General features: G+C 33.7%; 2 protein-coding genes across 2 annotated transcripts; both read right to left on the minus strand.

Moving 5' to 3' along the window:
- Nucleotides 1-4,240: 4,240 nt before the first annotated feature.
- On the minus strand, nucleotides 4,241-22,880 carry LOC131645269 (diacylglycerol O-acyltransferase 2D-like). Its single transcript, XM_058915944.1, has 9 exons — nucleotides 22,741-22,880; nucleotides 22,535-22,609; nucleotides 21,192-21,277; nucleotides 5,695-5,801; nucleotides 5,355-5,510; nucleotides 5,189-5,275; nucleotides 4,979-5,076; nucleotides 4,617-4,704; nucleotides 4,241-4,515 (listed from the first exon to the last, which is right to left on the minus strand). The coding sequence occupies exons 1-9, from the start codon at nucleotides 22,878-22,880 to the stop codon at nucleotides 4,414-4,416; spliced, it is 939 nt and encodes a 312-aa protein (XP_058771927.1). The 3' UTR covers nucleotides 4,241-4,413.
- Nucleotides 22,881-28,447: 5,567 nt separating this feature from the next.
- LOC131609218 (diacylglycerol O-acyltransferase 2D-like) lies at nucleotides 28,448-38,647 on the minus strand. Its single transcript, XM_058880890.1, has 9 exons — nucleotides 38,483-38,647; nucleotides 38,277-38,351; nucleotides 38,073-38,158; nucleotides 29,813-29,919; nucleotides 29,542-29,697; nucleotides 29,370-29,456; nucleotides 28,979-29,076; nucleotides 28,779-28,866; nucleotides 28,448-28,674 (listed from the first exon to the last, which is right to left on the minus strand). The coding sequence occupies exons 1-9, from the start codon at nucleotides 38,620-38,622 to the stop codon at nucleotides 28,573-28,575; spliced, it is 939 nt and encodes a 312-aa protein (XP_058736873.1). The 5' UTR covers nucleotides 38,623-38,647; the 3' UTR covers nucleotides 28,448-28,572.
- Between the last annotated feature and the right edge of the window lie 33,442 nt (nucleotides 38,648-72,089).

Genomic DNA, 72,089 nt, shown 5'->3' on the forward strand with positions numbered 1-72,089 from the left:
AATCGCTCCCTTGAAGCTCTTCTTCTCTTATCTCTAGACTCTTGCCTCTTTGCCAATCCTATAAAAGTTATCATGCACTGACACTCTCATGTTCTCCAAATCCCTTATTTTATTTCAAAACCTAATTCCTTTTATTAGGTTGTTCCCTTCCCACCTCCATATTTTCCTTAATTATAACCTTGTGAGGAGAACTAGTATAAATTTCCGGTGTTCTTTACTTTTTCACATTTACCGCTTTCTTCACATATCATAACCAGAAAAGAAAGAAACACTTCCCTAAAATTCAGAAATATTTTATCACACCTAATTCACCCATCTTAGGCACACTTCATACTTACAAAAAATGTTAAACGCGACTCCTGTAAAAGGAAACATGCTTACAAGTTATTATAATGCAAAAAAGATGGTGTAGAAGTTGAGAATAAAAGTAAAATAGATAGGTTGTTGTATTGAAAGTATATTCCATTTCATAATTTTTTCACGCGGTCGAGGTCCACTTAGAGGTGCCAGCCATTGGCTAGGGTTGGAATTCTACCGAGTTTGACTATTTGTCATCAATTCTAATTAAGTGATGGAGATATCTACCACTAATTCTAATTCTTTTTGCCCCTTGGAGAAGGCGTCATAGTTAAGTCTCTAATAGCACACACTAGCATTGTGCCTTTTTTACAACATATTTGACATTGAACATTGAAGCGAACTTCACATCTTCCTTCTCTGTCACAATTGAAGTTACTACGACCACCACAAATGAAGCGATTTCCATTTTACTGAAATGAAGTGTCATAGCTAGGTGCAACACTAGTATCAAATTTGTTTTCATCAAACTTTTTCTTAACTTGTTACACACAAGTTTTGAATATGTTGTTTGAGTTAAAGGTTTGGGACAAAGACTCACAAACACTGTTAAGCAAATTTCTTTCACATGTCATGGCCTAGGATTAAGTTTACATTTTTATGTTTTCTATTTTAGCTATGCAAAGTTAGTTACACAATACAACAAGCTCAATATTTATACTTTTGTTGGACTGTGCCAACATAACACAGTCAGTTATAGGTTGTCAGAGTCCTTAGGTTTAGTTTGGTTCTACATTATTACTAACCTAATGCTACTATTACTATATTATAATTGAGGGTTGAGAAGGAAAATCATAAATAAATTTCAATAATTTTAAAAGATCTCTTAGTTGAATTTTCTATCGTAGTGTTTTAAAATTCGATCAAGACACTAAATTACCTAATTCTTTGTCCAACTATATGACAATTGACTTGATCTTTATTAAAAAATCATGACATAGTATTAATTATTTTAAAATTTTTAATCTATAACATGTAGGTATGTGTTTTCATTTATTTATAATATGTCAGGAATTATGACATACTTTCAAAGAATTTAAAAAGAGATTACAAAAGTGTTATGATAAAATAGTCACCCAAGTTTTCAAAAACAAACCTTTTTTTTCTACGCAAGTATTTCTCAATATCTCCAACTCTCTATATATGAATCAAACAAGCTCAAGCTATTTAGAAAATTTTCCCAATCCCCTTAGATACATTTAGTGTTTCTCAAATTCCAAGAACTCAAAAAAATTTATACCATTACCTTTCTAGGTTTCCCAATAGGAATCCTAACCCTTCTCTTTATCTTTAACTCTTGAAGTTTTAAAGGATGTTAAGACAATAATGATTGAGCTCGAGATACATATTCACATCTTCTGAAACCTAATGGATAATTAACAAGCCCAAAACACACCCCCTTAACAAACAAATTTTCCAATTGAAACAAGCAAGCTTCATACACGCGAACTAAATTAACTAAATTGGATGCGATGACCGATAATTAACCAAATTGGACGCGATGCCCGGTGGACCAAAACTAGTGTTGGACCCGACTACTACCGTCTCCCTACACTGTCGTCGATCGTAGGACCTCTGCCAATGTGGCTCGCCCACAGTCATCATAACTCCTACCTATAAGTCACTATTGTCAGTACAACTAATCTTGTAACTGGGTCACCAACAAACACCACATCAATAGGCATGTCAATTTTAGGGGGTAACTGGATATGCTTACTTGAACTTGTTCTCTAAAGAGAAAGATATGTCGTTTTCCACCTCTCTACACTAAGCACTTGAAGAAGATCTCCTACCCAATTCTCAAAGAAAAACTTCACTAGTGTAGAACCCAACAATAGATGCCTCAAATTACTCTAAATATGTTTGGTGAACCAATGTAGGCTAACAAGATATAAGACTTTGAACGCCAGAACCGACTCGAAAGCGGAAAAACTCTCCATCGACCTTCCTGGCCACAACAAGACAACTACATTCAGAACTAATGACAAACTAGAAGAATTTGTCTAACCAAGATCTTTTCTTAACTTAGAAGAAATTCACACACTAGTTGAACAAAAATCCATCCCACTCTCACCTACCAACTCACGAGTGTCACATGCCTCAAAAGTTAAAACCTATTGTAGGAAAATTATGAACTAGATGGAGAGTTTTCCAAAGTCGAGTCAATAGATGTATTACCCCCATCAGGAAAAAAACAATAGAAAAATTTGTCTCCTTACTCTCCAGCATAGTAGACGCTGACCTGGTATACACAAGTCTCTTCAGTTGACTGTTAGAGAGAGAGAGAGAAAGAAACATGCAAGTATGCACTTTTTCCTACTTCCTAACACACACCCTTCACTAAAGGGAGGCTTACGTTCACTTTTACAAACTTTAACTTCCACCGCAACAACACACAAAACCTTATTCAAATGGCCAAAACTATTAACCAACGAGACTACCCCCACTTGTCACACATGTATATTTACAACCAACAAGGGCCACAAAACCATTATTTATCTCTTATTCTTCCCTACCACACACACAACTACCTTCCTCTTCATTTAAACTTACAACTTCACAACCAACCTATTCTCCAATGGAGGACGCCAAAACCGAACCATAAGAACTTGCATCCTCTTTTACTGAAACTAAGTCAAGCTAATAAGTTTCCAAAAACTATATGAAGAGGAACACCAACCAACCTTAACCAAGTACCCTCTCCCCATACACACCATCTTCCTTCAAGAAACTCACTGAGTCAAATAAAAGGGACCACCACTATTTTTCCTTAGTTAGAAAGGAAAAAGTGCTCTACCGCCAGAAGAGCGTAATAAAACATGAAAACCTCCCATAAAAGTTGGCTTTATATGAGAATATTAGCCTAGAGTGATTCCCTCACTAGTTCAAACTCAAGTGATACGTAAATACTCTGGCCAAACCAGAGGCTACGAAACTAGCTTGTCCTTGAGATTGGGAGAGTTCGACCACTCTAATTAGAAGGAGAGAAGCTCTCCTAAGGGGTGGATGAGGTATAACTATCGAAGGAGCACAAGAACTTGCAATGTTTCCCATGATCATCTCAGAGAACAACTTAATAGATGAAGAACCACCCACTGCTTTTTTACCTCCTAACCTTTCCCTTGCTTGTCAAATCTCCTTCCAACATCCCCTACTAGTCATTTAAACTTCGGTCTATTCTTGAACCCCCCACCCAAAATTTCTCCAACTGACTTCAAGAAGATCCAAATTTGAAACCTCCTATTTTGTCTCTCCTAGTAGGAATAAAAACATAACACAACAATGCAAACCGAGAAACAACCCGACTCAGCTCCCATTTGGTCACCTTATCTGGGAAGTTAGTAAAGAAGAAAGATACTCACCCAACATCAAGAGGCTGAACAAAACCTGATAACCTACTCCGCACCATGGTGAGTGAACCAGCGCTCGAGAAGACAAGGATCCACCACCCAAACAAGAAAGAAGGTCGAACTCAAATGATTACCCTATACTAAGACTAAATGAAACACATGCAACTGTATTATGCAATGCAAAAAATGGAAAAAAGGGGTGTGAAATTAGATTGAGCCACCAACCATAATTTCCAATGAGTGAGAAATGCATGAAAAAACTAGATACAAAACGGAGAAGCAATAAAGAGAAGTGAGAACTTCACTCTCTAAAAATAATTTCTCTTTTGGTTGATAAATAATGTAAAAATAGAAAATAGATTAAAGTTTTATGAACAAATATGGTCCCCTCCACTTCTCAAGTTCTAATAAAAGTTAAACTTGGAAAAGTCCTCATTGATGGTCCAAATGATGGAAAGGAAAATGATGATATTGGAACAGTCCTTATCATATTTATTATATAGTTGCTGGTTATATTTAAAATATCTGGGTTGATGATATTTTCTTAACTACAATACTAAGATAAATAATCACAAACACATTGAAATGAAAATATATAAATAGGTACATGAGTGTCTCTATGTAATTCAAACCCACAAGACTCCATTTATTTCTTTGTGTTTGGATAAACCGATCCAAATATATATGAGATGAAACTTTTGTTTTCTCAAACAATTTTCAACTCAAGGTTTGTACATCCAGCTTTAGCCTTGTGTTTTTCAAAAAGATCTTGAAGTGCTTCAAGAAATTCACTATGTACTTTGGCAACCTAAAATCATAGGAAAGAAAACAAAAGATAAATTAATATGCTAGTATTGATTGTGATTGTATGAAAACGAGGTGAAAGGAAAATTATAAATGCATGCATACCTGGTCTGTTGTTGGTTTTGGATTCTTGTTAACATGAATAGGTCTACTCACCACCACATACAACGGATTCTTGAATGGTATAGGAGATCTATAATACATGTTACATGACTATTAGGAAGCTAAAAGTGAAAACAAAATTTAAGAGAGGAAGAAAATGAGAATGAAGCAATTTAACTTAGAAAAGATCATCAAATGATTTAGTTATTTTAATTTCAATCCGATTCTATTTAAAGATTTTTTAAGAAAAATCTAATTTTTATATACATTGAATAACTAATGTACCTGAATAATATATTGTTTAGATACATTAATATATATAAAAAGTGAATTTTTTTTTATAAATAGGACCAAAGGTGACTTACCTAAACATTTCCCAGAATATTATTGGATTAATTTTGATAAACCTTGTTAGATTCTGAACTAATTTACCCGGAATTTTCCACCACTTATAGGTATTTGTCTGTCACCAAAAAGAAAATCATTACAAATCAATAACATCTAATAATAATAACAACCAAATTAGATATGATAATTAAAAATAAAGAATTTAGCGCAAGAATATAAAAAAATACCAGACCAAAGCAGAAAACTGGAACAAGAGGGTGACCTATCTCCATTGCTATTCGAACAAATCCTCTTCTTTCTTTCAGAAATACATTCTATAAATCAATGGTTTGTGAATTACTATTTTTGCACAAAATGTAAAAATTTACAAATTTAATAATTGAAGTAATGTACCTCAGAACCATGCTCCATAAAAAGAGTTTCTCGATTTCCACCGGGTACTATAATGCAACTATGGCCAGAAGCCAACAAAGAAATTAAGTTTTTCTTCGCCACTGATGTAAATCCCAACCATGTCCATACTTGCCCCAAAAATGGTATATAAAAAGACTATTCATTCATAAAATGATCACATGAGAACCTTTATTATTATTATTATTATTATTATTATTATTATTATTATTATTATTATTATTATTATTATTATTATTATTATTATTATTATTGTTTCTAATTAATATAACCTTCCTTAATTAAATAAGAAAAAAAAGTAACACATAGATAAATTTCTTACTGCGCTGCTAACAAGAAATCTTATTTTTGAAATAGGCATGAAGCCTATGTTGTCAAGAAGTACAAAGATGCCGAATGGAAAAACTGAATGTGGCTCGTAGCCAAAAACTGCATACAGGATATCATTTTTTTTATCAAAGGCTAAATAAAATCAATATACAAGTACTAAGTACTATGAGTATGCTTGTATATTATTTGTAACAAATTATATATAAAATAATTTTACAGTGTTATCTAATAGAAATATATCGTTTAATTATGTCATATGAATAATTTTAGAATTACAAACTTAACAGAATACATTATCGTGATTGCTGATAGAATCATTTTCTGAATGGATCATATAAAATACATTAATAAAAAAATAATTATTTTTTCAGTTGTTCAAATTAACTTTGGAGTCAAAATCAAGAAGAAGAGAATTCATATCAAAAAGAAAAATTTGTGCGATGAATAGTGTCTATTGTCTTTTCATTAACTGAGAATTGACATCTGAATGCATATTTTCAATGGTTCATATTAACTCAGAAAAAGAGAATTCATATAAAAACTGTAAACTGAATAGTGTATGTTGTCTTTTCACTAATTGAGAATAGACATCTGACTGTATAATGAATACCTCTTTTCAAATTTTCATTAAATTTTTTCTTTTTCAAATTTCTTTTTTCAAACTTATTTTTACGATTTTTTTACCAACCTGCCACACTATTGAAATAATAATACCAATATGCCATGAAACGAAAATAAAACACCAAAATGCTACACATTTTACTCACGTCCGACCAGGCCTTGGACGGACTGGTGAACAATTTTTTGCCCCTGTTGGGGTCCGGCCAGGGGTGGGCCGGACGCTAACTGGGCCTTTTTTTTTCATTTTTTTTGTTTTAATTAATTTAAATGATTTATTTATTTATAATAATTGTTTTTTATTATATTTAATGATTAAAATATAATAAAAAATTAAAAAAACAATATAATAAAAAAAACAATTATTATTTGCCAATATTTATTTTATTCAAGACATAAACGGGTACAAGAAAAAAAAGCCTATTTTTTTTTTTTTTTGCTTTCGTTGGACCATATGACCCCCTGTGAGACATATGGTGGGTTTCTTTGGTCTCGTACCCCTGCGTAACGGTTGGTCATTGTTTGGTGGAGGTTGCCTTTGTGGAGAATCGTCGCTTGAAAGATCATCATTTTGATGCGATGGATCACCATCCATAAACCTAGCCAGTTGTTCTTCAGTTATTGTTGGTAAATTAAGTATTTCATCATCGGTGATTTCAACGAGTGGTTGATTTGAAGCCACAAAAGGTTTGTGGCATTTGTGCTTGAAAGGATGGATAGTAGGCATTCGTAGTGTCAAAGGTATATTGTGGTTGGGAGAGTGTAGGGGCAGAGAAAAGCGGTTGAGATTGGGAGTATGACTGGTCGAAGTCGGGTTGAGGGATTGGGGTGTGATGTAGTGGTGGTCGAAGTGTTGATTGTTGTTGATATTGTTCTTGGTGGTAGTAGTAGTTTGTTTGGGGGGTTGAGGTGTAAGGACTTGGAATTTGAGATGGTGTGGCAAAAAAAGTGTGTTGTTGTGTGGTTTGAGTGTGTTGGTATGTTTGTGGAAATGAAGATGTTTGTTGTTGGAATTGTGTTTGTTGGAATTGTATTGTTGGTTGAAATTGTGGTGTTGGTTGGAATTGTGTTGTTGGTTGGAATTGTGGTGTTAGTTGGAATGATTGTGGGATTTCTTGATGAAAGGTGGTATGTGAGGCTGTTTCTTGGGTTGATGAAGAGGAGGCACAATGACGCGGGTCTGCCAAATACGATTATCTCGACAAATATATTAATGGAATATTTCTTAACCATTGCATATATTCATCGGTGTGGCGTAAAGTAGTACTCATATCACCTGTCATTATTAATTTTTTTCTATCTTTCCACTCGTTGTTCTCATCAATGTTCAAATCAGTATAAGCAGCACCCTTTACATCCTTCTTCGTTATTGTGTGGTGATCTTCAAGACATCTCGGGGGTTGAGGGATGTTTTGAGTAAACCCAAATTGAAGCCTAACCCTGTCAGCGTGATGCATTTCCACCATATGAAAACAAATAATAAAGGTAGTTGCACTCCACGCCCGAGCTTCTCGTTGAACACAACGTGGATATTTTGCGTAAGGCCTCCACAAAAACTGTAAGACATAAATAAATATAAGAGTCGTATTCACGTAGAGGAAATATTTAATATATGGCTTGGTAAAAAACTTACATCTCCAATGACCATGTGATCCAAAATGAAACGATATCTATCTAGATAAGCATTCGGAGATGCGAAATACTCCATACCTCGTTGTGTAAATCTTGCATATTTAAAAAGTAAAATTAGAAATATGCGTTAATTAATTGGTAAAATAAATATATGGAATAAAGAATTTACCTAACGGCGTATGGATAAGATGGAGCAATTTCACTCCTTGGAGCAAGTCGTGGAATGCGATAGTAGGCCCACACAGCGAGAAGGAGTGAGCAGCCTGCAACACTCTTGACGTCTACACGACATGCTTTGCAGATCTCCCTGTAAAGGTAACACAAACACGCAGACCCCCAACTATATTGGTCGCATTTATCAAGATCTTTGACAAATTTGAACCAAGAAGAATGCAACACATTATGAGATTTGTCAGGAAATAAAACTGCAATCATGCTTAAGATATATAATTTTGCATGTAAAATATTTTGCTCCTCTGTTGGTTGAGGAATTTTTTCTATCTCATCCAACTCGTCGTGGATCCATGTCAATTTTACCGCACCCTTCACCCTACCATCAAAAGGTTCTATGCCTAAAGCATCGACACACGAATAATCAGGTCCTTCGGTTTCACCTACTACAGCCCTCCCATCTATACGGAGGCCAAACAACATATTTACATCCTCTAGTGTTATTGTACATTCGCCTATTGGCAAATGAAACGTGTGTGTCTCGGGCCTCCATCTCTCAAGCATCGCAACTACGAGTTTGGAATCAACACTTCGAAAGTTGATTTTGGCGACTTGTCCAAAACCGGCTCGTTCCAAGTAAGGCTTGATAAACTCACTTGGCTCCTTGTCGAATAGATGAGTATGTAGTCTAAACCTTTTAGAATCATCCTATACAAAAATATATCATTTTGTTAGTATACAAAAATAATAAATTGTGAAACTTACGTATAACAAATACTAGTAACAAAACTTACGTATGCAGCCACATTCGTCCTTGTTCCTCTATGTGTTTCTCCCAAAGTAAGCAAAGCAGACATATTGTGTGATTGTGATACTGGTAAACAAATTGTGTGTTTCAGATGAATATGCAACTCTTAAATTTGGAAGATGTGATGAGTTTGGAGTGACAATGAGAGGTTGAATTTATAGTCAAAGTGGATGCATTATATAGACCAATGGATTAACAAGTGTAGTGCATGCAAAGAAGATGAAATCTATTATCCAACTTTCTCTTTGACTCATGCATGCTACTACTCTATGGATGGGATGGAACAATGGTTGAAGTGACAATTGCATGCATGCATGCAACAAAAAACGAGCCATGTTAGGGTCCGGCCAACCATTGGACGGACGTGAACTAGTCACGTTTGCGTTCGGCCAACCCTTGGACGGACACCCTTGTGGTTCGGCCAACCCCTGGACGGACTGAAACATGTTTCGTCCTTTGCCTGGATGACCCCCTACGTGTCCACTTTTGGTTTGCATAGTTTAAATACCCATTTGACTGAAACATGTAATTCAAATACACATTCAAACACACATAGAAAAAATATAGTTTCATTGAATAGCTCAGAGAAACATAATTCTTTCAGTGCACTACAATGGTATTATAAGTAACGATCTAACCAACGGTTTTTCGTTTAGCAATACAGAAACAAAACGTTTCAAAGTGCATTGTAGGTCCGATTTTATTCATTTGAAGGAACGGATCGAATCAAAATTGCAACTTCCTGTAAGTGAAATTATTTATCGACTTCCGTTATTTAATGGAGACAACGGTAACATTTTTTACGCCATGAAACAAATAGAGGACGACGATGGCGTTAAAGTGATGTTCGAATGTCACAATACGTTTGCTCCTCTTGACGATGTCGAGATATATGTTCGTATTGTTAGTCATGCCATTAACCAATCGCAAGAGTCGCATTCGCATTAATACGATATGAGCCAACCCACTGATGAAGAGCCAGTTGGGTGATAAGATGATATTCCATCGTCTATTTTGGGCTTTTCAACCATGCATCCATGGTTTTGCTTATTTCAAGCCAATTGTTCAAGTCGACGGAACATGGTTGTATGGAAGGTACAGAGGGACCTTGTTGATGCCTGTGGCGCAGGATGGGAATGGTAACATTTTTCCAATTGCTTTCGCTATTATCGAGGGTGAAACCAAGGATGCTTGGAGTTTTTTCCTTCGCAATCTAAGAAGCCACGTGACACCCCAACCTAATCTATGCCTAATATCAGACAGACATCCATCGATTAAAAGTGCTTATGATGATCCTGCAAATGGATGGCAAAATCCTCCGTCTTCACATGTCTACTGCATTAGGCATATCGCGCAAAACTTTATGCGTGCGATTAGAGACAAGGAACTACGTAAAAAACTCGTCAACATGGGTAATAGTCAAATTGATCTTTGTTAAGTACATTTGTCAATTGATCTTTGTCGTTTTCTTAACATGTTTATTATTTGTAACAGGATATGCATTGACGGAGTCAACGTACAACTACTATAGAACCGAAATTCGCCAGACAAATAGAGATGCTTTGGAGTGGATTGAAAATATCCCCAGGGAGAAGTGGGCAAGGGCGTTTGATAGAGGGCAACGATGGGGACACATGACGACTAACCTTGCAGAAGCAATGAACTCTGTGCTAAAGGCAACCAGAAACCTTCCAATAGCTTCTTTGTTTTCGGCCACATATTTTCGGATGGGAGCATTATTTGGTCAACGTGGACATGAATGGACAAAGAGGTTGACATCAGGCCAAACTTTTACAGACAAGTGTATCAAGGGGATGACTGAAGAAGTCAACAAAGCAAGCAGTCATAATGTTTATCAGTTCGACCAGGAGAGGTTCTATTTTATGGTGGGCGAAAGAATAAACCGCAACGATAGTCGACCAACTGGTACTTATGGTGTTGATCTACGAAAAAGAACCTGTGATTGCGGAAAATTTCAAGCGTTCCATTTGCCTTGCTCACATGTGATTGCAGCATGTGAAAGTATACGCCAAGACTACACCATTCACATACCCGACGTGTTCAAGATTCAACATGTTTTTAAAGTCTACCAACAAAGCTTCCAGATCCTCCCACATCAAGACAATTGGCCGCAATATAGAGGAGCTACTCTTTGTCATGACGAAACTATGCGTAGGAAAAAAAAGAGGTCGCCCAAATAGTACTCGGATTCGAACCAAAATGGACGACGTGGAAAAGGAAAAGAGAATGTGTGGGATATGCCGTGAAGTAGGCCATATCCGAAGTAAATGTCCAAATGTAGCAGGCCCGTCCAATAGGCCTCCTTAATGTTTACTTCAACTAGCTTTATGAATGTAATATAATGTCTTTTTAATTGAGTTTGCAACCATCAATGACTAAAACAACATTTCACATTAAACATAACTAAAACAAAATTTTACATTACCAAAACAACATTCAATGACAACGACATAAAGACAGCCACAAATAAAACGACCACACAGAAAACAATTAAAACGACCTCACAGGAAACAAATAAAACATATTCTAAGAGATTACAACCATCAACACAATATCATGTGGTCCTAGCATCATCATAAGGACACCAACGTCATTTTTCACGGCTCTCCAAGAACGAGTTACTACTCCATTTGGGCCTTTCTCCGTGACCTGCCTTTCAATTTTCCTTATCTTTTCACCCTCGAGAATGTTTCCTTCTAACCATCCGATCAAGTGCCTCTGTAGATGTTCGAAAGTTTGCGTGTTCCAGAGTTTGATCTTCAACGGAGGCTTTGTTGCTGAAAAAATAATGTTGCATCTCTCTTCATAGGTGGAAACGTTGGAAGGGGTTCAGAAGATATCTCCAATAGTAACACTAAACCTTCAATTGTAACTGGTGTGAGTGCAAATGAGCAATACAATCTTATTTATAGGCAAAAAAAATATAATATATGCCCTCGGCCATCTATTGGCCGAACCTACACATGCTCGTCCAACCCGTGCCTTACTCGTATTTTTAATAATTAAAATAATATTTTTTTTAATTTTTTATTATATTTTAATCATTAAATATAATAAAAAATAATTATTGTAATTAATAAATCATTTAAATCAATTAAAACAAAAAAAAACAAAAAAAAAAAGCCCAGTTAGAGTCCGGCCCACCCCTGGCCGGACCCCAACAGGGGAAAAAAAAAGCTTCACCGGTCCGGCCAACACCTGGACGGACATGTAAGGAAAGTGTGGCATTTGGATATATTTTTTTTTTTATTTCATGGCATTTTGGTATTATCTTTTCATTATTGTGGTACTGTGGTAAAAAAATCTATTTTTACACCAATCACCCATTTTTTTCATATAATTAATACTATTTCATAAGTTATGTTCCTATCAAATTTAAGTACAAGCAAATGAGGAAGGAAGTTTTATTTCTTTTTGATATGTTTGGTAAAATAGAGATACTACCAAGAATGTTTGAGATCATCATTTTCCTTTCCAATATTTGGATCATCTTTAAGGACTCCTCAATGTTTAACCTTTATTAGAATTAGAATTTGTGAAGTGGAGGGTAATTTCACACTTTTAATAATTTTTTACTTACATTTTTCGCAAAACTTTCAAAACAATCTAGTAAAGTTTGCTTTCTTACTTTCTTATTAAATTATAACCAGAAAAAGTTGTGACCCGATTAATGAAACATATATTCATAAATAGGAATATTTTTATTTATTAAACTCTAAATCAAATAAATAGGAATTTTGTAATAAAATATTTTAAACTTGACTTTAGCAAATTTTTTTCAATTTTGGCCAGTTTTGATTTAGTTTATTTGCTATTTGATTTGATTCTATTACTATTTGTGTAACATAAGTTTAGTTCACTAAGCCTGTGTTTGGTAAGACATGTTTTCGAGCTTATAGCTTATGTCTTATGTCTTATGTCTTATAAACTCATATGATAATTTAGACCCGTTTGGTAACAGTCTTTTCATCACGAGCTTATAGCTTATTTTACTAGCTTATGTCTGTTTGGTAAAAATAGCGGTTGACTGATAAGCTAGATGATAGCTTATAGCTTATGACTGATGACTTATAGCTTATAGCGGATAATTGAGACTAATAGCTTATAAGCTAATTGAAGTGTTTGGTAAAATTAGCGGTTCAATTAACTTATAAATGTAAAATGACATAAAAGATATTTAATATCTAATTATTTTATTTTAAATTAAAATAAATTATAAGGGTTAAAAATGGATTTTAATTAAAATAATAAGGATAAAAACGGAAGAAAAAATAATAAGCTATAAGATGCTAAAACGCTATTTGAAATAGCGTCTGGAAAATAAGCTATAAGCTAGCAAAATAAGCTATAAGCTCGTGATGAAAAGACCGTTACCAAACGGGTCTAAATTATCATATGAGCTTATAAGACATAAGACATAAGTTATAAGCTCGAAAATATGTCTTACCAAACAGAGCCAAAAAATAACGTTTTAGCTTATGTCTTTTTTTTTTGAATAGGCAATGGAATAACTTGAGAGCATAAGAGGTGCTCACCCGAGAATACAAAGCAGAAAACTTCTACCGCTCAAAACAAGAGAGCGGGAGAATATTCCAAGAGTAATAATTACAAGACTTGAGCCTATAGAAGGAGCAAAGCCACCTCCAAGAATTAGAAACCACCCCAGCCCAACATTCATTAAAACTAAAAGATTCCTGCTTGAAAATGATAGCGTTCCTTATCAACCAAATTCCCCACACCGTCGCTAACCAAATAACCGCTACTGTGTCCCTAACAACCGAACCTTTCACCTTGTGCATGGCAAAAGGATACCTAACAAAATCCTCGTAGGATAATTCCTTGATATTACCAATCCAATTAAAAACCTTCGCCCACACATCCTCCACGACCTCGCAACCACCTAAAAGGTGAGATAAATTCTCTTCCTCCTTATTACAAAAGACACAAAGCAAATCACTAGAGTCCAGAATACCTCTCTTATGTAATTGGTCCTTGGTAGCAATAAGATTGTGAATGATTCTCTATCCGAATAAAAGAAGTTTAGACGGAGTTTTTACCTTCCATAATAGCGCAGCCACTTTGACTATGTTAGGATCAAGAGGTGGTCCGGATAGCTTTTCAAAAAATCTCTTGTAGCATGACTTAACCAAGAAAATTACGTCCATTGAAGGAGACCAATGGAACACGTCTGCTTCGTTTACACAAGGAGCAAAATCCTTAATACGTTGCAGCAGTTCTGTCCGCAAATCTTCGTCCGTCGCTGCCTGAGTGCCGAAAATGGCACTATCGTTCCAAAGCCAGCCGAGACTGTGAATCGCGCCTGCCTCAGCCACTGATATCAAGCCACTGCCAGCCGCTACAAACAGCTCTGGAAAAGCTGCTGCCAAGGGTTGTTGTGCTGCCCAGCAGCCGTGCTAGAATGGTATGTCAGCCCCGCTTCCGATATTACAGAAAACAGCACCTGCAAAACTGTGAGTTAAAAGAGAAAGATAATTGTCAGATAAGAGCAAGTCCCTCCACCAAATTGAATCAGCCTTCTCAATGACGGAAACATCCCCAACCAACACCTTTCTCTTCACATCTCCATATCTAGAAATAAGAATTCCGCGCCAAACCGCCTCCTCATCCGTCAAAATCCTCCACTTCCATTTGCTCAACAACGCTAAATTCATCACCTCAACATTTTTCATGCCTAAACCTCCTTCATCTCTTTCTTTGCAAACCGTCTCCCATCGAACCCAATGGATAGTCCTTTTATCTTCCCTACCATTCCAAAGGAAGGAACTTTGGATAGACCGAATTCCGTTGAGAACCTTCGAAGGAGCTTTATAGAATGACAAAGAATAAATTGGAATAACATTTAAAACGGAGTTAATCAAACACACCCTTCCCGTTATAGAAAGATTCAACCCTTTCCACACGGCTAATCTTCTTCTTAAGTGAGATATCAAATCCTTCCACATCGATGTCTTTCTAGGACTATCGCCCACTCTCACACCTAGGAACTTAAACGGCAACTTATCAACTTTACACGCAAGGAAGGTCGAAGCCGCTTCGATGAATCAATCTCCCACATTGACACTAAAAATATTGCTCTTATTGAAATTAACCCTCAACCCCGACATAATCTCAAAACCTCTAAGAATTGATTTAATGCTCCAAATGTTCGCAAGATCACCTTCCGCCAAAATAATTGTATCATCCGCGAATTGAAGCATACTAAACATTTCAAGGTCGTTACACAGAAAACCTCTAAACTCTCCTAACGAGGTAGCTTTTTCCATTAGGCCCGTTAACACTTCCGTGGCTAGAACAAACAAAAACGGGGACAACGGATCTCCTTGACGAAGGCCTTTTTCCACCTTAAAATCCTTTGTGACGCTCCCATTAACGATATCGGACAAAGTGCTAGTGAACACACATCCTTCCATCCACCTTAACCATCTTTCTCCGAACCCCATTTTGATGAGGACAAACCTCAAAAAACTCCAACTTACCCGATCGTAAGCTTTTTCAAAATCCACCTTCATAACTAGACACCTCCGCTTCTTTCTTTTGGCTAAATCCAACGCCTCATTCACCACCAAGACACCGTCCGCAATGTTTCTCCCCGGGACGAAAGCCGTTTGGTTTTTCGAAATCAACTTCCCAAGCACACTTTTCATCCTTCCCGCCAAAAAACTTGGAAATTATCTTATAAAGGCTACCGACAAGACAAATCGGCCTAAACTCGGTCAATTTGATAGGATGCTTGACTTTTGGAATAAGCGTGATGAAGGACGATGTACAACCTTTCTTTCGTAATCTTAGCTTTGTCAAAGAAATCCATCACATAACTCACCACCTCCGCCTTCACCGTTTCCCAACATTTTTGAAAGAATTCCAAGGTAAAACCATCCGGGCCCGGACTTTTATTTCCATCACAATCCCACACCGCCGTCTTAATTTCCTCTTCCGAGAAGGGCCTTTCCAACCACTCTTTATCTTCGTTTGACAAAGAGCGAAAGTCCAGCCCCTCCGGGACAGCTCTAGCATGATTTTCTTCCTTGAAAAAACCTTCAAAATGATCCCTAACTTCCCTTTTCACCTCCTCAACTCCCTCCACCCTACCCTCCTCTCCCTCCAACACCGAAATAGCTCCCTTTCTTTGTCTATCTTTAATAGAATTATGAAAGAACTTAGAGTTCTTATCTCCCTCCTTCAACCACAGTTGCCTCGACTTAAGTCTTAACACACTTTCTTTCGTTTGCAAACAATTCCACATCTCACAAGTTGCTTCTTTCCTCCTTTCCACCAAATTATCAATATTGCCACCGAAATTATCTATCAACAGAGAATCCATTTCTTTAATAGTTCCCACCTCCTCAGATACTTTTAAATCAATCCACCCAAAGATTTCCCGATTCCACCATTTAATTCTCTCCTTCAACCGCTTGAGCTTTTCGAATAAAACGTAGTCTCCCCTCCCTGTTACAATAATCTTACTCCACTCTACATGAACAAAAGCCTTGAAATCTTTATGAGTGAACCATGTGTTGTTGAATTTAAAGGGCTTTGGACCCCAATCAACCATCCCGCAAACAAGACGAATAGGAGCGTGATCCTAAACATCTCTAGAACCTATTCTTTGATCCACCACACCCCACGCATCAATCAATCTTCTAGGGACAAGGAACCTATCAATTCTGCTCATAGCTCTCCCATTATCCTTGAACCATGTAAATCTTCCTCCCACACACGGAACATCCACAACCCCCATTCGAGCGATAAATTCTTGAAACTCCTCCATACCCCTCGAGTTGGCTGCAGCACCTGCTCCCATTCTCTCTTCTCTCCTCACGGTCTCGTTAAAATCGCCACCAAGGCACCACTCATCACTCCCACTTGTATTCCTCCTCTCCACCAAACTCTTCCACAAAAGACATCTATTCAGCACATTGCAGGAAGCATAAATATTCACAAGATTGACAGCAGAACCATCCCCAAAAATATTTATTCCGACGTAACCTAGACCCGAAAAGCTGTACACAAGATCAAGGGATCCTTTCTTCCACATAATAACCATTCCTCCCGATGCCCCTTCTGAGTGTCTGGCCGTCCACTCCACCTCTTGCCCTCCCCAAAAAGATCTCGCAAAATCATCGCTAAAACTGGATAATTTAGTTTCTTGGATGAAACACACATCCACCTTAGAAGAATTTAACATAAAACTGACTCTCTTCCTTTTGGATAAAGTCCCCCCCCCTTATGTTATAAGAAAGAAAATTCATTATAACATCTTAAAGGCTCCTTCTTACCCTTCATTCCCAATCTATCTCTCTTTTCCAACACCTCTAGAGACGTAATGTTCGAATCATCATCCACACCACTCGAAACACCCAGTCTCTTAATTGATTTCCATAAATTACCCCCGACATCAGAAAAAGAATTCCTCCCCGCCCTATCATTGCAACGATTAACTTCAGAGTCAGTAGGAGAGGGGCACTGAACAGACGTACCTTTCAATCCTTGCTCTCCTGCATCTTCCAGAATAGTGTCGCCGGCGGATTGATCTTTTATACTATCGGCCCTCCTTGGAGCGACGCAGTCGAAGTAGGGAGGGACCGATTCCACCTTATCACCCAAATCAATAACACTTCTGTATTTTCTCCCTTTGACTTTCGCTATTTTCGTATTGGGCTTAGAGAGTTTCAGGTTTCTACATTCAGAATCAAAAGAAATTGGTCTTATAACAAGGCCCACTTCTTTCTCCGGCCCATTAAGAGAATTAATAGGTTCTGATTCTATACCACAAGACTCGGTCCCACCCACAAAACTGCTTTTGGAGTCCTCAATTAAAACCTCTTTACCCAACTTCCTTTTCTCGATCCCCCCACTGCCAGCTGGAGGGTCATTTAATGCATGCAGGAAAGGCTCATTAAATGCATGAGAAATAGGAGGAAGTTCAAAGAACACAGACACGCCCGAAACATTAAAAGCCTCCAGATTTTTCTCACTTGATGAAACTCTGCACTTTTCCTGTTCCACTGAACCTACGACAACAGCCTCCCTCCTACTATCTGTCGCCCCAACGTTGTTGACGAGAATGTCAACATCTTCTGACACCTTCCCATTGGACCCCACACGTTCATCCTCATCCAACTCCTCATCGGAGCTCCGACCGTCCCGGAAGGAGGAAGATACAGAGCCTTCTTCCTCTTCCATAACCTTCCTCATCTTGGCTATCTCAACCTGAGCATGAGTGTCTTCCTTTAAGAACAAAGAGAAAGAGTCTCCACCCACAACAATCTTAACAACTTCATTGATCACTACCTGTTGACTGGTTTTGATCAAGATTCTAGCTTCATCCATAGAGACTCTCGCCAAAGACCTATCATCGCATTTAACAAAACCACCATAAACATCCGCCAAGGCCTTGAAAAACTTAAGCCCCCACACATGGCATGGAATTCCAGAAACACGAATCCACGTGAGTCTTTCCTTATCAATATCTGAAGTTTTCCAAGGTCTAATCTCACTGAACCATTGTTCCCACCATCTCCTTCTTTCTTCAATAAGAATTTCAACCTCCCCGTAAACTAAGTCTTCCAAAACGCAGAGATTTGGACCAAGAATCGTTACTCTTATGGTGAAAATGCCCTCCTCCAGAAAAATCTTCTTAATTTCCGTCGCCATTCCCGCATTTCTCATAACACCGATGAACGCCCTTCCGTATCTGATTAAGTCTTCATCCTCCGCTACAAACTCAAAGGATTTGATCGTCGGGGAAACGTCTTTCATGGGAAACACAGAAGCCTTTCTGTTCTGAGTAGCCTCAGCAAAAGAGCGGTCTTATTAATTTTTCTTTCTTTTTTATCCTTATTATTTTAATTAATATCCATTTTTAACCCTTATAATTTATTTTAATTTAAAATAAAATAATTACATATTAAATATCTGTTATGTCATTTTACATTTATAAGCTAATTGAACCGCTAATTTTACCAAACACTTCAATTAGCTTATAAGCTAACAGTCTCAACCATCCGCTATAAACTATAAACCATCAATCATCAGCCATTAGTCATAAGCTATAAGCTATCAGCTAGCTTATCAGTCAACCACTATTTTTACCAAACAAACCCTAAGGCTCTGTTTGGTAAGACATGTTTTCGAGCTTATGTCTTATGTCTTATGTCTTATAACCTCATATGATAATTTAGACCCGTTTGATAACGGTCTTTTCATCACGAGTTTATAGCTTATTTTACTAGCTTATAGCTTATTTTTCAGACGCTATTTCAAATAGCGTTTTAGCTTATGTCTTTTAGCTTATTACTTTTTCTTTCTTTTTTATCCTTATTATTTTAATTAAAATCCATTTTTAATCATATTAATTTATTTTAATTTAAAATAAAATAATTATATATTAAATTTCTTTTATGTCATTTTACATTTATAAGTTAATTGAACCACTAATTTTACCAAATACTTCAATAAGCTATCAGTCTCAACCATCCGCTATAAGCTATAAGTCATCAGCCATCAGTCATCAGTCATAAGCTATAAGCTATCAGCTACCTTCAACCGCTATTTTTACCAAACAGTCCATAATTAAACATAATAATTTAATTATTTTAATTTCAATTTGATGTGAAGATTTTTTTTAACAGTCTTACTCATCATCTTTTCCTTTAGGCTTTCACACATCAGACTAAATTATTCAAGAAATTTTAAAATTACCTTTAACTCCACCCAAAAGAATCTCATCTAAACCCTAACTAACTTCTTCCAAACTATAACATAAGGAAGAATTAAAATAAAACCATAAAACCATGATAATAATAACAACACTAAGCTGGATTACTCTTACCCAGACAAGCATACATATATTTCTAAGAATGCAACTGCCTATAGACAAAGATTATTAAAGGGTTTCCAAGTTGCCTTCAAGCAAAAATTAGCCTTTACCGATAATCCTACTTACTTAAAAGGAATAGACTTTAAATTACAATTTATAATGAAGAAAGTCTCCTACCAGACCAATGAAACTGACAGAAACCTCCAACAAGACTTCTTATGAAAAAATTTACTCTAAGATCCGAGACAAGCTCAATTCCCTAGAGAATTATCTTAACCAGGCAAAGGTTTTCCCATCATTAATTGCATCATCCGTAATAAAAATATCATCTGCATACGGAAGATGAGAGATCTCAAGATCGAAGGAACTCACCCTAAGCCTAAAGTAAATATTAAGCTCCACTACCTACATAAATAAACCACTCAAGCATTCTTCCTAAAGTAAAGACTAACTTTTCAGAACACCGTTGAAAGATTCATGTTTTTGCTTGAGGACAAAACTTTCCAACCAGTGGAGGACAAGTTGGTCCATATATTAAGGTAAAAGAGATTCTATGTCGGTGTTCGTAAATGAGATACCCACTAAGCACTTTGAAGTGAGAGAGGTTTGCGTCAAGCAAATCATTTATCTACATTTTTGTTTTTCAAGTATGGGAAAACCCAATTGCACATTTTGGAGGATGAATGCTCAGTCAAAGGTAAAAGAGATTCAATTTGGTGGCGGGATGTGAAAAGTGTGGGGCAGTCCAGTTTACGAATTGATAACCGGTTCAAAGAATCTATTACCGGCAAGACTGGTAAAGACTCTCGCGTTAACTTTTGTAACACCAAATGAATTGGTACAGACACTTTACTATTGGAGCAATCAACAATCACAAGCCATTTTCTTCAATTTTGCGATTCGCCAAAATCAAAGGTTAAATGACCTTCAATTATTTGGTTAGCAGTGTATAGAGCCATTTGATTGAGTAGAAATAATGTTATTTTTAATGATGGTACATTAGAAATTTTGAATATAGTAAAGAAGAAGGCTAAATTCATGGTTTAGGAATGGTGGATGTACAAGAATGATGAAACTCTTTTATGTAGCAGAGAAGTTTGGAATTCTAATGAAAATCTTTGCTTTTCTTAACTTTGTTGTTGTTGTTTTGAGGTTGATCCTGTCTAAGGGTTCCACACCCCCCTTATGCTTATTTTATTAGTTTTTTACTAATAATATATCATCTAAAACGCATGCATTGCTTTAAAAGCGGACAATAATTAAAAAACGCATGCATTGCAGTATGGTGAAACAATTTAAATGAGAAAAAAATATGGATAAAAAACATAATTAAAAATTCTACTTATTTTTAAATCAAAAAAAAATTCTACTTAATTATTTTTAGATTAATAATACAAACCATAAGATTGGTCACGATGGAAAGCTTCTGCATCCTCTAAGTGAAGGGTGATAGGAAAATAACTGCAAACATGTTTGCATATGAATCTGAAATATAGAGAGAGAAAAATGGTAAGCTTGTACATTTTCTTTTTATTACTATTAACAAGTGGAGATGGCGGATCCTTCATGGGCAAAATTCGTTGTGGTATAAAGTTTTGAATACGCGGTATGGAGATTTGTCCTCTAAAATGTACGGCGGAGGAGGGGAAAGTAAAGTTACCTCAAAATGTTCGTTTTGGTAAAGGATATTTTAAAGATTATTTCTTCTTCTTCTCTTGATCCTATTGTTGCTTATTGTAGGTTTTACGTTCATAATTTATACAATATCTCTCGTTTAAAGTATGTTTCGGTGGCGGCTATGGGAGGATGAGAAAATGGAGAGTGGAAATGGGGAGATTTTGGAGTTTCCGAGGTAGGTGCGGATGACTCTATTTTAGTGGAAGAGTTCGCGGCTTTGAAAGGGCGGGTGGAGGGGTTTAGAAGTTGGTTGGAAGGAAAGGATTCCGTAGTTTGGGGTGAAATCGTGGATGCGGAGTTTTCGGTTGCGTCTTGTTATAATTTCTACAATAATCTTCGTATTCTGTATGGTCCTCCTAATAGGAATGACGAAGCGTTTGGGTTATTGTGGATATTGGATGTTCCGTTCAAGATCATGGCATTCGGATGGAGACTTTTTAACAATAGGCTACCGCTGAAGGATTTGTTGGGGTTCGAGGTATTTTTATTCCTTTGATGATTTAAAGTGCATTTTTTTGTGGATATTGTTTGGAAAGTAGTAATCATTTATTTTTTAGTTGCTTGGTGATGAAAAATATTTGGAGTGAGATTGCTTTTTGGGTTGGCAAAGGGGATAGCGTAAGCAAAGAGTGTTTGTCAAATGGATTGACACTTCTTTTTTTATAGCAAAAAGGTGAAAGATAGGAAGTTGGGAGTAGTTTGGCTTGCTACCACTTGGATTATTTGGTTGGTTAGAAAAGGAAGTTTGGAATGTGAATAATACCGTTTGGAATATTAAGCACTTGGTTTGGAGATCCTCGTTTTGTGAGAAAATTACACTCCCTAATTATTCTTTCTATTGCATGGATCCTTTGTTTTTTATCCTTTGTACTTTTTATCGTAGAAGTAATTGGTTTGTAATCTTTTCTTTATGCCGGGTTTTTCAGTGTCTCTGTGTAGTCAGGTTGGACAACTCTTACTTCTCCCTTATATTAATTCTTGCTTACACAAAAAAAACTATAATTATTTCAAACTAAAAAAAAGGAAATTATTAAGGGAAAGATAATAAAGAAAATAATAAATTACCTGGATAATTTTTGGGCTAGGAAACTGTTCTTGCTCACAGGAATGACCATAAACACTGTGATCAAAGCGAAAATCCTGACATGCAAATTGAAATTCCAGTTTAACACCATGAATAAAGACATGCAAATTGCAATTCCAGTTTAACACCGTGAATAAAAATAATTGATGTAAAAATAAAAAGAGAAGAAGAAAGAAATAAAACATACAAAAGTGATTTTGAGAGAGGAAGGAAGAAGAGAGTGAAGAGTATGAACACAAGACTGAAATGAATTCCTCCTACACACAAAGCTAATGCAACAACAGATTTGAAACAGTTACATGACTTGGCTCGCAACACTTTTTCCATATTTTTGTTCAGAGGTTTTGGTTTATGAAATAGTGAGTTTGTTGGTAGTCGCACATGGTCATGAGAGTTATATATTTCTGATTTCTGACAACTAATAGAGTTCTTTTTTATGGTTAAACTTGAAATACTCTCTCATCTGTTAAAAAAAAAAAAATTACTTTGTAAATGAGTGATTAATCTAATCTTGATCTCAAATGAAAAACCATCCTACATCTTTTTTATTCAACTCAAGAAGGAACTAAGATAAAGTATTTTGATTTTTTTTGTTAGGTTTATATGACATTACACATCTAGAAAGAATTAGTGATTTCAAGAATAATCTCTAACTTTTTTGAGCTGTTGTTAACTTTTATATTTTAAATGGTATTTAATTCTCTTTTATAACTCAGGTTTTGAAGTTTTATCTTACGTATTATATAAAGAAAGGAAGGAAATGAAGACATACTTAATACTGTGATTAAAAAATACATAAAAGTTGTCCAATTGTAGTGTTTTTATGGTATCTATCTTATTTGATTTTCCTTGCTATTCCTTCTGTAAGACTATCCAAAAATTGCTGATTTACATGGTCTTCTACTTATTTATAAAAAAATTAATTATAAAATAGAAACCACATTAATAAATTTGAAAATAAGTTTGAAAAGAGGTATTCACTGCACTGTACAGTCAGATGTCTATTCTCAATTAATGAAAAGACAACAGACACTGTTCAGCTTACATTTTTTTATATGAATTCTCTTTTTCTAAGTTAATCTGAACCATTGAAAATATGCACTCAGATGTTGTCTATTTTTAGTTAATGAAAAGACAACCTACACTATTTAACTTACATCTTGATTTTTTTTATATGAATCCTCTTCTTCTTGCTATTGACTTGTAGAGTTAATCTAAACCATTGCAAAAATTAATTATTTTTTGATATACTTATATGATCCATTCAGATTTGCTTCAATATATGAAATAGTTTAAGTTAATATGTTTAATGAATAAATTATTGTGCATGTATGTCAATATGTCAATAGTTTAAGTTAATGATTAAGTATAAATTTTCCAATGAAATTTTATGTGAATAATTAGAATATGTATAAATTTTGAAATAAAATTTATATGAAAATCATTTTTAATTTTTCTATCATTTTTTTTACTATTAATCGCAATACTTGAAGACTAAAATTTGAAAGCTAAAATTACTTTTAAATAGATAAATTTTGCATACTGAGAATTGCTTTCTGCAAAGTTAATTTATGGTAAATATTAATCTATCATTATTGCTACCTTTAGTCCTCATTTTATTTCTATAACTTTCTAAAATGCATAGTATGTGGTCTTCTACTTATTTATAAAAAATTAATTATAAAAATATTATTTTTAAATTTAAAAATTAAAGAATATATGGTCTAATATACCTACCACATTAATAAATTTGAAAAAAAAGAAATTTAATATAAATTTGAAAAGAGATATTAACTGTACAGTCTGATGTCTATTCTCATTTAATGAAAAGACAACAGACATTGTTCAGTTTATATTTTTTATATGAATTCTCTTTTTCTGAGTTAATCTGAACCATTGAAAATATGCACTCAGATGTCTATTCTCAGTTAAGTTAATGAAAAGACAACAGATACTATTCATCTTACATCTTTTTCTTTTTATATGAATTCTCTTCTTATTGATTTTTGACTCCAGAGTTAATTTCAACCATTGAAAAAATGAATTATTTTTTTATTGATGTATTTTATATGATCCATTCAGATTTCCGAACTTTATGTGAATAATTAATATATGTATAAATTTTGCTTTAAGGTTTATATGAAAATTATTTTAATTTTTCTATCATTTTTTACTATTAATCACAATACTTGAAGACTAAAATTTAAAGGCTAAAATTACTTTTAAATAGAATAAATTTACGAATTGAGAATTGCTTTATGCAAAGTTAGTTTACGGTAGTGAATAGTTATTTTGGTTAGAATTGATTGGTGATAATAAATAATTAAAACACTCTTTATAATGTTATTGAATATGAAATATATTTCTAAGCAGTTAAACTTAGGAAGTTGGGCGTGGTTTGGCTTGCTACCACTTGGATTATTTGGTTGGTGGGGAATGGAGCTTGTTTTCGGAAGGAAGCTTGGAATGTGAATAATACCGTATGGAATATTAAGCATTTGGTCTGGAGGTGGTCTTTTTGCGGGAAAATTACACACCCCAATTATTCTTTCTACGAGTTTTGCAAGGATCTCTTGCATTTTTTGTCGTAGTCGTAATTGGTTTGTAATTCTCTTTTTGTCGGGTAATCCCCGTTTTCTTCGTGTAATCAGGTTGGAGAACCCTTAGTTCTCCGTTTATTAATATATCTTGCTTACACAAAAAAAAATATTTCTAAGCAATTAAATATTAACAAATTTATCATAATATAATTTTATGGAATATAAATTAAAAGTTATTATAATTAATGGAATATAAGTACTAATAATGTTTTTAACATGAGTTCAAATATACATATAAATAAATTATTTATTTCCATTTATTTGAATATATTAACCAAATCTTACTGAACTTCAATATAGACATAATATACGTTTTAGCATGCAAAAAGGTTAATACATTTTTATTAACAATTACATATTTTATTTTATTTTTTTGGTAATAAAGAATTTAATATTTAAACATGATTGTATAAAAAAAATTACTTTTTGTAAATTTAATGATTAATAAATGCCTATATATATGGTCTAATATATATAGACCATATTAATTTTAATTTGTTATTCAATTAATTAAAAATGATTTTTAAAATTAAATATTTAATATTTGTTGTGAATTTTATTTATAGGTATGTGTTCGAGGTTTAATTCATGCTAGTAAATAATTTGTGACTATATACAAGAGGTTTTGTACGTCTTCACATATTTTAAGAAATAATTGATAAATTTTCATTTTTAAAAAAAATATTTGAATAAGTTTGTAACAAACCTAATGTCTATGGGTGCACATGATGAATTGTTACTCCCTCATTAGAAGGATTAGTAATATTAATCTTTAAAGTTGGTATGAGATTAACATCTATTAGTAAATATTAGTAAATTGGTCAAGTGTTATGGGCATGTTAGTAATGTAACTACTATCTTTATAAGACAAAACTAAGACTGAAGTCTCATTTTCCTCATTTCCTTCATCTCACTAGAATTAGAAAATTGAGAGCAAGTGAGATAGAGGGAGGCGATGGACTGCGAGTAGAAGAGGATAATTCAGCTGCAACTTCATCCTTTATTGCTTACAAATGTGTGAAAAGCTACCTTAATCCTTGAAAATTATTGCACCAAGATCACCTAATCAACTTCGCTTCATCATCCTCTCAAGCAAATTCATAATTTCAAGTTTGATAAAAAAAGGGTTCCATAGTTAGTAGTAATCTTGCGGTAGGTTATAAGTGTGAATGCATGTGCGAATGAGGAGTGATAGCTTGAATTGATCGTGTCTATCTATTTGCGAATGGTATGGTGTTTCTATGAGTTCATGTTTAATTGATATGCATGTTATGTTTTTCCTTGATAAAATTGAGGAGTATGTTGAAATATTGCTTATAACATGAGTATTACCTTTATTTGAACATGAATTGATTACTTGTTGGTTGATTTCATGTTTTAATTTCTTAATTTCCATGAATACATGATTAGAAGTCAATGCATGCGTTGTCGATATGTGTACTAGCCTTTATAATATGTTAGTACATGTTTGCTATATGTTTGGATGTGAAAAACAAGTGAAATTGGACTTTGGACTCAATGGTAATTAACTACTAGCCGGTGGTAACCGGTTACCTATGAAAAAAATGAATTTATGGGTTGTTTTGCATGCATGTAATCGGTTACACACTGGTGATAACCGGTTACCACCGAATGTGTGGGGGGAAATGCATAATTGAAAACAATGTAACTTGAGTTATGTAACTCCGTTTAAGACGAGGTCAGTTGCGTTAGAAGGCTAATACAAAGTGCTATAACATTGTGAAGTTTCCATGTTCTTTTTCCACCCCAATATAATAATGGTGAGTTTAAGTAGTAGGTTGTGATGCACCATTATTTTCCCCATTTTACGTAGTTTTAGTATGAAACCACATGAGTATACAAATATTATAATTAGTATCCCTATAGAACCTAATAGACCTGTAAGATATGGGAACCTGTTAAGATTTAGTAATCTCACCCCAATCATGATATTATTTTTAAGGTATGCTCTAAAATTTGGTGGATTTGCTAGAAGACTTGAAGATTGGAAGTTTGGTAACCAGCTGACATGAAGACTTGTACCTAACTCTTGTTTCGCTGTGTATTTTCTGTGTAGTTTTGCTATTAACATTCTTGTTGTATACACACCTAAATGTATTTTTTTTTGTAATGTATACTTTTTAGAATGTCATTTATTCGCTTTTGTACGTACTCAGTATCTAAAATTTAATCTCACTAATATTATTTTAGACGCATACTGGTGGGGTATTACATTGTTACATATCTTCCGTTTTATATAACTTCCACAATAAGAAGGAAAAAAACAAGTTTTATTAGCTTTGATTGACTACAACTATCAAAATTTATGCAATGCAAATGAATAATATGATTAAAAAAACTATTTAATGTTGTAATTATTTTTTAATAGAAAATTTAATTTTAAAATACATACTCACTATTTTTAAAAAATCTCCTTGGACTTTTCACATATTTTAAACAAATGATCGATAAATTTCATTTTTTTAATATGTGAATAGGTGATTTTTTTAGTGAGTAGTTTTTACTGTTGGTAAGTGGTAACTACCAAGCTTGGCCTTTGTAATCTACACAGTCCACTTTGAGGGGGATGTTAAATATATTTGGGCATTTTACTGTTGATAACTACCACTGCTATTTTTAGGCTTTTCAGTTAAGAGCAAGTAGTATATAATTGCTTCTGCTCTTTCCTCTTTGGTTGTACAGACTCATATCAATACAATGATTCTTTACCTTTATCTCTTCTCTGTTTTTCACCTTAACAAATGCAAACGGGGAAATAACCCGAGTCAGCTCCCATTTGGTCACCTTATCAGGGAAGTTAGTAAAGAAGAAAGATACCCGCCCAATATCAAAAGGCCAAACAAAACCTGATAACCTACTCCGCACCATGACGAGTGAACCAACTCTCGAGAAGACAAGGATCCACCACCCAAACATGAAGGAAGGTCGAACTTAGAAGACAAGGATCCACCACCCAAACATGAAAGAAGGTCGAACTTGAATGATCACCCTATACTAAGACTATATGAAACACATGAAACTGTATCATGCAATGCAATGTAAAAAATGGAAAAGGTGTGTGAAATTAGATTGAGCCACCAACCATAATTTCCAATGAGTGAGAAATGCATGAAAAAACTAGGTACAAATCGGAAAAGGAATAAAAGAGAAGTGAGAACTTCACTCTCTAAAAATAGTTTCTCTTTTGGTTTATAAATAATGCGTAAATATTTGGGTTGATGATCTTTTCTTAACTATAATAATAAGATAAATAATCACACACATTGAAATAAATAAATAAATAGAAATAAGTACATGAGTGCCTGTATGTAATTCAAACCCATAAGACTCCATTTATTTATTTATTTGTGTATGGATAAACCGACCCAAATATATATGAGATGAAAATTTTTGTTTTTTCAAACAATTTTCAACTCAAGGTTTGTACATCCAGCTTTAGCCTTGTGTTTCTCAAAAAGATTCTGAAGTGCTTCAACAAACTCACTATGTACTTTGGCAACCTAAAAGCATAAAAGAAAAAAGATAAATTAATATGCTAGTATTGATTATGATTGTATGAAAACTAGGTGAAAGGAAAATTAATGTATAAATAATAAATGCATACCTGTTCTATTGTTGGTTTTGGATTCTTGTTAACATGAATAGGTCTACCCACCACCACATACAATGGATTCTTGAATGGTATAGGAGATCTATAAGACATGTTACATGACTATTAGGAAGCTAAAAGTGAAAACAAAAATAAAGAGATGAAGAGAATGAGAATGAAGCAATTTGACGTGGATTAAAAAAAAAAAGACTTACCCTAGTATTCCCCAGAATATTATTGGATTAATCTTGATAAACCTTGTGAGATTCTGAACTAATTTACCCGGAATTTTCCACCACTTATAGGTATTTGTCTGTCACCAAAAAGAAAATCATTACAAATCAACAACATCTCATAATAATAACCAAATAAGATATGATAATTAAAAATAAAGAATTTAGCACAATAATATAAAAATTAGAGAAAATGAGTGATGCACCGATTTTATACTGTTAACCAATCACAATCATGTATTTAATTAGATCACTTTTTATTTTAAAATTTTTTTAGTGACATAACAAATTGATGATTTTTTATTAAATAACAGTGTAAAATAAAACTATTTTACATTATCAGTGCATATCCATTAAACTCATAAAAGTATACCTGACCAAAGCAGAAAACTGGAACAAGTGGGAGACCCATCTCCATTGCTATTCGAACAAATCCTCTTCTTTCTTTTAGAAATACATTCTATAAATCAATGGTGTGTGAATTATTACTATTATTCTTGCACTAAATGTAAGAATTTACAAATTTAATAATTGAAGTAATGTACCTCAGAACCATGCTCCATAAAAAGAGTTTCTCGATTTCCACCCGGTACTATAATGCAACTATGGCCAGAAGCCAACAAAGAAATTAAGTTTTTCTTTGCCACTGATGTAAATCCCAGCCATGTCCATACTTGCCCCAAAAATGGTATATAGAAAGACTATTCATTCATAAAATGATCACATGAGAACCTTTATTATTGTTATTGTATTCTAATTAATATAACCTTCATTAATTAAAGAAGAAAAAAAATAACAAATAAATAAATTTCTTACTGCGCTGCTAACAAGAAACCTTATTTTTGAAATAGGCATGAAGCCTATGTTGTCAAGAAGCGCAAAGATGCCGAATGGGAAAACTGAATGTGGCTCGTAGCCAAAAACTGCATACAGGATATCATTTTTTTTATCAAAGGCTAAATAAAATCAATATACAAGTACTACTTATATATTATTTGTAACCAACTAATTTATAATTAGAGTTAAATGCATTAACACTAACACTAACAATGTAAAATAGTTTTACACCGTCATTCAATAAAAATATATCTGACTTAGGCATGGCAACAGGGCGGGTCGTAGACGGATTTTATCTCCCCAAACCTGAATCTCCAGTCAATTCTCGTTCCCCACCCCTGAGAATCTGTAATTAATACTATTTGATAATTTCTGTAACTATCAAATTTAAGTACAAGCAAATGAGGAAGGACGTTTTATTTCTTTTTGATATGTTTGGTAAAAAAGAGATACTACCAAGAATGTTTGAGATCATCATTTCCCTTTCCAATATTTGGATCATCTTTAAGGACTCCTCAATGTTTAACCTTTATTAGAATTAGAATTTGTGAAGTGGAGGGGACCATGAATATTGGTCAATAAATTTTACAATTTTAATAATTTTTTACTTACATTTTTCGCAAAACTTTCAAAATAATCTAGTAAAGTTTGCTTTCTTACTTATTAAATTGTGACCAGAAAAAGTTGTGACCCGATTAATGAAACATATTTTCATAAATAGGAATAGTTTTATTTATTAAGTTCTAAATCAAATAAAATTTCACTTTGTTTTTTATTTTAACAGTAAATATAACCCTCTAGTCTCATTTTTAGTCATTTTGGCAGTTGAAGGGTTAAACGTGATGTAACCAGAACAATTAAACTTGTTTAAGGGCTTTTCAATTGGAAATTTGGAATTGTTAAAGAACCGAATTACATTTTTTTGAATATTTTTTAATATAATATTTTAATTTTTTTTTAGCTTTTTAGCCCAATTTAGTTTCAGATTTGTTTTAGTTTATTTATTATTTGATTTGATTCTGTTACGGTTTGTGTAACATATGTTTGGTTGACTAATCAAACATACTGATTTGATTATTTTACCTTCAATTCAATGTGATTTGAATATTTTTTTTAACAGTCTTAATCATCTTTTCCTTTAGGCTTTCACACATTAGACTAAATGATTAAAGAAATTTTAGAATTACCTTTAATTCCATCCAAAAGAACATTATCTAAATCCTAACTAACTTCTTTCAAACCATAACAGAAGGAAGAATTAAAATAAAATTATGACAATAATAAGAACACATTGACTCTTTCCCAGACAAGCATACATATATTTCTAAGAATGCAACTACCTATAGACAAGATTATTAAGGGGTTTCCAAGTTGCCTTCAAGCAAAAATTAGCCCTTACCGATAAGCCAACTTACTTAAAAGGAAGAGACTCTAAATTACAATGAAGAAAGTCCCCTACCAGACCCAAGAAACCAGGATCGACATAAATCCCCAACAAGACTACTTTTGGAAAAATTTACTCGAAGACCTAAGGCAAGCTCAACTCTCTACAGAATTTCCTTAACTAACCAAAGGATGTCCCATCGTTGTATCATCCATAATAAAAATATCATCTGCATAATAAATATGAGAGATCTCAAGATCGAAGAAACTCACCCTAAGCCTAAAGTAAATATTAAGCTCCTTTCTTCCACAAGTAGTAAAAAAACAAGACGAAAGGGCCACCTTACTTGGTTCAATTTGGTAGGAAGTGTAATGTCTAGGCTGGATAGATTTCTTCTTTCCGAAGGAATCATAAATAGATGGAAGATTGCGTGCCAATTTATGGGGGATAGGGTTTTATTAGATCATTATCCTATTTGGATCAAAGGTAATGAAATAAATTGGAGCCCTGAACCGTTCAAAATTTTCAATTATTGGATTGAACACCGAGACTTTTATACATTTGTGGAGACAATTCGGAATTTTACCAACATATATGGAAAAGTGACATTTGTTATGAAAGAGAATTTGAAGGTTTTGAAGAAGAAGTTAATGGAGTGGAATAAGCAAGTCTTTGGCATGTTAGATCCTAAGGTGATAGAGGCAATTCACTTAATGATTCAGATCATCTTATTGTTAAAAATTGTGTTGAGGTGGATTCCAATCTTGCGGCAAATCAAAGAAGCAAGGCATGAAATAAAATGTGGGAAACTTAATTTCAAAGAGAGCATAATTCGTCAAAAGATAAGGCATCGATGGATTAAAAAAGGGGATTGTAATTCCAAATTTTTTTCATGACTCCATGAAGGAAAGATTTTGGATAAATAGTACAGTGGATCTCGACAGGGTTAATGAGAGGATTTCAAAAATAAAAGAAATCAAATCTGAAGTCTTTGATTACTTTGAAAGTAGATTCAAGAAACCGAGTTTGAGGAGATCATTTCTAGAGGAAGTTAGTTTCAAGCGGCTTAGTGTTAAGGAGGGTAGAGGGCGTGAAATACCTTTTGTGTTTGAAAAAATAAAAGAGGTTATTTGGAGTGATGAAGGGGACAAGAGTCCTGGTCCAGACGGTTACAACTTTTCTTTTTTCAAAGTTTGCTGGGAGATTCTTAAGGAATATAATTTGAGGTTCGTAAATGAATTATACTAGAATGCTAAGATTCCAAAAGTAATTATTGCATCTTTCCTTTTTTGTTGATACCGAAGAAAGACATATTGCAATCTTTAGATGAGTTTAGACCTATATGCTTGATCGATAGCTTATATAGAATTCTTGATAAGCTTCTAGAAAATAGAATGAAGAAGGTGATGGATGGGCTAATTTCTAAATTACAATTGATTTTTTTGGTGCAAAGACAAATGTTCGATGGTATTGTGACTTTGAATGAGGTGGTGGATTATGCCAAAAGGTTCAACAAGAAGTGTCTTATTTTAAAGATTGGTTTTGAAAAATATTTGAAAATATCTTAGATTCCTGATGAAAAATATGTGGTTCTGGAATGGGAGTTCCACTAAGAACTTTAAAGTGGAGAGGGATTTGCGTCAAGGAGATCATTTATCTCCATTTTTGTTTCTTTTAGTGGTCGAAGGTTTAGCGGGTCTTGTTTCTAATGACTATCCAAAGAGATTTGTAGGGTTTCAAACTTGATGCTATTATTCAAGTTCAACTTCTCCAAATCGCAAATGACACGATTCTAATTAGTGATGGTTCCCTTCAAAATCTCTCTAGTATTAAAGTTGTTTTAAGAGTATTTGAAGTGGTATCGGAGCTGAGCGTAGATTTTAAACTAAAACAATATTCTTGGTCTTAATACTCACAATTTGGAGATGCATGCAACTTCTCAATTTTTAGCTTGGAGAATTGGATCCTTGCCCCTCAAGTTTTTGGAATTCCTATTGGATCCAATCCTAGATTGAAGTCAACTAGGGCTCCGATTTTTGGAGAAATTAAGAACTAAATTGTCGAGTTGGCATGGTAGAAATCTATCTATGGGAGGAAGGATGACACTTCTGAATGCAGTACTTTATAATTTCGCTATTTTTTCTATCTTTTTACAAAGCTCTGAAGTCGGTGATACGTGAGATTATTAAGATTCAACAAATGTTCTTAGGGGGAGGTGCTGAATTTTAAAGAAAAATTAACTGGATCAATTGGGATAACATTTACAAATCTAAAACCGATGGAGGTTTTGGCGTCAATCATGTTGGAAGATTCAACTCGGCTCCTCTAAGCAAATGGATATGGAGAATTCTAACATAAATTAATTGTAGTGGGTCTAATTTTTTGATTTTCTGTTATGGAAAAACCCAATTTCACATTTTGGAGGATGAATGCTCAGTCAAAGGTAAAAATATTCAATTTGATGGCGGAGTGTAAAAAGTGTGGGGCAGTCCAGTTCGCAAAATGGTAACTGGTTCATAAAATCTAGTTCCGAGATTGGTAACGGCTCTCACATCAACTTTTGTAACACCAAATGGATTGGTACAGACATTTTACTATTAGAGCAATCAACGATCACAGACCATTTTCTTCGATTTTGCGATTCCTCAAAATCAAAGGTTAAATGACCTTCAATCATTTGCTTAGGAGCGTGTAGAGCCATTTGGTTAAGTAGAAATTGTTAAGTAGTTTATTATTCTTAAAATATTAGTTGTAATTTGGTTTGTTCAGCAGTTCCTAGTTTTTAGGAAAGGCTTATTCTTTAGGAAGAATATAGTTTGTTTTTTACCGCGTTTCTAGTTGTTAGTAGTAGATTTTGTTTTGTTTGTAAGGCTATTTATAAGCCCCATTTTGTTAATGAATAATCATCCTTCCAGCTATTTGTTATTCAAAACTAACATTTGGTATCAAGAGTTGTGCAAGGGGCCAAATTAAAAATGTGTGAGTAGAATGATAACTTCAGAAAAGTTTGTGCAACCGGCCATTCCTATGTTTGATTGCCATTATGATTATTGGTCAATGATGATGGAGAACTTTCTAAGGATTAAGGAAATGTGGAATATGGTTGATGAAGGAATTCCTGCAGCTGCAATTGGGACAACATCAGCAAGCGAGACGTAGAGAAATACAGTGGAAGAAGCCAAACTCAAAGATTTGAAGGTTAAAAACTTTCTGTTTCAAGCTATTAACAGAGAAATTCTTGAAACAATTATTGATAAGGGAACCTCAAAAGCAATTTGGGAGTCAATGAAGCGGAAATATCAAGAGTCCACAAAGATGAAAAGGGCACAACTCCAGGCATTAATAAAGGAGTTCGAGTTGCTGGCCATGAAAGAAGGAAATAAAGTAGACACTTTCTTGCGGCGAACCTTGACCTTAGTGAACAAAATGAAGTCAAACGGTGAGACAATGGAGCGGAGTATCGTGGTCACTAAGATACTTAGATCTTTAACTATCAAGTTTAATTATGTTGTATGTTCAATAGAGGAATCAAATGATCTAAGTACTCTGAGTATTGATGAATTACATGGAAGTTTACTAGTTCATGAACAAAGAATGCAAGGTTACCAAGAGGAGGATCATGTGTTAAAAGTGGCTCATGATGATCGATCAAACAGAGGCAGAGGTCGAGGCGTGTTCAGAGGAGGATGTGGTCGAGGTAGATGGAGACAACCCGCAAAAAAAGCAGTCATTGAATGTTTCAAATGCCATAAATTAGGACATTTTCAATATGAATGTCCTGACTGGGAAAAGAAAGCTAACTACGTTGAATTAGAAGAAGAAGAACTTTTGATGATGTCATATGTAGATATTCATCAAGAAAAGAAAGAAGAGATACGGTTCCTGGATTCAGGCTGCAGCAACCACATGACGGGAATCAATGAGTGGTTCTCTGAATTGGAAGAAAATTTCAATCGAACAGTGAAGCTTGGAAATGAAACGAGAATGGCGGGGTAGTAGCAAAAGGGAGTATAAAGGTGCAAATAAATGTCATAATCCAGGTAATATCTTATGTCTATTATATTCCTGAGCTTAAAAACAATCTATTAAGCATAGGGCAGCTTCAAGAAAAAGGATTAACCATTTTAATTCGGGATGGAACTTGTAAAGTGTATCATTCTAAGAGGGGACTGATTATGCACACTAACATGAGTGGAAACAGAATGTTTTCTGTTTTAGCTGATATGCCACAGAAAAATTCCATGTGTTTGCAAACTGAAGATGTATCAGAGAAAGAGGCACACATGAGGCACTGTCGATTTAGGCACCTGAATCACAAGGGATTGAGAACATTGGCCTTCAAAAAGATGGTGATTGGCTTACCTGTTCTAAAATCTCCCAAGGAGTTATGTACAACCTGCCTAACTAGGAAACAACACAGAGATACAATGCCAAGGAGGAGTCTATGGAAGGCGTCAAAACAGCTCCAGCTAGTACATTCAGATATATGTGGTCCTATCAAGCCAACATCCCACAGTGGAAAGAGGTACATTCTAAGTTTTATCAATGATTATTCTCGTAAAACTTGGATTTATTTCTTACATGAAAAATCAGAAGCTTTTATTACTTTCAAAAAAATTAATGCTAGTGTTGAGAAGGAGATAGGTGCATTTATAACTTGTTTGAGGACTGACAGGGGTGGCGAGCTCACCTCAAATGAGTTTGGAGAATTATGCAAATTAGAGGGCATTAGCAGGCAGTTGACAACAGCCTATACACCGCAGCAGAACGGAGTTGTCGAGAAAAAGAATCGGACAATTATGAATGATGTCTGATCAATGCTAAATGAAGATGGAACAGTGGAGAAGTTCAAAGCGAGGCTAGTAGCAAAAGGGTATGCACAACGCCATGGTATTGATTATACTGAGGTATTTGCTCCGGTGGCAAGACTTGACACTATCCGTGTAATTCTTGCAATAACTGCACAATTTAGTTGGGAGGTTTTTCAACTTGATGTAAAGAGCGCTTTTCTTCATGGTGAGCTGAAAGAAGAAGTCTTTGTTGAGCAACCCAAGAGTTTTGTAAAGAAAGGAGAAGAAGAGAAAGTTTACACACTAAAAAAAGGCGTTATATGGGCTCAAGCAAGCACCACGAGCTTGGTACAACAAAATTGAAGCTTATTTCATACGAGAAGAATTTGAAAGATGTTCCAGCGAGCATACTCTATTTACGAAATCAAAAGGAAGTAAGCTTTTAATTGTAAGCCTTTATGTTGACAATTTAATTTTTTACCGGGAACAATAAAAGCATGTGTGATGAGTTTAAAAATTCAATGATGTTGGAATTTGATATGTCTGATTTGGGGAAAATGAGGCATTTCCTTGGAGTAGAAGTGAAACAATGTGCAGGTGGAATATTCATTTGTCAAAGATATACAAAGGGGGTGTTAGCTAGATTTGGTATGGAGGATAGTAATGCTGTGAAAAATCCCATAGCACCAGGTACAAAATTACGCAAAGATGAAGGAGGTGTTACAGTTGATGAAACTTTGTTCAAGCAAGTGGTTGGAAGCCTTATGTACTTGACTGTAACTAGACCTGACATGATGTTTGGTGTTAGTTTAATAAGCAGGTTCATGGCTAAACCTACCTACTATGGCTCACTGGCTTGCAGCAAAAAGGATTTTAAGATACCTAAAAGGTACAATTAATCTGGATATCTTCTACAGGAAGCAAGAAAACAATCTGAAACTTGAAGCCTTCACCGATAGTGATTATGCCGGTGACCTAGAAGATCGAAGAAGCACTTCCAGATTTGTGTTTAAATTGGGAGCGGGAGCAATTTCTTGGGCCTCAAAGAAACACCCAGTCGTCGCTCTTTCTACCATGAAGGCAGAATACATAGCAGCAGCTTTATGTGTGTGTCAATGTGTTTGGCTGAGAAGAATGTTAGAAAAGATTAAAGTTGGAAAAAAAACAGCAACTATGTTCATGTGCGACAATAGTTCCACTATACAACTATCCAAAAATCCTGTGTTTCACGGAAAAAGTAAACATATTGATGTGAAATTTCATTTTCTTAGGGACTTAGTGAACAATGGAGTTTTTTTTTTTTTTTTGATAAACCATGCTATATTTATATATATTTATCAAGCTGAGCTATTGTGCCTCTGAGAATCAAACTGCCGACATTATGACGAAGTCATTGAAATTGGAACAATTTGAAAAGTTTTGTGGGATGTTTGGAGTTACGGATATTACTAAAGTAAGCTAAGTTCAGATAAATTAGCTTAAGGGAGGAATTGTTAGGTAGTTTATTATTCTTAAAATATTAGTTGTAATTTAGTTTGTTTAGCAGATCCTAGTTTTTATGAAAGAACTATTCTTTAGGAAGAATAGAGTTTGTTTTTGACCACTTTTCTAGTTGTTAGCAGTAGATCTGTTTTGCCTGTAAGGCTATTTGTTATTCCAAAACTAACAGAAATAATGTTATCTATGGTACATTAGAAATTTTGAATATAATAAAGAAGGCTAAATTCATGGCTTAGGAATGGTGGATGTACAAGAATGATGAAACTTCTGTTGCAGAGAAGTTTGAAATTCTAATGTAAATCTTTGCTTTTCTTAACTTTCTTGTTGTTTTGAGGTTGATCCTGTCTAAGGGTTACCCACCCCCTTATGCATATTTTATTAGATTTTTACTAATAAAAAAACTCTATTATAGTATCATCTAAAACGCATGCATTGCTTTAAAAGCGGCCAATAATTAAAACACGCATGCATTGCAGTATGGTGAAACAATTTAAATGAGAAAAAAAAATATGAATAAAAAAGATAATTAAAAATTCTAATTTTTTTTTAGATTAATAATACAAACCATAAGATTGGTCATGATGGAAAGCTTCTGCATCCTCTAAGTGAAGGGTGATAGGAAAATAACCGCAAACATGTTTACATATGAATCTGAAATGTAGAGAAAGAAAAATGGTAAGCTTGTGCATTTTCTTTATATTACTATTATTATTTCAAACTAAAAAAGGAAATGATTAAGGTAAGGATAATAAAGGAAATAATAAATTACCTGGATAATTTTTGGGCTAGGAAACTGTTCTTGTTCACAGGAAGGACCATAAACAGTGTGATCAAAGCGAAAATCCTGACATGCAAATTGAAATTCCAATTTAACACCATGAATAAAGACATGCAAATTGCAATTCCAGTTTAACACCGTGAATTAAAATAATTGATGTAAAAATAAAAAGAGAAGAATAAAGAAATAAAACATACAAAAGTGATTTTGAGAGAGGAAGGAAGAAGAGAGTGAAGAGTATGAACACAAGACTGAAATGAATTCCTCCTACACACAAAGCTAATGCAACAACAGATTTGAAACAGTTACATGACTTGGCTCGCAACACTTTTTCCATGTTTTTGTTCACAGGTTTTGGTTTATGAAATAGTGAGTTTGTTGGTAGTCGCACATTGTCATGAGAGTTATATATTTCTGATTTCTGACAACTAATAGAGTTCTTTTTTTATGGTTAAACTTGAAATACTCTCTCATCCTGTATCTGTAAAAAAAAATTACTTTGTAAATGAGGGATTAATCTAATCCTTGATCTCAAATGAAAAACCATCCTACATCTTTTTTATTTAACTCAAATAAAACATTGTGAAGAAACTAATATAAATACTTTTCATATTCATATATTTTTCTTTAAAAAAACATTAAAAATTGCAACAAAGCCGTTTTTTTTTGCTTTTTAATATAAGTTGATTTGTGTTTTGATTTTTTTTTGTTAGATTTATATGACATGACACATCTAGAAAGAATTAAGTGATTTGAAGAATAATCTCTAATTTTTTGAGATGTTGTTAACTTTTATATTTTAAATGGTGTTTAATTCTCTTTTATAACTCAGGTTTTGAATTTTATCTTATTATATATTAAAGAAAGGAAGGAAATGAAGACATACTTAATACTGTCATTTAAAAATGCATAAAAGTTGTCCAATTGTAGTGTTTTTATGGTATCTATCTTATTTGATTTTCCTTGTTTATTTGATTTTCCTTGCTATTCCTTCTGTAAGACTATCCAAAAATTGCTGATTTATATGGTCTTCTACTCATTTATAAAAAAATAAATTATAAAAAATTATTTTAAAATTTAAAATTTAAAGAATGTATATGGTCTAATATACCTACCACATTAATAAATTTGAAAATAACTTTGAAAAGAGGTATTCACTGCACTGTACAGTCAGATGTCTATTCTCAGTTAATGAAAAGACAACAGACACTGTTTAGTTTTTTTTTTTTATATGAATTCTTTTTTCTAAGTTAATCTGAACCATTGAAAATATGCACTCAGATGTTGTCTATTCTCAGTTAATGAAAACACAACATACACTATTTAACTTACATCTTTTTCTTTTTGATTTTTTTATATGAATCCTCTTCTTCTTGATTTTGACTGGCACAGTTATTCTAAACCATTGAAAAAATTAATTATTTTTTTGATATACTTATATGATTGATTCAGATTTTCTTCCATATATGAAAATGCCTATAAATATGAATATAGGAAATTAAGTATCTTTTTCTTCCTCATTCAGCTGAAAAACCATCCTACATGACTATGTCTATTCATTTTTTTCATTCAGCTCAAATAAAAAGTTATTTAAGAAATTTATATCAATAAAATTTATAAATTACTGTGAATGTAGGTTAATAGTTTAAATTAATGATTAAGTATAAATTTTCCAAGTAAATTTTATGTGAATAATTAGAATATGTATAAATTTTGTTTCAAAATTTATATGAAAATCATTTTTAATTTTTCTATCATTTTTGTTACTATATCACAATACTTGAAGACTAAAATTTGAAAGCTAAAATTACTTTTAAATAGAATAAATTTGCAAACTGAGAATTGCTTTCTGCAAAGTTAATTTATGGTAAATATTAATCTATCATTATTGCTACCTTTAGTCCTCATTTTATTCTTATAACTTTCTAAAAAAAGAAAAAAAATTAACTTTTATCTTATTATAAGGAAAAGGAAGGAAATGAAGACATACTTAATATTGTCATTCAAAAATACATAAAAGTGTGTCCAATTGTAGTGTTTTTATGGTATCTATCTTTTTTTATTTTCCTTGCTATTCTATGACTATCTAGAAATTGCTGATGGTCTTCAACTTAATTATAAAAAAATTAATTATAAAAATTTTATTTTTAAATCTAAAAATTAAAGAATAGATATGGTCTAATATACCTAACACATTAATAAATTTGAAAAAAAGAATTTTAATATAAATTTAAAAAGAGGTATTCACTGTATTGTATATGTCTATTCTCTGTTAATAAAAAGACAACAGATGTTGTTCAGTTTACATTTTTTTTATATGAATTCTCTTTTTCTGAGTTAATCTGGACCATTGAAAATATGCACTCACATGTATATGCTCATTCTCAGTTAATGAAAAGACAACATACACTATTCATCTTACCCCTTTTTCTTTTTTATATGAATTCCCTTCTTCTTGATTTTGACTCTAGAGTTAATTTGAACCATTGAAAAAATTAATCATTTTTTATTGATGTATTTTATATGATCCATTCAGATTTTCGAATGCGTATAAATATGAATATAGGAAATCAAGTATCTTTTTCTTTCTTATTCAACTGAAAAACTATCCTACATAATTATGTCTATTGATTTTTTTTACTATGCTTAAATAAAAAATTATTTAAGAAATTTATATCAATAAAATTAATAAATTACTGTGCATGTATGTCAATAGTTTAAGTTAATGTTTAAGTATAAATTCTCCATTTTAATTTTATGTGAATAATTAGAATATGTATCAAAATTTATATGAAAATCATTTTTAATTGTTCTATCAATTTTGTTACTATTAATCACAATACTTGAAGACTAAAATTTGAAAGCTAAAATTATTTATAAATAGAATAAATTTGCAAACTGAGAATTGCTTTCTGCAAAGTTAATTTAAGGTAAATATTAATCTATCATTAATGCTACCTTTAGTCCTCATTTTATTCCTATAACTTTCTTTAAAAAAAAATACTTTTATCTTATTATACGTAAAAGGAAGGAAATAAAGACATACTTAATATTGTCATTCAAAAATACATAAAAGTGTGTCCAATGGTAGTGTTTTTATGGTATCTATCTTGTTTGATTTTCCTTGCTATTATATGACTATCCAGAAATGGCTGATGCTCTTCAACTTAATTATAAAAAAATTAATTATAAAAATATTATTTTAAAATTTGAAAATTAAAGAATTGGCTGATGGTCTTTAACTTAATTATAAAAAAATTAATTATAAAAATATTATTTTAAAATTTAAAAATTTAAAATTAAAGAATATATATGGTCTAATATACCTACCACATTAATAAATTTGAAAAAAAGAAATTTAATATAAATTTGAAAAGAGGTATTCACTGTACAGTCAGATGTCTATTCTCTGTTAATGAAAAGACAAAGACAGTGTTCTGTTTACATTTTTTTATATGAATTCTCTTTTTCTGAGTTAATCTGAACCATTGAAAATATGCACTCAGATGTCTATTCTCATTTTCAGTTAATAAAAAGACAACAGACACTATTCATCTTACACCTTTTTCCTTTTGATATCAATTCTCTTCTTGACTCCAGAGTTAATTTGAACCATTGAAAAAATTAATCATTTTTTTATTGATGTATTTTATATGATCCATTCAGATTTTTGAATGCGTACTATCCTACATAACTATGTCTATTGATTTTTTTCACTAAGGTCAAATAAAAAATTATGGTTTAATTGTAATTTTAGTCCCCTATTTTGTCTTTTTCTTGATTTTGATCCCTCTATTTTAAAAACCACTATTTTAGTCTTTTTTTAAGTTTTCTATGCAATTTTTGCCCCCTATTTTGCTGCAAAATTAGTCCCTATTTTTGTCTCTTTTTCAATAGAAAATTCAGAAGAGGGACCAAAATCGTGGTTTTAAAAATGAGGGGACCAAAATCGAAAAAAAAACAAAATAGAGGACCAAAGTTGCAATTAAGCCAAAAATTATTTAAAAAATTTATATCATTAAAATTAATAAATTACTGTGCATGTATGTCAATAGTTTAAGTTAATGTTTAAGTATAAATTTTCCGTTTTAATTTTATGTGAATAATTAGAATATGTATAAATTTTGTTTCAAAATTTATACGAAAACCATCTTTAATTTTTCTATCAATTTTGTTACTATTAATCACAATACTTCGAAGACTAAAATTTGAAAGCTAAAATAACTTTTAAATAACATAAATTTGCAAATTGAGAATTGCTTTCTGCAAATTCCTATAAATTTTTACAAAAAGAAAAAAAAATAACTTTTATATTTTAAATGGTGTTTAATTCTCTTTTATAACTCAGGTTTTGAAGCTTTATTTTATTATAAAGAAAAGGAAGGAAATGAAGACATACTTAATATTGTCATTCAAAAATACATAAAATTGTCTGTGTCCAATTGTATTGTTTGTATGGTATCTATCTTGTTTGATTTTCCTTGCTATTGTATGACTATCCAAAAATGGCTGATTGTCTTCTACTTAATTATAAAAAAAAATAATTATAAAAATATTATTTTTAAATTTAAAAATTAAAGAATATATATGGTCTAATATACCTACCACATTAATAAATTTCAAAAAAAGAAATTTAATATAAATTTGAAAAGAGATATTCAATGTACAGTCAGATGTCTATTCTTAGTTAATGAAAAGACAACAGACACTGTTCAGTTTACATTTTTATATGAATTCTCTTTTTATGAGTTAATCTGAACCATTAAAAATATGCACTCAGATGTCTATTCTCAGTTAATGAAAAGACAACAGACATTATTCATCTTACACCTTTTTCTTTTTTATATGAATTCTCTTCTTCTTGATTTTCACTCCAGAGTTAATTTGAACCATTGAAAAAATTAATCATTTTTTAATTGATGTATTTTATATGATCTATTTAGATTTTGGAATGCGTATAAATATGAATATAGTATTTTTTTTCTTCCTCATTCAGCTGAAAAACCATCCTACATAACTATGTCTATTCATTTTTTTCATTCAGCTCAAATTAAAAGTTATTTAAGAAATTTATATCAATAAAATTAATAAATTACTGTGCATGTATGTCAATAGTTTAAGTTAATATTTAAGTATAAATTTTCCATTTTAATTGGTACGCGTTGTCAATTATATTAATGAAATTTTATGTGAATAATTAGTATATGTATAAATTTTGTTTCAATATTTATATGAAAATTATTTTAATTTTTCTATCATTTTTTTTTTTTACTATTAATCACAATACTTGAATGAAGACTAAAATTTGAAAGCTAAAATTACTTTTAAATGGAATAAATTTGCAAACTGAGAATTGCTCTATGCAACATTATTTTGGTTAGAATTGATTGGTGATAATAAATAATTAAGACACTCTTTATAATGTTATTAATATGAAATAAATTTCTAAGCAATTAAATATTAACAAATTTATCATAATATAATTTTATGGAATATAAATTAAAATTAATTATAATTAATGGAATATAAGTACTAATAATGTTTTTATGAATTCAAATATACATATAAATAAATGATTTATTTCCATTTATTTGAATATATTAACCAAATTTTACTGAACTTCAATATAGACATAATATATGTTTTTGCATGCAAAAAGATTAATACATTTTTATTAAAAATTACATAATTTATTTTATATTTGTGGTAATAAAGAATTTAATCTTTAAACATGATTGTGTAAATGCATATATATATATATATATATATATATATATATATATATATATATATATATATATATATATATATATATATATATATATATATATATATATATATATATATATATGGTCTAATATATAGACCGTATATATTAATTTTAATTTGTTATTCAATTAATTAAAAATGATATTTTTAAAATTAAATATTTAATATTTGTTGTGAATTTTATTTATAGGTATGTGTTCGAGGTTTAATTCATGTTAGTAAATAACTTGTGACTATATACAAGAGGTTTTGTATGTCTTCACATATTTTAAAAAATAATTAATAAATTTTCATTTTTAAAAAAATATTTGAATAAGTTATTTGTAACAAACCTAATGTCTATGGGTGCACATGATGAATTGGTCAAGTGTTATGCGCATGTTAGTAATGTAACTAATATCTTTATAAGCCAAAACTAAGACTAAAGTCTCATTTTTCTCATTTCCTTCATCTCACTAGAATCAGAAGAGCAAGTGAGATAGAGGGAGGCGATGGACTACGAGTAGAAGAGGATTATTCAGCTACAACTCCATCCTTTATTGCTTGTAATTGTGTGAAAAGCTACCTTAATCCTTGAAAATTATTGCACCAAGATCACCTAATCAACTTTGCTTCATCATCCTCTCAAGCAAATTCATAATTTCAAGTTTGATAAAAAGTGGGTTCCATAGTTAGTATTAATTTTGGGGTAGGTTATAAGTGTGAATGCATGTGTGAATGAGGAGTGATAGCTTGAATTGATCGTGACTATCTATTTGTGAATGGTATGGTATTTTTATGAGTTCATGTTTAATTGATATGCATGTCATGTTTTTCCTTGATAAAATTGAGGAGTATGTTGAAATATTGCTTATAACATGAGTATTACCTTTATTTGAACATGAATTAATTACTTGTTGGTTGATTTCATGTTTTAATTTCTTAATTTCCATGAATACATGATTAGAAGTCAATGCATGTATTAGCAGAATAGCAGAGAGTGGAATTGGAAAATTCTGTATTCCATATTTCGTCTGTTTACAAGAATATAATTTGGGATATATACAATTCAGTATTAGTTTATTTAGGTATGTAAATCTCTTATAATAAAGCTATAATAAATCTATAATAAAACTGTAATCTCCTATAATTAATCTATATCCAAAAAGTATCCCTTTAATTTCTCTTAACACCCTTCCTCAAACTCTAGTTGGTATGGTGGATGCCAACTGGAGTTTGCTTAATAAATCTTTGAAGCGCATCGGATTATGTGTTTTGGTGAAGGTATCAGCCGGTTGGTCCACAGAAGGAATAGAAATCAACCGTATGGTGCCATTAGTAACATGATGGCGTACAAGGTGACAATCAATTTCAATGTGTTTTGTGCGCTCATGAAAAACGTCATTATGGGAAATCTGGATAGCACTTCTATTATCACAATGAAGCATAGTAGCAGATGATTGTGTAGCGCCCATATCATGTAACAACCATCGTAACCAAAGTAACTCAGCAGTAGCATCAGCAAGAGCGCGATATTCAGATTCTGTGCTTGATCGGGAAACAACTGTTTGCTTTTTGCTACGCCAGGAAAGAAGAGAATTTCCTAAAAAGAAACAATACCCTGTTGTTGAGTGACGATCGGTAGGGTCACCTGCCCAATCTGCATCAGAGTATCTAGAGAGGACCAAGGATGAATTAGCAGAGAAGCGTAAACCATGAAAAATAGTACCTTTAACATAGCGAATGATACGTAGAACTGCAGAGAAATGAGATGACCGAGGGTCAGACATAAATTGACTGACTTTATGGACAACATATGTAATATCAGGGCGAGTGACAGTTAGGTAAACAAGACTACCAACAAGTTGTCGATACAAGGTGGCATCTTCAAGAGGAGTGTCGTCAAGTGGTGTGAGTTTTGAGTTGACTTCCAATGGTGTCAATTCAGTCTTACAGCCTGTGATGCCTGCTCTAGAAAGCAAGTCAGAAGCATACTTGGCCTGGGAAAGATAATAGCCTTCTGAGTCTTGGGAAACTTCAAGCCCCAAAAAATAACTAAGGAAACCAAGGTCTTTCATTTCGAAATGTTGACTGAGATATTGTTGTAAAGCTGAGATTCCAGTCTTGTCATCTTCGGTTATGATCATATCATCTACATAAAGAAGTAGCATTACAATACCACTATCACTTCTTCGAGTGAATAGAGCAGAGTCATGTGGACTAGAGAGAAAACCAAATTGTGTTAGAGTAGAACTGAACTTGGCAAACCAGGCTCTAGGAGCTTGTTTCAACCCATATAAGGCTTTTTGAAGTTTACAGACCTTATGGGGAGAATGATATCCTGGAGGAGGGTGCATATATACTTCCTCTTTCAAATCACCGTGAAGGAAGGCATTTTTGACATCCATCTGAAAAAGTTTCCATTTACGAACTGCAATAATGGCCAAGAGGCTACGAACAGATGTTATTCGAGCTACCGGAGCAAATGTCTCTTCATAGTCTATACCATACTCTTGAGTGTAACCTTTGGCTACTAGGCGAGCTTTATAACATTCTACAGTTCCATCAGAGCGAGTTTTAATTTTGTAGATCCATTTGCATCCAATAGGAATCTTATCTGCAGGAAGATCAACTAATTCCCAAGTATTTGTCTTTTCTAAGGCTTGAATTTCTTCAGCCATAGCTTGCTGCCAAATGGGGTTAGTACTTGCCTCTCGATAAGAAGAAGGCTTATGAAGAGTTTTAATAGCAGAGTAACAATGGTAATCATTAAGACGAGTAGGTGGATTACTTACTCGGGTGGAATGGCGAGATGCAGGTACAAAATCAACATCCGGAACAGGTTCAGTAGGAGCAGGTGAGGGCAGACGAGTATTGAGCTCAACATCTGGAACAAGTTCATTAGGAGCAGGTGAAGGAAGAGGAGTATCGAGGTCATTAGAGTTATCTGCATTAGAACTTGGAAACAACTCAACTGAGGGATCAGTGAAATAAAACGAGTCAGTGTCAAGAGAATGATGAAATGTAGAAAGAGAGGAGAACATTGTGTTTTCCCAAAAGGTAACATGACGTGAGATGCGTAATTTGTTAGAGATTGGATCCCAACAGCAATATCCTTTGTGTTCAGTGCCATAGCCAAGAAAGCAACACAAGCGAGCACGTGGTTGTAACTTTGTGTGCTCATGAGGTTGCAAGAGAACAAAACAGACACATCCAAAAGGTTTAAGAATGGAATATTCAGGAGACTTACCAAATAGTTTTTCAAAAGGAGATAACTTTTGAAGATTTATGGTGGGAAGTCGATTAATTGTATAGACAACATTAAGAGTTGCTTCCCTCCAAAACTTCTCTGAACACGAGGCTGAGAGGAGAAGAGCACGAACTGAGTCAAGGATGTGACGGTGTTTTCGTTCAGCCCGACCATTTTGTTGAGAGGTGTGGGGGCATGAACGTTGAACCACGGTGCCTTGCTGACTGAGAAACTGAAGCAAGGAAGATTCATGGTATTCCATTGCATTGTCTGTGCGAAGAATCTTAATAGCACAAGAAAATTGTGTTTTAACCATACGAGCAAAAGAAATATAAATTTGAGGTAATTCAGAGCGATTTTTCAAAAAATATATCCATGTAAAACGAGAAAAATCGTCAATAAACAAAAAAAATAACGAAAACCATTTATTGAAGAAACAGGAGAAGGCCCCCAAATATCTGAATGAATTAAATCAAAAGGACTATCTGAAATAGAAACACTACGATTAAACGATAATACAGGTTGCTTTGCAAGTTTACAATGTAAACAATCAAAAGACTCAAACTTTGTGGATCCTAAGAACCCACGAGATATTAGAGGTTGAATTTTGCTTGTTGAGGCGTGACCAAGTCGAAGATGCCATTGATGAATTGGAGAATTCATAGTAGCAGCAGAGATATGATCTTTAGGAAGGTAAAGAGATTGTAGCTCAAATAACTGACCCACCCTGCGACCCGTCCCAATGACCTACTTCGTCTGTGGATCATGTACCTGAACACCAGAGGGAGAAAAGCAAACATTCAGTCCTTGTTCACACAATTGACCAATGGAAATAAGATTAAGTTTCAAGTTAGGAATGTAATATGTGTCAGGAAGGATGAGATTTAAGGTGGATACATAACCGGTATGAGTTATGTTCATTGTATTGCCACTGGCTGTGTGGATTGGTGGCAGAGATGAAACAGGTGTCGCAGCAGGTAATGATTTAATATCAGTGGTCATATGATTACTACATGCAGAATCAAAAAACCAACGAGAATTACCGGAAGCACCAGACATGGCAGTAGAGGTGTTGGAAGACATAACCTGTTTGATTAAAGCTTCAATATCACTCATAGTAATGGTCGTCGAACCTTCAGTGGCAGCAGCAGAGATGGATGAAGATCCAAATTTTGGAACATTCTTGGATTTGGTGAAGCCACGATTTTGTTTTGGAGGTCGCGTGGGACAATGTTCAAGAATGTGACTGTTACCATGGCAGTACCTACACTCTATATTAGGACAGTTAGCAAATTATTGACCGGTGCGATTGCAATTCTTACATGGATGATGATTCGATTTCTGATGTGAGAATCGAGTAGTTGCAAGAGCAGCATCCGTTTGAGGAGTTTTGTCTAGGTTCAGACGTGTTTCTTCAAAAATGATTTCTTGAATAGCAGTGTCCAATGATGGAAGCGGATTTCGATGCAGCTGTGAGGCTCGTACGGCTTCATATTCGGGCCGAAGAGCCATAAGGACTTGAATGAGATGAAGGTGGTCTTCACTGATTTTGGCCAGAGATATTTGGTGCCAAATTGGTTGGATTTGAGCAAGAAATTCATTCACTGATTGACCAGGTTCTTGCTTGGTATTGTGAAGTGTGGTCCATAACTGATAATAATGTGCAAGTCCAATTGTTTGATAGCGGTTTTTCAAGAAATCCCAAATTTCTTTTGCAGAATCGTAGTTATTAAACTGAATGTGAATAGACGGTACAGACGTGTTGCACAGCCACGTGATAATCTGGTGATTTTTACTATCCCAATCTTCAAGGTGGTCCGCAAATTTTGTAGCAGATTCATCTTTGTCTTGAGTTAGCTTGACGACATCGCCGGTGACTATGCGCCAAAGCTTGCGTCCGATCAGAAACTCTTCATTCCTTGGACCCAGAGATTGTAGTTTGGTCCGGTCAAGGTAGTTGTAATGGGTTTAACAATATCGGTTTTCTCCATGATGCAGAGATGAAAAGATGAACGGGATAATGGAGGACTTAGTTTGTACAGATATGTAAGTAGATATACAGATGATGGAGAAAAGAGAAAGAAAGAAAATTGGGGATCGATGACTTATGCTCTGTATACCATAATAGCAGAATAGCAGAGAGTGGAATTGGAAAATTCTGTATTCCATATTTCGTGTGTTTACAAGAATATAATTTGGGATATATACAACTCAGTATTAGCTTATTTAGGTATGTAAATCTCTTATAATAAAGCTATAATAAATCTATAATAAAACTGTAATCTCTTATAATTAATCTATATCAAAAAAGTATCCCTATAATTTCTCTTAACAGCATGTGTTGTTGATATGCGTTCCAGCCTTTATAATATGTTAGTACATGTTTGCTATATGTTTGGATTGAAGATGTGAAAAACAAGTGAAATTGGACTTTGGAATCAGTGGTAATTGATTACTAGCATGTGGTAACCGGTTACTTGTGATAAAAATGAATTTCTGGGTTGTTTTGCGTGCATGTAATCGGTTACACACTGGTGATAATCGGTTACCACTGATTGTGTGGGGAGAAATGTGTAACACCCCTTTTCTAAACCCCAAATATAACCAATATTTCACAGAGTAAGCATGCATAAATTAAAAAAGGGCGTCACATGTTATTTACATCACAATGAAAACCTAGAACAATCACACAAACGTGCACCTGACCATTTCATAACACGATTCAAAATCTCATGCTTTCACAATTATGTATATCGCACGCGGAAGAATTAAAACTCAAAACATTTCAATGATTATATTTCATACTATAATCATCTACCAAATTCTTAATAATAAATCATACCATTAAATGTCATAAGAATCCAACAATAGGCAACATAGTCATCAACATAACACATCCACATTATCATGTTCATCACAATAAGGATAACAATAAATCCAAACATCAAATAGCATGAGTTCAAATAAAAATCCCCTCCTAAGTGTTACATGATCAAAGCATATGACCCACTACCTAATCTAGCAACAACTTAGAAGCTCCTCGGCTAAATCCTCAGATAACTCGCTACTCGTCGGAACCTGCACGTTACCAACAAAGGATAACATTCAAACAGAAGGGTGAGAATTCAAATTATTATAGAAAATATAATATGGGAAATGTAAAACACAACAAGAATACATTTCGCAAATTCATCACTCTTCTTAAAACATGCATTCATAAACCATATATCAAGGTTAACATGTTTAGCTCATTCAACAAGGTTCCATACTTCAAGTAATCATGTCCAATTACCAAACAACCATTGTAATCCAATCAAGGAAATACAATCATGTATTCATCATCAAATCACAAATATCCACATATATGCATATCTCATTAATACATATATCACACACAAATCATATCACATAATCACACACAACAACATTTCACACCGACACGTGCGACTCAAGTGTGACTCTATGCGATATGCATGTGGATCCCATCCGTTATCATTTTCGGTCACGCCGATTGTCTTTCCTCTATAGACTAGATAACCACCTCAAAGCCCCATTCGGCATTAAGCTTTCAAACCCCGTTCCTGATAGGTTTGGGACAAGCAAATAATCTTCGCGAGATTACCCGACATTGCCTCTTTCAAAGACTCATGCTAGTGTAAGTGTGCAACAAAACAAGACTCGTGTATTTAAGACGATCTTTATCTATTAAACTACACAATCACATATTTTCCAACATTGCACAATATACACAACATGACTTCAATACCAAACAATGCATCACTCAACACACATCAATCAATCACATGTATTCAAGTCTAGCATCATCATTATTCAATCCACATCTCGATACATACACATTTAAATGGTCATTATCAATAAGAAAAATTCAAGTAGTGTATATATATTCATTCTAACATATCATGGATATCACATCACTTAACACATCTATGAATATTAGTCACAAGTCATTAATTCATAATGCACACATGAGTAATCACATGTTATCCATATATTAACATCAAAATTAAACCATTCAAATCTATCCTATCATATAGATAATCTCATTAGCTTCCTAACGCTTCGAACGGCACATAAAACGGAGTTACGGATCAAAAGTTATGGTCTTTACAAAATCGGTCAAAAATTGGATGCTGCCTGCGGGTTTGCTCAGTTCGACCCTGGCTTCTGTATAGGTCGACCTATGCTGCGTAAAAACCAAAAAATCACCATTTTCCTTCCCCATTCACCTCATACAACAACCACTAACCCTCATATAATTTATACATCAATTGATAGCAATTTAGCACACATATAAGGTTCCTAAACATGTATCTAACCATGGGTCATCCATATAACACATTGAACATGAACAAATCACAAAATCCAATTGATTTCACATAAACCCTAACATTTTCCAAATTCATGAAATTGAAGAATATAAAGCATACACAATATTACCCAATCATATAAACCTATAAGAACTTGGATTCTAACCCTTACCTCAAGTTAATCTCCTCCTATCTTCAAGAATCTCACAAAATCCTCTTCTCTTCTCTTCTCTCTTCTACTCTTCTTTTTCTCCAAAAACTAATGTTATGAAAAATGACTTAGCTCTTCTTACTATCTCTTACTCTCAAATTGGGCTTAACCCACTTACTACCCATCCTTCTATTTCCACTAATTAGGCCCATTAACATATTATCTCATTAATAGCTCTACTAACCAAATAACACAATTACACATATAATTAAATATTCAAATAACCATTATATCACATAATAATTAATTAGAATTAAATAATTATTAAAAACACCAAATTAACTAAATAACATAAACAATTAATAAAATACCAAATAACATTAATTAAATAAAATAGCTAATAAAATTGGGATGTTACAAAATGTATAATTGAAAACAATGTAACTTGAGTTCTGTAACTCCGTTTAAGACAAGGTCAGTTGCGTTAGAAGGCTAATATAAAGTGCTATAACATTGTGAAGTTTCCATGTTCTTTTTCCACCCCAATATAATAATGGTGAGTTTAAGTAGTAGGTTGTGATGCACCCTTGTTTTCCCCATTTTGCGTAGTTTTAGTATTTCTGTCGATACTTAGCTGAGTTGCATTATGTCTAGATAGTGTGCTTGTGTTTGTCATGAGAGTTTGACAAGAACATTTGAATACTCATCATTAACGGAATGCGAAACTTATAATTCTCAAGGTAAGAGAATATATGTGTAAACATTTAGTTGACTGTATTAGTTGGCTATTAATGCAATCGTTTAAGTGGTGTGATATCCTAGAGCCAGAACCTAAATACCTAAGCAAACATAAATCTAAGATGATTCACGAGCAAGTATCCCTAAGATAGAAACAAGCTTAAGGTAAAAGTTCGAATGGAAGTGAAATGCCAAATCCCTATCACCCGATAAACTTCTGAGATTGTATATTCTCTTAAGTGGAATTTTGATTCCTACATCTTGGCTAATTGATTGTTTGAAATGTAGGAGAGTAAGACCCGATAAGTGATGGGTAATATGATTTTGAATATTGCATTGTGATAACATGATCCAAAAGAAGGAAGTCAAGTAAACTTGGAAGACCTTACCTTGAGGGCTACGTTCCCAAAAGAAGGAAGGCGTGTAAATCCAGAAGACCTTACCTTGAAGACTTGGAGGGGACAGGTCATATGTAAATCATATTTGTGTGGGCAGCAAATTGGATGATCGAAGAGTCGATTGAACATGGCCAAATTAGTAGCTTATTGGTTCACGTGCCAAAGTTAAGTAGGAAGTCAAATCCCACTTGCAGATGAAGTCATTGTACTTCAAATTTAGGTTTTGTATGAAACCACATGAGTATATAAATATTATAATTAGTATCCCTATAGAACCTAATAGACCCGTAAGATATGGGAACCTGCTAAGATTTAGTAATCTCACCCCAATCATGATATTATTTTTAAGGTATGCTCTAAAATTTGGTGGATTCGCTAGAAGACTTGAAGATTGAAAGTTTTGTAACCAGCTGACATGAAGACTTGTACCTAACTCTTGTTTCGCTGTGTATTTTCTGTGTAGTTTTGCTATAGACATTCTCGTTGTATACACATTTATGTATTTATTTTTTTGTAAAGTATACTTTTTGGAATGTCATTTATTCGCTTTTGTATGTACTCAGTATCTAAAATTTAATCTCACTAATATGATTCTAGACGCATATTGATTGGGTATTACATTGTTACATTTCTTCCGTTTTATGTAACTTCCACAATAAGAAGGAAAAAAACAAGTTTTATTAGCTTTGATTGACTACAACTATCAAAATTTATGCAATGCAAATGAATAGTATGATTAAAAAAACTATTTAATGTTGGGGTTAAATATACAATACCCCCCTGTAATGTTAGCGAGATTTGTTTTTAGCCCCTGGTAAAGTTTTTTTTGTAAAAAATTCCTCATAATATTTAGATTCCATCATTATAGCCCCTGAATACACTATTTCAGCCCAGATTCCAATTTCCAGTGACATGGCAATCCCAGCTGGATTTCTATTTTATTTTGATTAATTTTTTTAAAGCCACGTGGATTTCTTTAATATTTTTTAAATTTTTTACTTTTTTGTAACAATTATATATATTTTACGTTTTTTAAAATTATTTTAATTATTAATATTTTTTAGAAATTATTTTTTTAAATTATCAAAATGTCACATTTGGGCCTAAACCCATTTAGGCTTCACCAACAACCCAGCACCCCACATTCACTTACTTTCAACTCATATGAGCATATGTTTTACTGGTATATAAACACTAGTTATATGGTTATACCAAACGATGTGGGACATCATCTAAAAAAACTAACAGTGCAGCACCATATTACTTCACTGTTTTGTTCTCTTACACGCATGCTTCATTATTTTATTCTCTTACATTGCACCACCATATTACTTCACTGTTTTGAAATCCATCTACTCATGCAGCAACTGCCATGGATGCATTGCTTGGTAATATCTTCTTTTTTTCTTATCCTTGTAATCACCATGGATGCATTGCATGGTAATATCATATTTCCAACTATTAACATGCAATAGAAAGAAATAATATTTTTCAAGTGTTCTTCATTTTGCAAACAAAAATGCAAAGGAAAGAAATAAAACTATCATTATCAAGTTCAAATGTGTGTGAGAGAGAAGTGAATGGCTTCCTTTGTTATTGTTATGGCTTCCTTTGTTTGTAGTCCTATTAAGCCAGTGTGAATCAATCCTCCCATGCAAAGTTCAAAAACAAGTAGTGATGTTTCCGATAGCAGTAGCTCTCAAACCGAACTTGAGAATCACTTTTCCGCTTCTTCCTACGCTGAGGAAAAGGTTATGAACATGAAAGTTCAAACTAAAAGAAATAAGCTCAAAAACAAGCTTAATAAATCAGTCACAAAACATGAGAGAGAATATAAACTACATTTGCTATTACATATTCACTTATGCATGCATGCATGCATGTTATTCTGAGTCGGGGGAGTCTTACTTGTATATGCATGCATGTTACGTTGTCTTGCTACATCTTGTTTTTATTACCTGTTATCCACACATTTCCTTAAACTTTTGATTGAACAATGGTTTGATTAAATTTGGGGTACTGTGTGCTGAGTGGTTACGAAGTAAATACCCATTATGTGAAACCCATTATGAAGCAAACATGGCCTATCAAATATTTATTCATGCATGTAGAATGAGAGATATATTCAAGAACTTTCTAGAGAAATTGTGAACTACATTAATGTTGTTGTTGAAGATGTAGAAGTTAAAAGCTACAACATCAAGCTATTCTCCAACCATGTAATTAGTAACATACTGGTTCATGAATAATAAATAATGAGAAGTAGTACCATAAGCTATTTAATAACTAAATAAATAATGAAACCCTGCAGTTTCAAAATATAATTAGCAGCAAGACCAACTTCTTTTCATTTTTATTGTCTCCAACTTGATAATATGAGTATTTTTATGAGTATATTTATGAATATTTAGACCAACTGCTTTAATGATAATATGAGTATTTTTATGCGCAAGAAATCTAGTTGATTGAGCCATATCTAATGTCTTAAACCTCCAGATATTTTCCAGTCAAACTGATGCAAAAGGTTGGCCAACATAATTTCATTGACAACCAATTTTAATATGGTAACCATTTGAATTCAGTTTCTTCTTTGTTTACTCGAGTGATTAGTAGCGGAGATGGAGGATGTAATCGTAGTGTTTCTTTAACATCTGCTGATGAAGTTCCAACATGCCAAAGTGAAGGGGAGATAAGAGAGAAAATTAAGAGTGTGTGTTTGATTATGATTACCTGATACTTGAGACTCGATTCTGATGGAGGAGGAAGTTGTGGTTGATGATCAGGTGGTAGGTGGTGGTGGTTTGGGTGCAGCCATTTGAAATACAATTTTGTGTTGCTTCAGTACACTTTTAGTCCCACATCGTTTGAAAACAAAACACAAATAGTCTTTATATACCAATGAAACTTATTACCTTATGAACTAAAAACAATGAGAGAGTAAGTGGACAGCAAGGTAGCTATTAAATTAAAATGGGCTTTGGCCCATATCTAATATTTTGATAATTAATAAAAATAATTTAAGAAAACGTAAATAAAAAAATAATTTCTAAAAAAATTTAAGAATTATTAAAAAAATAATAAATAAAAAATTAATAGAAAAAATTAAATAAATTCCACATGGATCTTATAAATTAAATAAAAAATAAATAAAAATCCAGCTGGGACTGCCAAGTCATTGAAAAATGGAATCTGAGCTGCATGGGGGCTATATCCACGGAATCTGGAAATTATAAGGGTGGTTTTAAAAAAAAATCTTTTACAGGGGCCTAAACCGAATTTCGCTAATATTACAGGGGGTTTTATATATTTATTAATACAAAATTTAATTTTAAAATACATACTCACAATATTTTAAAAATCTCCTTGGTCTTTTCACATATTTTAAACAAATGATCGATAAATTTCATTTTTCTAATATGTGAATAGGTGATTTTATTTTTCTCATTTCATATATAATTCATAAATTATTAAAACAAGCTCAAAATTTAATTTCAGTAATAAAACTAACAACAAAATTAGATTGAGATAAGCGAAGCATTTTAGAGTGTCTATTAAAATAATATTAATTAACTAATAATTAAACAATTAGTATGACTAATTGTTATGAGTGACAAAATAGGTCGAATATTCTTGTTTTAACTGCACTTTTTGCGGGTCGAACCCAGATTTTAGGCCTGCACTCCCTATTATGTCAGTCAGGCCCTTTTTTGAGGGTGTGTGCATTAGCGAGATGGACATGATTTTTTGCAATTTTTAGGCTTTCGGTGCAGTGTTCGTCAGGCACACACCCGTTCCGCAATCATTTTTTCACAAGGCAAGAAAATGTTTAAGTCCACACCCTTTACTATGCTTTCTCTGCTTCGCTCCAATTTTCTAGAATTTTGTTTGGCTGACCTAAATTGAGTGAACATGCTTGTTTGTCACCCCTATAAATTATTTTCTCAGTTTCTCTCACTTAGAAATGTACTCGTAGCACATTCGAGGAATGTCTTTTGCAAGTGACCAGTTTAAAGGATCAGCCTATTCATAAGCTTTCATCTATTTGAGATCATCCCGGTACTTAAATATCAAGTTGGTTTATGGTTATCCTGTGTATAACCCTTGTTCACACTACTACAAAAAACACATGTAACGATGGAAGTGAAATGCGTTTGATGTTGGTTACAGAAAGGAAGTAAGCAAGGGCGTCATAAAAGGTTACTACTTATCACCTTGGTTATTAAAACGCCTAGGGGTTAAGTTAACTGCACATGGGTTCGATTCCCAACGTCATTATTTTTATTATTTTCATAACTGGATGGGGCGCCCAATATTCTTACCTCAGTTTATTTTAGAAACTGCGGGGTTATTGTTATATTTTTTTTTCTACTTTCGTCTGCACATGAATTACATAACCATATTACAGAATACAGAGACATTGTACATTTTTCCTTTTCCTCAATCTGCAACAGAATTCTTCATTGATTAACACCAAATGCAGACCCAAAATGGCACACATTTTATAATTCTACATCAAAACTAAAATAAATGATTAAGAACCATTTACTAACTAGTTTTTCCATATGCCCTCTCCATGATCACGACGAATAGCATGCACATCATCTAACTCATTTTCTTCAGATGATTGACTTACACGCGTTGCTAAACAATGAGTCTCATAGTTAAAATCTTGATTTTCATCAGTACTATCAGGAAGATGTTTTCTTTGAAGAACAATTGACCATCTAGTGTTATATGGATCAGTGACATAAAAAACTTGTTTTGCTTGGTTTGTCATGATGAATGGTTTGTTCTTGTAAATTTCCTTTCAAAGATCAACTCTTGTGAATCCTAATTCATCGGTTTCTACACCAGTTTTAGTGTAAATCCACCTGCACTTAAATAAATGCACTTTAAAAGAAACATAGTTAATCTCTAAAATCTCCTAAATGATCCCAAAGTACGCTCTAGATAGCGTACGAGATTGTCATCTTTGGAACTAGAAAAGTACATGGATTCAGCCTCAACCATAACACATTATTTTGAATGGTGCTACGATCATCCTTTGATTTTGTACATAACGAATATTTTCTAATTTTGTATGCACTCTAAGTAATTACATTAAACTTAGGCATACATGACAACCATTTGCAATTATCCGATGCAACACTCTCTTTAGAAATACTTTCATTAAACCAATATATGAAAGTTCTGTTATACTCCGTCAACAACCATTTTTCATTCATTCGGGGGTATTTTTCCTTTATAAGAGTTTTGTGCGCGGTCAAGTAAGGATTAACTTCACAAAGGTTATTCAATATATACAAATGTGCTTGAAGAATTACTTGTAGACTAAATTTCTTAACATTTAAACCTTAAATACCTCTACCATCATAAAACCCATCATGACGAGTCTCGGGAACTCCTATAAAGTTCTCATCTGACAAATAGTTTGTACAAAATTCAATAGCTTCTTCAGTGATGTACCTTTCTACGATCGAAGCTTCTGGACGGTGATGATTATTTGTATACCCTTTGAAAATCTTCATGTAACTCTCTACCTGATACATCCACCATAAATAAATTGGACCACAAATTCTAATTTTTCTTACTAGATGAACAACTAAGTGAACCATAATGTCAAAGAATGATGGAGGGAAAAACATCTCTAATTGGCACAAGATAATTGCATCTTCTTGTTTAAATTCATCTAAATTTACAAGATCTATAAATTTACTACATATAACATTGAAGAATAAGCACAATCTGGTTATAGTCACCCTTACATTTCTTGGTAAGATACCACGGATAGCCACTGGAAGAAGTTATTGCATCAAGACACGACAATCATGAGATTTTAAGATAATTAATTTGTGATCGTTCTCTGACACAAGTTTCTTCACATTTGATGAGTATCATTGGGGAACTCTGATACCCTAAAAAAATCAGAGTTCCACTAACATTAGCAAAAAAATCTCTTGAACCTTGAAATTATTGGTAGGTTCCACATCACATTAACATGAACACCTTTGCTAGTTGCACCATCATCGTCATAAACATTGTTGTCCTTCTGTTTGTAGCGCAGCACCCCATACCTCGGGCACTCATTCAGGTTTTCAAACTCTTTCCTATATAATATGCAATCATTACGACAAGCATGTATTTTGACATAGTCCAAACCCATTGGACATAATATCTTCTTGGCCTCATAAGTGCGGTTTGGAAACGTGTTACCTTCAGGAAGCATTTCTTTCAACAATTCAAGCAATTCATTGAAACATTTATCCGTCCACCCAGCTCTTGCCTTAAGATTAAATAATCTTAACACAGTTGACAATCTTGTAAAACCTTTACATCCCTGGTACAACAAATATTCCATGTCTCTTCGCAAAGTATCTATCATAGTAGCTTTCTTGAAAGCATTGACTCCAATATCACAAATGATGTCTTGTAGATTATCAATCATACATTCATCATCCTCAATGTTTGTGACAAAGGACTCTTTTTTGTCCCTTCACCATGCCATACATATTTCATGTAATTTTGAATAATTCCATCACAACCACAAAGATTGAATATAACATCCCTCTGATGTTTTTGCGTATTATAGCAATTCATACAAGGACACCAATAAATCCCATTGTTGTTAGGAAGATTTTTATCTGTGAAATCAAGAAATTCTAACAATTATTCTTCATACTCGCTACTTAATCTATTGGCTTTCATCCAACTACGATCCATAATCAAATAAAGCTTATGAAAATAAAATAAAAAAGAGTGCAAAGATATAGCTTCTCAACAACAACAATAAAACAATGCGCAGAGAAAACCAACAGCAACAACGTTAATGGAGAACAACAAGAATAACAATATTGGAGAACAACAAGAACATACTGTGGAGCTCCTTGGAGAAGAGGTGTTCATTCGTTGGCTAAGATCCTTGGGTAAGAAGTGTTCTTTCGTTGGCTGAGCTCCTTAGAGAAGAAGTGTTCTTTCGTTAGGGCTCGGATATTGAATTAGATGAACATAGGAGTCAAAATTAAAAGAAACTTTATCTCGGTTAAACTAAAAAAATCGAGGTAAATTAGCCAAATTAAAATATATAAAAAATGCTCCTTTTTGGTCGTCAAAAGAATAAAAAAATTAGGGAGTATTTATCTTGATTTTCCTAAAAATTGGGGTAACATATCCAACGTAAAATCTAAAAAATATAATGGCGCCTTTTTGGTTCCATATGTAAAATTAAATATCCGGAGTTGAGAATTGAACCTCAAACCCTTAGCATATATTTATGTCGGATTTATATATATCCAAGGTAACAGTTTTATTAATATTTATTTTTAAATAAATTAATCCGCTATGTTCACATGTACCTGCGGTTTTGTTTCGTTCGTTGTGAAAGCTTCTTCATGAAAAGCGTTATTTGTTGTAGTGTCAGTTTGTAAGCTCATCCTAGTGTAAAAGATTGCTAAGGTTAGAGATATGTCTGATACTAAAATTTCAAGCTGGTTTGTAGTTATCATGTGTAAAACCCCGGTTCAATTCTTGAACTCACCCTGATTTAAAATCTCTCATTCGTACGAGATAAGTCTGTGTAAGATCTCGACTTAGCTTGGGGACTAACAACTTCTAGTTGATGTTTGAAAAGAAGTCTAATTGTTTCAATCTGTCATTTGGAAATAAGACTAAGCGCTTTAATCAGACATTTAGAAAGAAGACTAACCGCTTCAATTCGTCATTAGGAAATAAGGCTACATGCTTCAATCCGTTGTTTTGAAGGAAGACTAGCTGATTCTCTCTATTTATTGTTTGGCTGAAAATTAGCCAGAAACTTAATTTTTCTTGTATAAAAAGGTTCAAGAGTTCAAACTACTAAAATATATTAAGTTTATTGGATACTCTTACGATCAAATCTTTGATACAGGACTAAGTCTTCTTGACTAAACCTGTATAATTCTGGGTGTCTACTCTCTCTCTCTCTCTCTCTCTCTCTCTCTCTCTCTCTCTCTCTCTCTCTCTCTCTCTCTCTCTCTCTCTCTCTCTCTCTCTCTCTCTCTCTCTCTCTCTCTCTCTCTCTCTCTCTCTCTCTCTCTCTCTCTCTCTCTCTCTTCCCTTAAATTTTACATGGGTTAAATATACAAACCTCCCCTATAATATTAGCGAGATTCGGTTTAAGCCTAAATTTTACATGGGTTAAATATACAAACCTCCCCTATAATATTAGCGAGATTCGGTTTAAGCCAATGTAAAAGTTTTTTTTTTAAAAGCCCCCTCGTAATTTCCAGATTCTGTCAAATAAGCCGCCGATTGCCAGACTGCATCAAAGATTCTTCCATTTTTCCTATGTGGCAGTCCACTGTGGCATTTTTAAATTTTTAATTAGTTTTTTAAACCTACGTGAAATTTTTTTATTATTATTTTTTAAATTTATTTTGTTTAATCACATATTATATTTTCTTACAATTAATATTTTTTCAGAAATATTATTTTCATTTTTACTAATATTTTGTGTTTTATTATTATTATTTTAAAGTATCAAAATATAATATTGGACCTTAAGCCCAAATTATCTTACCCAACAGCCCAACACCTTAACATTTAGGAAGTATTGTTTAAAAAAATTTATAAACACTTCCACTTGTTATTAAAAACTCGATGTGGGACTTCTATTAAAATCAGATGCTACTTTGGCTAACGAAAAATATTGGCACATCATAACATTCTGAGTGTCATTGAATAGAAGTTGGAGTAGCCAAAATACTATGCATGTTTCAAATGAAAATATTTAACAGAAGTTGGAGTATTAGTCAAAATACTATGCATCCAAAGAATATAACAGAAACATTAGTCAAAATTTTCATTTCATAAAAAACAATTGCATTTGTTGTGTATATTGCGCAGAACAATTTTATCGACAATATATTTTGCAGTGAGAACTTGTTGACAATCTTGAGTGATGTAATTGCATATGTAAATAAGCCTACATAATGTTGAGAACTTATTAATGATAAAACAGTGGATAGGAACCGATAAGGTGATTGGTTGTGGATTTGATCCAAGGCAGAAGAAAGTTTTCTTCACATTAGACTCAGAACTGATGCATGTAATCCACTTCCAGACAGAAGAATTCAGCACTCCATTGTATCCAACATTGGCTGCAAATATAGACATTACAGTATTGGTTAATTTTGGACAAAATGCTTTTAAATATGCACATGCAAATGCTCAAAGAACACCGAATCCATGTTTGATATCACCGCTTGTAAATTCCCCTACTGCAACCATTGGCTACGATGATAGCAGGGAACTGTTTTCCATGGGTAGGATTGATTCACAGTGGCTTAATAGGACTACAAACAAAGGAAGCCGTAACAATAACAATGTGAACAATAATTCAACCATGGATTTTGATCAAGATTCTGAGGTAATAGGTTTTGACTTGGTGGTAAGATTTTGATATGTTCTTTGACAGATGATTTGACTTTATCTAATCATATTTGACATCAAACTGCTCCATAACTTCTGATACAACCATTCCACTACCTTGAAGCATCATAGTAGAAAAAAAAACAGCAGCCAACTATAAAGAGATGGTTCAAAACGTGAATTTTGGGGTAGTGGTGGGTGAGTTAAGTACTGTTCACGAACCTACAGTAGCAAGCATGCTTGATTTTGTGTTGTTTATGTGTACTGTCAAAGAGATTAAAAAAAAAAGTTGTCTTGGTTTTGTGTTGTTTGTGTCCCACGTTGATTTTTGTATAAATAAAATTAGAGTTTATAAACCAAACAATTACCATAAAATGAAAGCAGGCCTAGAGTAAATGGGTCATTATCCCAATAAAGTTAATAATGAATTTTTGTTTAGTTGATTTCTTAGCTAAAAAAATTAAAATTATTAGTTAATATATACTCTTAAAAAATATATAAGACATGGATTTAAAAAATATGACAAAAAAATTAAAATTATTAGTTAATATATACTCTTAAATAAATATATGACGTGGTTTTAAAAAAATAGCAAGTGGACTGCCACGTTGGCAGTCAAATAGAATATTTCCTGCAATGTGGTAATCAGGGGTGTCTTTGAGGGAATCTAGAAATTGCGATTATGTATTTTATTATTAATTTTCGCTGCTAATTTCTAAATTTTATAAAAATGTTTTTAAACTATAAAAAATGATCGTAAAAATTTTTCAAGCCACTGTTTTTCTGAAACACACATTTTACCCCTCCCCTATTGTGTGTGGAATCATATGTTCAACAATATTGGCATTCTAGACAAGAGAAAAATGATTACCTAAAACATTTTCAATTAAGTCATTCCATGTGGCTATGGAATTGGGTTCTAAAGAATCGAGCCAACTTTTTGCTTTATCCCCTAGAGATTATGGAAACAGCCTTAGTCTAAAAGCATCATCAGTGATCCCATAGATTTTGAAGTTACTAGCAACTTCCAAAAAAAAATTCAAGTGTAAGTGTGGATCTTCATTAGCAGCTCCAAAGTATTGGCCAATAGCTTGTAGTATTTGGAACATCATAGCCATCAACTTAAATTGTGCCACTGTGATCTCTTGTCTTATGATTCATGTATTTGTCGCATTGGGATCAAATACAACATAGTCCCTTTTGTTTCTTGCTATATCACTGGCAACGTCAATAATGTCATTTTCTGCCATGACTCCTTATTGCTTTAGTTGTAACTCTTCAAAGATTCCTTCAAAAGGTTCTTTAAAGTATCCTTCAAAATCTCAAAACACAAAAGTAGGTGGAGGACTTCCTGGTATGTGGCAGGTAGCTTGAAATCTCCTTAGTAATCTGAGTATTCTTTAAGACTCAAGGTCTCATATGTATTATAGATTCAGAGTTTGCGCATGCAACATACATGCACCTATCGTGTCACCAGAAGACAAAAAACATTAAAAGCTCTAATGAAATTTTCTTTAAAAAATTAGAAAATCAAGGTGTTATTAATATAATACCCAGCAACGACGCCAAAAGTTATTGTGAACTATCATTATGTGTAAGTATACACAATTAAATAGTAGCAAGTGATGTAAAAGTAAGAGTATCGATTCCACATATATTGTAATAACTTAAATTGATTCTCACAATAAAATCTTGTGAATAGCCATGGGCAAAAAGGTAACAATAATAATGGATTGTCACATATTCAAGTTGAAATACAATAAGTGATAAGTAATAATGAAAAATCTAAATCATTAGTGAGAGACATGTTGGACAATGATCCATCTAATGAAGTTCATATTTTGTGCGAGCCTGGTGAGATATGTTGTGACAGATGAGGCACAAAGTGATCTAATGGTGTATGTCTACAACATCAAAGTATATGCATTAAGTCAAGGGAACAACTCTCGAGGTCTCACAATAACATTAAAGTGTGTCTATTTTTAACTCTTGATTTTCCCCATGATTGTAGTCTTTTATCTCTAAAGTGACTAATCTAGTAAATATGTCTATACTGCTATTTTCAACCATATTTACTTATCAAGTCCATTGGTTAATGGATATCTCAACTTTTACCAATTTCTAAGGTGATTAAGCAAAGAAACATATGTGTATCATTATTTCACATAGTAAAATGTATCACTTCAAACCATATCATTTTAACACAAAATACTACTCTTCATTAAACTTCACATTGCTCAATATTAAGAGGATTAACTCATATTGAGCAGAAGAAAAACATCAACACAAATTCTTACATTCAACATTTATAAACACAAATAGAAATAAAATATAAACCTAAGTAAGGCACTCTACTCCTTACAATCTTTCAATCAGCAGGAGGCGAGTTCTATCACCCCAGGATGCTTAGCACTTCTTTTATTGAAGGATAGTGGAAGGAACTTTTCACTACTAGTTCAAACATCTTATTCTTCTTCTTGAATAAGATGTTTTTTTTAAGTGATTTCTCAAGTCTTTCAATTTCTTAACCTCTTTCATTTTTTTCAAGAGGTTCCTTTTATACCCTCTGACTTTTAGGATTTTATCTTATCAATCATGGACCTCGGGATATTCCTTATTTTCCCTCAATAAACACAACTCATTTTTCGCCTTTCCTTCAAATCAGCTTTAGGCGGTACAAATTCACCATGCATGAAACAATGTGTCTTGTGGCAGGTCTATTATGCAGACACACAAGTAACACCGCCCTTTCATACCTCTGTTAAATTCATCTTGACGCTGGTGGGATTCCTTCCCGACTAGGCAACTACAATGGGCATATATGCATGTGTGATTTTCGAAGTCCGTATTCAGCTTCTCCTCTAAGATCATGTTAGACTCTGTCATGTTCACCATTTTTTGGATGGTTCTCACCTTCATCCTCTATATCTTCAACCAAAAGGGATAGTTCATGTGAATGCCATTTTTGAAGATCCAACACTTAAGAGCTTCTCTGGCTCATTCTTTTATTAATAGTAACTTGTGTAAATCGATCAATGTAAGACCATAAGCTTTCCTTCTTTCCTTGGATGATCCTGCTCATAGCGGCTTCAACCACAAGCCATCTCTTCTAGGATGTGAAATATGCAACCAAAAAAAACGCTCATAAAAATCCTCCGATATAATGCTCTCATTCGAAAAATTGTTAAACTACAGCTTAACCGGTCCGATCAGAATTAATGCACATAATTTTCATTTGGATGCATCATTAGCATTGAAGTAACTCACATGATCGTTGATGAGCTACACGTGCTCATTGGGTTTTTCCTTTCCATCAACTTGCCTGACTTGTGCGGCTTCTCCATGGATTTTGGTATCCTGTTTTCCAAAATCCTGACAAATTGAGGATGCTTCAGTTGAACCTGTCCCGACTAGTTCTCTGCTTGACTAGGGGAATGAGTGTGGCTGCCTCGGTCTCCTCTGCGGCTTTATGGGTAGCGTATAATGCTTTGTGCTCCTATGTTGACTTCTCAATTTATGAGCTTTGTCTTTCTTCACCCTGATCGGCTTCGGGACGACAGTATGAGTCCTTCTTGACGCAACCTCTTGGACAATGTTTCTGCAAAGGGGAGCATTGTGCAGGATTTATTTGAGGTGTTGCAACCTTTCTTCAAGTGTATGCGAATTTTATATTTAAATGATGTTGTACATATTATTCAACATCTCGTTAGCACCTTGCAATTTGAGGTTTGTTTGTAACACTTGGAACACGAGGTTCGAGCTGAGTCACTTGAATATATTCGACTATCTAAGAATCTTGAACCAGATCTAGATTCAATCGAATCCTCGTTCTAGGATTTATGATGCCTTGTTGAGGTGGTTGATTGGTCGTTTCAAAAGAAGCATCGGCAATTTCACGCGTGGCGACTGATCGAGTAGTTTTTGATCCAGCCATCACTAGGAATCATATGAGCTAGAGATCTGGAAATTCTATAAATTAAAGTTGAATGATGCTTGATTGGATTGAATGTGACAGATCTTCATGTTCAATCCTAGATGCTTTTGATTCGGTGACTTGTGGAGGTTACCATGTGATGAATCAGATAGCGAATGTAAAATCCAGGAAATCGTAGGAATATGAATATGTTACCAACAGACGGCGACACTATTCTGTTCTAGAACCAACAATGGAGAGAGGAACGGTGGTGACGGTGGATCAAAGCTTCATGTGCGATGGAGAGTGGGGCGACCTGTAAGTTTATCACTCTACCGCTTGAGTCAGTACGTGAGGAAGAAGAGTGAATTGAAATAAAACTTGAAATTGAGTACCTGAATTTGGCTCCCTTTCTATATATATTAAAAAAGGAATAACAAACTTATCATTTATTAGGATTGATTTGCGGAGAGTCGTTAGATGCACTTGCAGTTAAGATCCTATATATGTTAGAACAAGATTTGTTCTGATCAATATTCTTAGTTTTGATGATAACAAGGATATGAATTTTGTGTGAGATAATGTGGTACTCTAATACATTGCAATTTCCCTTTCAGAAAATATATATAAAGAGTATGCATAAATCAGCGCTCAGAAGCTTTGTCTCAGAAGGTTCAGCATGCAACATCAAAACATGGTCTGGCAAGACATCAGAAGATGGTCAAAGCAGAATCAGAACATGGGTCTATGGAAGCATCAGAAGAACTTGAGATCAGAAGCAGAAGCACTGAAGTTCTCATGGTATCACGCTCAGAAGCACTTCAAGGTCAGAAGACAAGAAGATGCTATGCACCAAGCTGTTTGACTCTGATGATATTCAAACGTTGTATACACAAACATCAGATCAGAAGAAAGTACAGGTGGCAGGCTACGCTGACTGACAAAAGGAACGTTGGAAGCTATTAAAGGCAACGTCAATAGACACAGCGTGAACAAGGCTCGAGGTAGTTGACAAAAGAGTGAAACATTAAATGCAATGCTGTACGGAATACGCAAAGCATTAAATACTCCCAACGGTCATCTTCTCAAGTGCCTATAAATATGAAGTTCTGATGAGAAGCAAGGTTACCAACTCTTGACGATTTCTGTGAATATTAACTTGCTGAAATGCTGTTCAAATCAAAGCTCAGAAACTTCATCTTCATCAAAGCTCACTACATTGCTGTTGTAATATGTTAGTGAGATTAAGCTTAAACGTTAAGAGAAATATCACTGTCGTGATTATAGCTTTTCAGAAGCATTTGTAATACTCTTAGAATTGATTACATTAATTTGTAAGTAACTAGAGTGATCAAGTGTTGATCAGGATACTCTAGGAAGTCTTAGCTTGTGTCTAAGCAGTTGTAATTAGAGTGATCACGTGGTGGTCAAGATACTCTAAGAAAGTCTTAGCTTGTGTCTAAGCATTTGTTCCTAGAGTGATCAGGTTGTGATCAGGTTGGAAAACCATTGTAATCTGTTGCGATTAGTGGATTAAATCCTCAGGTGAGGTAAATCACTCCGTGGGGGTGGACTGGAGTAGTTTAGTTAACAACAAACCAAGATAAAAATAACTGTGCAAATTGTTTTTATCGTTCAAGTTTTTAGACTACACTTATTCAAACCCCCCCTTTCTAAGTGTTTTTCTATTCTTCAATTGGCATCAGAGCGCCGGTTCTAAGGTGCAAGCATTTAACCGTGTTTAGAAAAGATTCAGGAAGAGAAAAACGCTTTAGTAAAAGATGGCTGGTGAAATTCCAACAAATACATCTGCATCTACATCTGGCTCTGCTGAGCAATACAATGGTAACAATGGTTATACTAGACCACCAGTATTTGATGGTGAAAACTTTGAATACTGGAAAGATAAACTGGAAAGTTACTTTCTTGGTCTAGATGGTGAATTATGGGATCTTCTGATGGATGGTTACAAACATCCAGTGAAAGCCAGTGGCGTAAGGCTTACAAGGCAAGAAATGGATGATGATCAGAAGAAGCTTTTCAAGAATCATCATAAATGTAGGACTGTTTTGCTGAATGCTATCTCTCATGCTGAGTATGAGAAGATATCTAACAGGGAAACTGCTCATGACATATATGAGTCCTTGAAAATGACTCATGAAGGAAATGCTCAAGTCAAGGAGACCAAAGCTCTTGCACTAATCCAGAAGTACGAAGCCTTCAAGATGGAGGATGATGAAGACATTGAGAAGATGTTTTCAAGATTTCAAACTCTGACTGCTGGATTAAGAGTTCTGGACAAAGGCTACACCAAGGCTGGTCATGTAAAGAAGATCATCATAAGCTTGCCCAGAAGGTGGGGCCCAATGGTGACTGCATTCAAGATTGCGAAGAATCTGAATGAAGTTTCTTTGGAAGAGCTGATCAGTGCCCTGAGGAGTCATGAGATTGAACTTGACGCAAATGAACCTCAGAAGAAAGGTAAGTCTATTGCATTAAAATCTAATTTTAAAAAATGCACTAACGCTTTTCAGGCTGAAGAAGAAGATTCTGAAGAATCAGAATCAGAAGAAGAAGAAGATGAACTGTCCATGATTTCCAGAAGAGTCAATCAACTCTGGAAAAGCAAGCAAAGGAGGTTCAGGAGCTTCAAAAGCTCAAAGAAGCCTGAAAGAGGAGAATCTTCTGGAGGCAGAAGAAATGACAAGAAAAAGGTCGTGTGCTATGAATGCAATGAGCCAGGACACTTCAAAAGTGAGTGCCCAAAACTTCAGAAGGAAAATCCCAAGAAGAAATTTCATAAGAAGAAAGGTCTTATGGCAACATAGGATGATTCAGAATCAGAATCAGACTCTGAAGATGAGCAGGCAAATCTGGCACTAATGGCCACAATGGATGACGGATCAGAATCTATATCAGAATCAGATTCTGAAGAGGTATTTTCTGAACTATCTAGAGAAGAGTTAGTTTCCAGTCTAACAGAACTTCTGGAACTCAAGTCTCAGATTAGTATCAAATACAAGAAGCTGAAAAAGCTATTTGAATTTGAAACTAAGAAGCTTGAAGTGGAGAATTCTGAACTGAAGGAAAAAGTTTTAAATTTATCCAAAAATACTGGATCTCCTTCTGTCTCTGAAAAATCTACTCCAAGTCTGAACAATATTCTGAAAGAATATGACTTAAGTTTCAGAAAGTTTTTATCTAGAAGTATTGGCAGAAGTCAACTTGCTTCTATGATATATGTTGTGTCAGGAAACAAAAGAGCTGGCATTGGTTATGAGGGTGAAATCCCATACAAGCTTGAATCTGTGGATGATATGAAAATATCATACAAGCCTCTGTATAACCAATTTAAATTTGGCCACTCCCATGATATTAGGCACACATCACATGCTCAAAGCTTTCACATAACACACACCAAGAAGCATGTGACAAAACCTAAGAAATATCATGGAACTCAGAACATAAACTATCATTCTGTTCCTCCTATTTCATATAATGCTAAACCCAAGTTCAATCAGAATTTGAGGAAAACTAACAAGAAAGGACCCAAGAAGATGTGGGTACCTAAGGAAAAGATTATTCCTATTGCAGATATCCTTGGCTGCAAAGAAGGAAAAGCACAACATGTCATGGTACCTGGACTCTGGATGCTCGCGACACATGACAGGAAGAAGGTCTATGTTCCAAGACCTGGTGCTTAAATCTGCTGGAGAAGTAAAGTTTGGAGGAGATCAGAAGGGCCAAATTATTGGCTCAGGAACTATAAAGTCTGGTAACTCTCCTTCTATTTCTAATGTTCTTCTAGTAGATGGATTAGCTCATAACTTATTGTCCATAAGTCAATTAAGTGACAATGGTTATGACATAATCTTTAATCAAAAGTCTTGCAAGGCTGTAAGTCAGAAGGATGGCTCAATCCTATTTACAGGCAAGAGAAAGAACAACATTTATAAGACAGATCTTCAGGATCTTAAGAATCAGAAGGTGACTTGTCTTATGTCTATTTCTGAAGAGCAATGGGTCTGGCACAGAAGATTAGGACATGCTAGTTTGAGAAAGATTTCTCAGATTAACAAACTAAATCTTGTCAGAGGACTCCCTAATCTGAAATACAAATCAGATGTTCTTTATGAAGCATGTCAGAAGGGCAAGTTCTCCAAACCTGCATTCAAGTCTAAGAATGTTGTCTCTTCCTCAAGGCCGTTAGAACTTTTGCACATTGATCTGTTTGGCCCAGTCAAAACAGCATCTGTCAAAGGGAAGAAATATGGATTAGTCATCGTTGATGATTATAGCCGCTGGACATGGGTAAAGTTCTTGAAACACAAGGATGAGTCTCATTCAGTGTTCTTTGAATTCTGCACTCAGACCCAAACTGAGAAGGAGTGTAAAATCATAAAGGTCAGAAGTGATCATGGTGGTGAATTTGAGAATAAATTCTTTGAGGAGTTCTTCAAAGAAAATGGTATTGCCCATGATTTCTCTTGTCCTAGAACTCCACAACAAAATGGAGTTGTAGAACGAAAGAATATGACTCTACAAGAAATGGCCAGAACCATGATCAACGAAACCAATATGGCTAAGCACTTATGGGCAGAAGCAATAAACACAGCATGTTATATTCAGAATAGAATCTCTATAAGACCTATTCTAAATAAGACTCCTTATGAATTGTGGAAGAACAGAAAGCCCAACATTTCATATTTTCATCCTTTTGGATGTGTTTGTTTTATTTTGAACACTAAAGATCATCTTGGTAAGTTTGATTCTAAGGCACAAAAGTGTTTCCTTCTTGGATATTCTGAACGCTCTAAAGGCTACAGAGTATACAATACTGAAACATTAGTTGTAGAAGAATCAATCAATATCAGGTTTGATGATAAGGTCTTGAAAAACCAAAGCAGTTTGAGAATTTTGCAGATTTTGATATTGATATATCAGAAGCAGTAGAACCAAGAAGCAAAGCTGCAGAAGCTGGCAGTCTCAGAAGCAATGGATCAGAAGATCAAGTTGCTGCATCTTTAGAGAATCTCAGGATTTTTGAAGAGCCAACAGTCAGAAGATCACCTAGACTTGCTTCAGCTCATTCAGAAGATGTAATCCTTGGGAAGAAAGATGATCCTATCAGAACAGTGATCAGAATCAGTAGGCGTAAAGTCTATTCAGAAAAATACAGCTGTCATCTATTTTCGGATGGTGAACGTGTGTCGTTACGGTTAGTAAAAAGCGTGCAGTTGAAAAGACGCCGATCTAGGTAACTGTGTTAAATCATTTCATTTACCACGTTCTCTCACCTAACGTTACTCACCATTTAATGTAATTGATTTCTTTTGATTCTGTAACTGTTCGTTCTCAAAATTTTATTGCATATTGTTTTAAATCCGTCTCTATATATTCTTTTCAAATCATATCATTTATCTTTTTTCGCTCCCATTCTCTCTTTCTTCTTGCATACTTTCTTTTGAAAACTTCTTAGTCTCTTCTAAAACCCTAACCGAAAACCCAGAATTTGTTCTTCTTATTTGTTCATTCTGCTTCAATGGCTTCTTCTTCATCTCAAAATGCTGGTTCATCTGCTCCTCTCCATATTCAAGATGAAGAAAATCAGAAACTCACTCCAGTCGTTGCGTGCTCCATTCCTAAGGATAAATTAGAAGTTCTATGTGAACTCATGGTTGATTTTGATAACATTGAAGAACACCAATTTCATCTCAAAGAAGATATAATTTTTCAAGGATGGACTTCGTTGTTCGCTGAGTTCTGTGGACCAGTCTACCCAGATCTTGTCAAGGAATTCTGGGTACATGCAGTTGTCGCCCCCAAATTAATCTTGTCTTTTGTCCATGGAAAGTTTGTGGTAGTGACTGAGA

This window comes from Vicia villosa, linkage group LG1, assembly GCF_029867415.1.
Source record: "Vicia villosa cultivar HV-30 ecotype Madison, WI linkage group LG1, Vvil1.0, whole genome shotgun sequence".
Classification (NCBI taxonomy): Eukaryota; Viridiplantae; Streptophyta; class Magnoliopsida; order Fabales; family Fabaceae; genus Vicia; species Vicia villosa.

What these genes read in the sequence shown, in the direction of transcription:
- LOC131609218 (XM_058880890.1), bottom strand. Translation starts at nt 38,622, where the DNA reads ATGGAAAAAGTGTTGCGAGCCAAGTCATGTAACTGTTTCAAATCTGTT. An exon ending in TTATGGAGCATGGTTCTGAG is followed by an intron (nt 29,457 to 29,541) that starts GTACATTACTTC and finishes ATTGATTTATAG; the next exon opens with AATGTATTTCTAAAAGAAAG. An exon ending in ATATTCTGGGGAATACTAGG is followed by an intron (nt 28,867 to 28,978) that starts GTAAGTCTTTTT and finishes CATGTCTTATAG; the next exon opens with ATCTCCTATACCATTCAAGA.
- LOC131645269 (XM_058915944.1), bottom strand. Translation starts at nt 22,880, where the DNA reads ATGGAAAAAGTGTTGCGAGCCAAGTCATGTAACTGTTTCAAATCTGTT. An exon ending in GATTTCTTGTTAGCAGCGCA is followed by an intron (nt 5,511 to 5,694) that starts GTAAGAAATTTA and finishes ATGAATGAATAG; the next exon opens with TCTTTTTATATACCATTTTT. An exon ending in CAAAACCAACAACAGACCAG is followed by an intron (nt 4,516 to 4,616) that starts GTATGCATGCAT and finishes CTATGATTTTAG; the next exon opens with GTTGCCAAAGTACATAGTGA.